Source organism: Chaetodon trifascialis, chromosome 19 (genome assembly GCF_039877785.1).
Source record: "Chaetodon trifascialis isolate fChaTrf1 chromosome 19, fChaTrf1.hap1, whole genome shotgun sequence".
NCBI lineage: Eukaryota > Metazoa > Chordata > Actinopteri > Chaetodontiformes > Chaetodontidae > Chaetodon > Chaetodon trifascialis.
The window spans coordinates 12,598,892-12,665,522 of record NC_092074.1 but is presented as its reverse complement, the minus strand read 5'-3'; the positions used below and the strand labels follow the sequence as shown (position 1 = coordinate 12,665,522).

At 41.7% G+C, this 66,631-nt stretch overlaps 3 protein-coding genes across 3 annotated transcripts; 2 read left to right on the top strand and 1 right to left on the bottom strand.

The window, feature by feature from the left end:
• The first annotated feature begins 19,669 nt into the window (after window positions 1-19,669).
• tmem63a (transmembrane protein 63A) lies at window positions 19,670-28,633 on the top strand. The gene is made up of 22 exons (XM_070987943.1): window positions 19,670-19,862; window positions 20,159-20,238; window positions 20,426-20,504; window positions 20,870-20,907; window positions 21,047-21,189; window positions 21,471-21,513; window positions 21,624-21,732; window positions 21,948-22,018; window positions 22,159-22,239; window positions 22,698-22,815; window positions 22,983-23,116; window positions 23,372-23,515; window positions 24,065-24,218; window positions 24,307-24,413; window positions 24,586-24,672; window positions 24,964-25,029; window positions 25,223-25,385; window positions 25,773-25,878; window positions 26,079-26,246; window positions 26,451-26,566; window positions 26,655-26,705; window positions 27,244-28,633. The coding sequence occupies exons 1-22, from the start codon at window positions 19,692-19,694 to the stop codon at window positions 27,376-27,378; spliced, it is 2,364 nt and encodes a 787-aa protein (XP_070844044.1). The 5' UTR covers window positions 19,670-19,691; the 3' UTR covers window positions 27,379-28,633.
• Window positions 28,634-35,515: 6,882 nt separating this feature from the next.
• On the top strand, window positions 35,516-39,872 carry rsph9 (radial spoke head component 9). Its single transcript, XM_070987967.1, has 5 exons — window positions 35,516-35,849; window positions 35,949-36,108; window positions 36,598-36,727; window positions 37,363-37,509; window positions 39,561-39,872. Exons 1-5 carry the CDS (start codon window positions 35,623-35,625, stop codon window positions 39,719-39,721), a joined length of 825 nt encoding a protein of 274 aa, XP_070844068.1. The 5' UTR covers window positions 35,516-35,622; the 3' UTR covers window positions 39,722-39,872.
• A 45-nt stretch (window positions 39,873-39,917) lies between these two features.
• mrps18a (mitochondrial ribosomal protein S18A) lies at window positions 39,918-42,585 on the bottom strand. The gene is made up of 6 exons (XM_070987966.1): window positions 42,403-42,585; window positions 42,049-42,080; window positions 41,172-41,276; window positions 40,941-41,064; window positions 40,574-40,646; window positions 39,918-40,441 (listed from the first exon to the last, which is right to left on the bottom strand). The coding sequence occupies exons 1-6, from the start codon at window positions 42,548-42,550 to the stop codon at window positions 40,297-40,299; spliced, it is 627 nt and encodes a 208-aa protein (XP_070844067.1). The 5' UTR covers window positions 42,551-42,585; the 3' UTR covers window positions 39,918-40,296.
• Window positions 42,586-66,631: the final 24,046 nt, after the last annotated feature.

The window sequence follows — 66,631 nt, the reverse complement described above, 5'->3', positions numbered from 1 at the left end:
TCTCTTTGAAGGGCTATATTTCATCTGCAATGTATTTTGTATGTGGATATATAGCCCATGAGAGTTGTTCCACACATCCCAAAACGTATAAGAATGCACAGTGGATGCTTTTGTGTGTGTATGCATGAAGGAGCCCAGGGGACAATTAAAACAATCCTGCCAATCCTTCAACCTGTGGGATTTTGCATTTAATTAAAAGGTGCAGGAGAGAGAACAGAGAACGTTCACCTGGCTTTCACAGCGAACATTCAAGTATTACACTGACAGGCTAAGATGAGTATTACTGAGGCTTTTTTTTGTTGTTGCTGTTGTTGAAAAGTTTTTCCTTACTTGAATTGTGGGGCCAAAGGATGGGGAGGTTGTCATATGTTGCATATACTATGAAGACCTTTGTGGCAAATTCTGATTTGAGCTCAGGTGTTCTTGGTCACTCATGTGATCTCCATTACTGTATGTGGTCTCAATTTGGTAACTTTATAAAATTAAACTATGGAAAATCAAGATTTTATTTGAACCAGTAAAATGAAAAGAGTCCAGTTGCATTATAAAATTATAATGAAGTTAACAAAGTTGTGGCCATACCTGTCCTCAAATGTAGTCAGCCAAGAGCAACAACGCCCAAAGAGATCATGGTGATGTCGGAGCGAAGGACGTCACTGTCAGTCATCTTTTGTGCAGCCTACCTGAAATGGCATCGGTCCTATAGGCAAATAAGCAAACATGTTTGTCAAAAACACAACTTTGGACTGCTGCCTTGTGAAATAAATGCATTGGAACTCTGACAGCGCTCTGCAACAGTAAAAAGAAGCTTTAAGTTATAATATATCTCTCTGAGGAATGTTAAAATATGGCCTTTTTACAGAGGATGACAATGTAATGCATTTGAAAAAAACAGGAGGAATTCTGACTAACGTGACTCTGAGTGTGTGTGTGTGTGTGTGTGTGTGTGTGTGTGTGTGTGTGTCTGCTTTAACCCCTGTCTGTGCAGCTCTACCTCAGGAGGAAATTGAATTGGAGAGTTGACCCTCCCTGACACCAGGCAAGCACCATTGATTTTTATTGAAACATGAGCCATCGATACTGAAATTGCTTTTGAGTTATATGCGTCTGTGTGTTTGTTTCCCCAGTGAACGGTACGATCTGGACTTTTCAGATCATCTTCTTCTCATAGTTTGAATTGCGGCATCCTTATTTGCAAATATCTCATACCTCATAAATCACTGGAGAAACCATTTCAGTTCTGAAAAAATATCAGATATTGAGAAAATAAAAGAAAAAACAAGTGAAATTTGACTTTAATCGGACACTTTGAGTGCGATAATATTGTTTGAAAGGTTCAGTCATTCATATTAAATGCTACAATGAAATTTAAGAAACTGACCCAGCTGACCCAACAATTTCACCTCAAGGTCCATCTAATAGCTATTTTGGAGCTTTCAATCACATGATCTTTGTCACCAGATGGGATTTGTCTCTGAAAATTGTAGATGTGCAAATCTGTATTTATTCTGAGCACTAACTTATCTTAAAGTGCTCGGGAAAAATAAAAATTTGAATGAAGGTAAAATTCCATCACACTGAGCAAATTTCATCCACTGATGAAAAACGTGATACAATCGAATGCTTGAGAACGGCAACTAAATGGACCGCGGGGTGAGACCATTATGTCATCAAATCCAAGCAAATGTTCTTACACTGTGTGGATTAGGGTCTAAAATGAGGCTTTTTGCGAATGTGCTTCTAATTATCTTGCTGCTACGAAGTCAACAGCCAACCCAAAGATTTATTTTGTGATTTATTTTATTCAGTTATTCAGTGTGGCTTTCCTTTTAAATCTTCTCACACTGTTTAATTGCAATAATTAGATTAATAGGAGAGAAGAGATTAAACTATCCAACATTTCACAAAAGGTCCCCAAAGAAATATAAATTTATGTATCCAAACTTTGTTTTCTTCTTCTTTGCTGTCCCATTCATCATTCTGTGGCCCCTCAGGTTTATCTTGTGACTCCTTGCAAGGGTCCTGACCCACAGATTGGGAACCACTGACCTAATACTAGTATGGCTCTTGAGAAAGAACCTCATTCCACTCGTGGAGAGTGGAGAGCTGGTGAACTCCATGCAAACACACATGCATCAGCACAAAGACACAAAAACACACACCAATATTTTACATAAAATAATTACAGACACACAGCTCAGGTACTTACCATCTCTCTCTCTCTCTCTCTCTCTCTCGCACATACACTCACACACACACACACACACACACACACACACTTGACTGATGAAATCCAGTGCAGAGAAGCTGTGGCGGTGCATATTGATGCCGAGCCAAGAGCTCCCTGCTGGGCTTAGCTTGATCCTGATGCTCCCCTGGATGGCTTTGCAACTCTGGAGACCATCTCTGTGGTTAACGTGCACTGTACAGTATATCCACACACACACACACACACACACACACACACACACACACACACACACACACACACACACACACACACACACACACACACACACACACACACACACACACACACACACACTTCCCACAGAGCCCTGCAAAGCTTCAGCTCTGATATGTTTTATGAGTCTGAATTTGGCTTTCTGCACACAACCACAATTCACTGTCACTAGAGAACAAAGCACAGTGACCTGTGTGAGTGTGTGTGTGTGTGTGTGGGTGGGGGGTGGGGGGGTGTCCTCACACATACTGTAAATGAGCAGAGCGTGTGTGCATGTGTGTGAAGCTGTCAGTACTGCTCGTAGCTGGGACTCTCTCCCTCTCTAACACATGCTGATAGACACTCATATTTCCTCTGGTAACAAGCGTGAAAATGGCCTCATAAATCCAAAGTGGTTTTACAGAGACCACATCAGCGGCCTAAAGAAGATGTATTATGTAAATAAAACAACACGCCATCAGTAATGCTGGCTTGTTGCCGCCACCAGATCATAATGACTCAGTGGGAGACTTTTAGCGGAATACGGCAACAGTTCGATTAGGTGTGTTTGTCGTACATATGTGTGTGTGTGTGTGTGTGTGCGCACAAGCCCCCACGCAGACACACTGCTACATAATTTGGTATTTCATCATAAGACTCGATCCCAGCATGGTGTGGCTCTTTGCAGCCTGCCATGGTCCAACGATCTGTCAGCAGAGCACAGGGAAGGCAGGGCCAATCCACTTCCTTGGTGCTGTGCATACACACACACACACTGGTCACACTGTTTTTTATAGGTGAGGGGTTGAGGAAAGGTGTGTGTGTGTGTGTGTGTGTGTGTGTGTGTGTGTGTGTGTGTGTGTGTGTGTGTGTGTGTGTGTGTGTGTGTGTGTGTGTGTGAAAGCTTGCATACAAATATAAAATGGACTCGCGCACAGCCGGGTGTTCAATGTGCGCTACAGTGGTACTTTGATGCACAAACACAACTGAGACTCACATATTCAGTCAGTCAGTCACACAGTCTCACACACACACACACACACACACACACACACACACACACACACACACACCCTAACGGTTCGCCTAGCTCCGACCCTTGATGGATTGGCTGCACTCCTGCCGTGACAGACGAGCGATGGATGGAGAGCTGAGAAGATGAAGGGAAGAAAGGGACGGAGGAGGGAGGGAGTGTGTGTGTGTGTGTGTGTGTGAGAGAGAGAGAGAGAGAGAGAGAGAGAGAGAGAGAGAGAGAGAGAGGGCGTGTTGGAGGAGAGAAAAGAGCTGAGTGCAGTGGTCTTGGTGCCAGGGAGGATCTTACATGGGGCCAAGCAGATCATTTCCTCCTCGGCAGCACGTGTCATTTCCTCTAAACAAACAGCCCTTCTGTGGACAGGAGAGAGGCTGGAGGCCTGCCCTGTCAATCTCTCCCTCTCCTCGCCTCCCTCTGTCCTCCTCCATCTCCTCTATGTGTGTGTGGGAGGAGGTGTGTGCATGTTTTGTGCCTGTGAGTACCATAGATGAAAGAGGAAGTACAGCATCAGCACTGTCATGTCAATCATGTATGGACTCCTGGGCCCACAACCATTGTTTATTTGTGGTAAAATTACTGCTAAAAGTCAATAATTTGATTGGTTAATGGACAGAAACAACTCAACAACAGCTGTAAAATTACACTGATAACATTAGCAGGGTGGTTTTCTTTTAGACAAAAAAAAAAAAGAGTTAAAACTGGCTCAAGTTTTGCAGTAACACACTGCAGTATCACCCTGAAACAAGCAAGCGACAAACAAGTTAGCAAACTGCATACATGCAAGTGCACATTCAACACATGAGGAATAACTGTTGGCTTGCGATCGTCACGGACGGACAGACGATAAAATAATTGCTACCAGCATAACCTTCCAGAGCTGTAAAGTTGTTGTGCATAGTGTAACAAAGTGCTGTGCAGAGATTGTAACACTGTTGTTGTCACCCAGGAAGTCATTTATCGAGCATAGATACCAAACTTTCACTTATTCCGGCTTCTCAGTGTGAGGATTTGCTGCTTTCCCTCTGTTATATCATTATAAAAGCTATTTGAAGATGTCACCTTGGGCTCTTGGAAAACGTGATGTGGATTTATCATTATGTTCTGACATTTACAAAAAAAACTCATCAGTTAACTGAAAAAAATAATTGAAAGTTGGGATGTCCTGGTGGCGTGGTGGCTAATATCAGATAACCCACTGGGGCATCTCATAAACCTCTTTTTCCCCATGTTTCCTGCCTGTTTCTACATCATCAGTTATCATATATACTCAATAACATCACCCAAAAAATCTGACCTCTTTTTAATTTGTCATTGCTGCAGTAAATAGCCATGTTACGCATTGTGTCAGACACGATTTGTGTTTTCCAACCAGGAGTGTGTTGTGTGTGCAAACCACCAATTACATTTGCTCCTAATTACACACTTAAAGATGTAATTAGGCCTGCCTGTTCCATTGCTACACAAAGAGATATCGCACAGTACACCGAGGCACTCTGTGGAGGGAGAGGGTTCACACACAGGCAAGCAAACACGCACGCACACGTGTTTTAATTAACATGTTAATCATGCACACTCAACATATGTGGAAACCAACAGATATAGTGACATGTTGGTAATTTTATATGCTATGAGCTGAGTTTTCACAATGACCGAGAGAGCTCAGTTGACTGCAACGTACGAAAATGCCAGCAAATCAATAGCAGTAGAAACACACCACTGACATATTATCACCTTATTAATTTCTATAGCAAACAGTTGCCTATTTGCACCTCCAGCAGACACATTAGTGTTCACATGGAGTCATGTTTCTGTTCACCTGATGAACGCAATTCCAAGATTAACTCTCCTTTTAGCTCTGTTTTGGTCTCCTCCAGCTTCCACCAACTCCCGAGGAAAACACCCTGCTCTTTAACTGCTAAATATTCCACTATGTTCACCAGCCAGCGGCTAACTTTGCCTGTCTGCTGACTCTAATGAGACTGTGACAGTGAATCAAACGGTCAACGGACAACAACGAGCTGAAAGGTGTTGAAAAGCTGCTTGGAGCTGAGGGGAGCGGCAGAGTCGGGTGATAATTCTCTGTGGGCTACGAGCGACACCTTTCACATATGCAGTAATTTCATCCATTTTGCATAAAACAACACTGATTGAAGCAGCTTTGAAGTATAGTGCTTTTAGCTTTCTCTTTCTAACAAATTGCATCAGTCAGGATGCCCTTGCATGTGTTGAGCTAAAGGTGCACACTTTACGCTTAATGTCCCCTTCTTCACCCTCTCTTGCCTCTGTCTAAACTGCATTATCTAATAAAAATGTCAACTTCTTAAAAAAAATAACCTAAAAAGTCAATAAATGTGATTAAAATAAAGATATGACACCCTGGGAAATCACAGACATAAGCAAGCAAACACACCTAATCGTTACCTCAACAAGCATGCTGGGCCATCCGAGGCACTGAGCTACAAGAGGAATGAGGCACGAGCGTTCCTCTGAACCTTGAGATATGAGCGGGGTGTGTGTGTGTGTGAGTGTGTGTGTGTGTGTGTATTTAGCAGCCCTCACTCTCTAGCTGGCTGCTTAAGAATCCAGTCACATCTCTTGCTAGCAGGCAGGCAGTAAGGCGCTTTCACGCTCACAGGTTTGCTTTGGTTGGGTCTAATACCCCTTTCTCCTTCTGTATGTGTATGTATATGTGTGTGGGTGTGTGTGCGTACACATGAGCATATGCCTAAATCTCACTGTATGTGTGTCTTACTCCCCACTTCTTTGTTTCTTTACTTTCTGTGCATCTGCGACAGTTGTGTTCATGTTTATACCATGTGAGTGTGTGCATGTGTGTGTTGGCTCTCAGCAGCACTGATAAACCCACTTAGACTCTCCCCTGATCTGTTCGCTCTGGGCTGGCAGCCCCCTGCCTTGGCTGACACACACACACACACACACACACACACACACACACACACACACACACACACACACACACACACACACACACACACACACACACACGCACACACACACACACACACACACACAGAGCCCTCTGCTTTAGCTGCTAGCTGATCTGTGACGGCCTGCCACTCAAACACAGCTCCGTTGAGACACTGCACAAAGGAGGAGAGGAGGCTGGGAGTGGAGGGAGGAAGGGATGAGGTGGTGGTGGGGTGGAGAGAGAGAGAGAGAGAGAGAGAGAGAGAGAGAGAGAGAGAGAGAGAGAGAGAGAGAGAGGGTATCAGTGTCTTTCTTTTGGGTGCCTGCTAGCTCCCACTCTCTGGCTGTCTCCTTATCTCCCTACTCCTCACTCTCCTCCACCTGACTGGCTTTGGCAGCTGCTCTTCACTCCCTAACTCCCCTCCCCTTTTCTCTCCCCCATTCCCCTCTCTCTCTCTCTCTCTCTCTCTCTCTCTCTCTCTCTCTCTCTCTCCATCTCTATTTCCTCCTCTCTTTATTTTCCTACCTGAGCGAATACCAGTTCACCTCGCCCTCATTTACTTCTCAAGATGTGAGGACTTAGGAAAAGATGAAAGCGAAAAAGGGAAGAGAAAGAAAAAGAGGCAGAGCACGTCGTGGAGACAGTGTGCAAAGGCAAAAAAATGCACTGTATGGAAGAGAGAAAGTATGGTTTGTAAAGGACATACATACATTGAGAGAAACAGAGGGAAGGGGGGCAGGTTCTTCTGTATCTAGGCTGTATCACTGGAATGCAGCTAACATACAGTAAACAATCGGCAGCAGCGCGAGACGGGTGGTGCTGTGCTGCTCTCAGTGTTTCATTTTCTGCAGCAACCCCATACAGCTACTTCTTTAATATGATCAAAATACACAAATAATTAAAGGATCGGTGCACACAAAGTACAAAGATTAATCTCGTGTGGTACCCGGCCGTACAGATGGTTTTAGTGCTATTTGTAATGTGTAATATGTCCAGGCCCTCTAGATCTGCACATAGAAGCATTTTCTGATATGATTTACTTTGAAACATTGTGGTTTGGGATAAAATAACTGCTTTGCTAAGGTTAAGAGAGCTTTTTTTTGTTATGGTTACAGTAATAAACATATGGTTAAGATTATGGAACGATCGTAATCATGCTTACTATGGCCGCCAGAGGGCTTTGTCACGTGAACGTTAAAATAGGTTGTTTTTGGGCTCATATGACTGATTTGTTTTAGGATATCCTCCGTGCTTCATCCTGAATTTATGGTGCTACAAAACCTCAACAACAACCCCTTCTTGAAACAATGTGTCACCGGTACTCCGGACAGTCTGCAGGAAACAGTTTTCATGGGGACTTTTTTATTCGTTAGGAAGTTCTAATGACAACTAAGATCTCTGATTTAGCACCACAAATGAAATCCCATTTGTATTGGGGTGGTGGCAGGATATATTTCAGCGAGATATCACGCAACAGCCATTTTTGTCTTTTCAGTGAACTGATGCTTTAAAATCTATGTTTATTTCTCCTCATTAAAGCTGCATTAGTCAAGATTTCAAATTAACCATGATCAAATGACGTGAAAGGAGTAGATCATAATGATAAATCCATAGCAAATTATCACGCAAACCTCAAGTTCCCTTTAGTTTTAGAGAGCATTTTAGTGTCTTTCAGCTCATTGTTTTGGTTTTTACGGCCTCTAACTTCACTGTTTTGGTTCACTCACTGCTCTCATAGCAGCTGTTGTGGTAGGTGGAGACCAAAACGGAGCTAAAAGCAGAGTTATATTGGACTTCACATACGTCAGGTGCACAGACGCATAACTCTGTGAAAATGCCAGTGCTGCTTCATGCTGGATGTGGAAATGTGTTTGCTAACATGTCTGCTCCAAAACTTAATAAGGTGATAGTTGGGAGTTAGTTAGTTAGTCAGAGTTGGGATTTTCCTTCTCAGCATGTGGCTGGAAAATCAATGGCAGCTTGGGCCTCTGTGTTTCATTAAGGTGAAGATCGTGTAGAAGTGAGAAAACAGTGCGTGACATAACAATCCTGATAGTGGAAGTTTCTACGTGCCAGAGGGAGAAAGATAAAGACACAGCGGGTCAGAGAGGGAAAGCAACGGACAAATGGAAACAGAGAAACAGAAAAACAGGACCGCGTTCCCAAACAAGACGAGACGAATGGCAGCAACCAAAGTTGGCGATAAGATTGAGGTGGAGTGAAGAGACCAAGGAAGGAGTTTGTAGTGGAAAAGAAAGAGCATGCTCAGCAATATGGATCCATAGCCCTGGGTTAGTGAAGACACAGAGAACTCTTCATCAGCATCTCGACTGCTGCCGATATCGCTGAATCATCATCACCCTGATACACAGCTGCAGGATAAAAAAAGGCCTCTCACATCATCACCTTCATTCTCACTCATCAGTCTAGACATTCTCAAAACGCAAGTTAAAAGCCGTCACGTGCATCATTCAATGTCAGACAAAGACAAAATATTCACTTTGAATTCACTTTTTCTAAATGAATCAAACTGTTGGTGGAGTTCATCCCTCTAACTATTCTTCCCAAAGCCTAGTGCAAGACGCCAGGAGCTATTGGGCACGTTTCCCGGTGCCAGCCTCGCACCTGCCCCTGGCAAAAACACAAAATAACTATGCAAAACTCTCTTTAGCTCTTGCAGGCTCCCCTCTCCTTCCTAGTTGCCTCTTTTCCTCTTTCAGTTTTTAATTAAACTGAAGCAGAGGGCTGCGAAAACCTGCTACTAATTACACAGCCGCTGCCTCTCTCTCTCCCTCTCTTTCTCTTCTGTTTGCTTGTTTCTCCTCATCCTTCTCTTCGCCCTCTCTCTTCCCTCCTCTCCGAGCTGGGCTGGAGCTCGGCCAACAGCCTGTGGAATAACTTACCAGCTACCACGACGGGGGAGAGAACGTACACGTGTCGGCGTGTACACACAAACACACACGCATTGGCACGAAGGCATGCGCGCACGGATGCAGACGAACCAGTTCGCAAGTCGATGTGCGACTGTGATATGTGAATATGCAGACTTGCCAACACACACACACACACGCAGTTCACACTCAAGGCACCTCGACACACCACGAGTGTACCTATTTCGCAGCTTTGCTTTGCCACTGTAACTGTGAGTGTGTGTCGCAGGCACGAGGGTGATCAGCTCCCTAATGAGAGAGAACACTAATCATATTTCACACTTACACAATCACAACATCTGTATCAGCTGTGGCCCGCATTCTCACTCCTCTCCCCCCTTGCCTCTGATGCATGGCGGCTTCCCTCCCCTCTCCTCCCCCCTTGCATCTTTCACCTCAATCCCCTGCTCCCCCTTCCATCTTTTCATCAGTCTCCAGCTCTCTATCACTTCCTTCTCTCCATTCTCACCCGACTCTCCTTTGCTTCATCCCTTCCCCTGCCTGCCTTCATCAAACTATGCATCTCCTTCTCTTTTTCTCTCTCTCATTTCCATCTTCATACAGCTCGCTCTTATTTAAGCTTTTGCTTTTTGGGTGGGGGGATGGCGGCAGCGACAATCCATCAATATACAGACACCATGCGCCATGCATCACCTGCAGGCGGGTGTGTGCGTCTGTGGCCGTGGTGCGTTTGAGTGAGAGAGAGCAAAAGAGTGCAGTGAGAAGCAAATGGGGCAAAGGAGGGAAGCAGAGGGGGGACGGAGAGAATAAAGAGGAGGAAACAACGGCAGAGATAACACAGTGTAATAGAAAGGCAAGTCAAGAGTCACATCCACAGAGGAAACACACAATAATGGCTCTGAGCAGTGTTGGACAGAGGAGGGAGTGATAAAACAGGAGTGGTAGCTTGATGATAGGAGGTAGAGGGAGCAGATAGAGAGATGCAGCTTTAGCTAAAGTAGCTGGACAGCAGGAGTGGGCGGGACACAGAAGCCCCCTCTGCCGCAATCAAGCCTCTGTCACCATCTGGACGCCATTTTAAAACCATCAGCTCTGGCTCCCCATGTAAACAAGGGCACGACCCCAAACATGCTCCCCTCACTAAATGGGCTCTTTCTGGCAGCTGCAGACCCCAAAATGGCTGACTTTGTGGGGTGAGATTTGGAGCCAGAATGGCTGGCTGACTGTATTACAGGGGAGGGCGTTCTGTTCTTCATTACTGCAGCATCTCTGACTGTGTACAAAAGATGTTAGGTTGTCATTCATCCAAAATGTGTTAGCAGCAGTGAGTTCAGCGCTCCAACACCGCCCTGAACGGATGACTGTGAGGAAACGGGGACGCACGGTGTCTGGTTCGATTGAATTTTTCTCCAATCTGCTAATGCGATAGATAATCAGGACAACTCACTAAATCACAGATTTCTAAATGCAGAACCAAGTAGCTATTTATTTGTATGGAGCTAATAATCATGAAAAATGAGCTTGATTTATATGGAACATTTCTGCATTAAAATGTCTAAAAGCAACCAGACCTCTGCTATATATTTTGCTGAGTTGTGTGCGTACATTACTACAAATGTTTCAAACAATATTCTGAGAAATTTGCAACTTTATTCAAGGGAGCAGTGCGTTTCACTTAGTTGACTCGGGAAACGTCAAATGACACATCACAGAGTGAGGAAGGAAGTCAGCCAACATGACTAAACGTAATATGAATTCAACTTTAATTCATTTCTCCATCTGTGAGCAATTCTGCCTCAGTCACGTCACCTCATCTGCAATGGTGGCTGTTTAACAATGAAGACAACAACTCCCAGGATCCCACGCCGCTTCACGATGTCACCAAACTATGTCTTACGTAGGCTACTGTGCGTTTAAGTGGAATCTAATTTCTTGTGTTATCAATTAATCTGGCAATGATTTCTGTTGATTAGTCAAAAATCATCGTGTCTATAAAGTGCCAAAGCATAGTGAAAAATGTCCATCACGGTCAGAGTTTCAGTCCACAGCAACAAATCTTCAGTTTGTCTGTTTTGTCCAAACAACAGTTCAAATTCCAGAGATGTTTAATTTACAATCATAGAGAACCAGGAAAGCCAGCAAATATTCATATTTGAGAAGTCAGTAACATTTTTTGTTGCTGCACTTCTACTTAAAAATGACTTAAACTATTAATTGATTACTAAAATAGCTGTTGATTAATCTTTTGTCAATTAACTTGTCAGTTATTTTTCTAATAGTTTCAAGATCCAGTAACATCTAAATAGGAAGTCAGTTCACTGATCCACAGTTACATCACAAAGCCAGAGTAGAAATTCTTGCTATTACAGGTCAACAAAACAGGTCCGCCTCTTTCTCTACAGTAAACGTTAGCTACTGTTGCCAGTCCACTAACAGGTTAACTTTAATTGGCATTTAGATTAACACAAACAAATACTCAAACAAGAATCATGAATGGCAGATTATTGAGAATTATGATGTACTTACATGGGTGCAGGACAGAGATAGAGAGATAGAGTCTATGACAGTGAAAAACAGAGGGAGCATGTCAGGGGGATGTGTGTATTCCTGTGGGGGATTGTGTGTGTGTGTGTGTGTGTGTGTGTGTGTGTGTGTGTGTGTGTGTGTGTGTGTGTGTGTGTGTGTATGTGTGTACGTGTGTATGTGTGTGTGTGCGCACATGTGTGTTTGTGAGAAACACAAAGAGAAACAGTTGAAGATCTGATGCAAAGTTCAGACACACGCACCCGTGCGTGCACGCACGCACACACACATATCTCAGGCAGAAGTATGATAATGACATGGAAATGATATGGTAATGATATGGTAATCTGGCAACATTATTCTGCCCACCAGAGAGGAGGGAGACGAACCTGCCACAAACTGCACACACACACACACTTGCGCGCGCGAGTGCACACACACTTGCTCGCGCACACACGCACAGGGATAAGGTGAAATCTTTGGACTGACATGGCTATGGAGAGTTGGACCAGTGCGGGGAAAGGGGGCATTGTTTTAAAAATCTTGATGAGAGGAAGTATCTTTGGCTGATCTCACACACACACACACACACACACACACACACACACACACACACACACACACACACACACACACACACACACACACACACACACACACACACACATTAAAAAAAAAAAAACTTATCTCAAGGTCCACTTACTGGCTTTCTTTGAGCTTTTTCAGCTTAATCATTGCTGATGACAACCAAGCAGAAACTCCATCTGCTGATGAAGATGATCTCCAGAAGTAGACTACTGGATAGTACACACACACACACACACACACACATATATATACCTAAAACAGCTTCAAAATAGAGAAGCTGACCATTAAGCAGTGGACTATTAATAGACCTTTTATTACAGAGGCTGCAACTCTTTACATTGAATACAACACTGCCACCCTCTGGACAAACCTCCACACTGCATTAGTACACACACAACACTGACGGTACCAAAAAATTAGGAATAATTGTAACTTGGATGGTAGTGAAATGAAAGTTACTCGTGACTTCAGATCCTGTGAGTTTATCCATATACATTTCTTGAAGTTGTCTATTAAAATTAGATTACAATAGTTTAACGTAACCATTTCTAAGTATCTAAAAAAAAAGGTTTGTATGAGGGGAAAAAATACAAAAGAAATCAACGAATTAAAAACAAAAACAAACCTTAGCATGAAAATTCAGCTCATAAAACCGAGCCTTCAGGCACATCCTGTGGTCTTCCTCAATAAATGATGTTTGCTCAGTTGTTGTGTACTCCTGCAATGCATTACAGTATTTCCTGTTTACTGTGCCAACTCCATTTGCTGAGGAAGACCACAAGATGTTCTGGGAAATGCTAGTAAGTGGACCCTGAGCGTGGACTTTTTTCAATGTGAAAAAAATAAAGCTGCTTCCAAAGATAAATTCCTGCTAAAAGGTTGTTACACCAACATCACCATTCCTTATTTCCTTCCCTTCCTACCTTTCCCTCTCTGTCTCTCTTCTTCCCTGGTTGTCAGTGTTTCCCTCGCTGCTCCCCTTTAAGTGGCTGTGATTGACAGGTTGGCTATATCCATGCAATATCACCCAGCGCACGTTCCTATTCCCTCCTGGAGCCTTCATCCACCGGTCAAATTAACCTTCCGTGCCAACGGGAGGAGGCCCTGCGTGGGCCAATCAGCAGGTGATTAGGCCGGGGGTGGGAGGGGTGAGGGGGTCACCGCGATGGGGCCATCGCAAGCCTGATTGGTTTCAATCAGCAGCCGGCCGCAAGGACAGCTGGGAACTGAGCTGCAGTGAGCGCTAATCAACGAGTCCCACAGTGAGGCATGAACAGTCACCACACACACACACACACACACACACACACACACACACACACACACACACACACACTGTCACACATACACACAGGTAGATTGATGTTCGTGTACACACACTGACAACGCGGACATCACTGTGTGTACACATTCACACAGGGACAAGAAACACACACAAATACACACAGCAAGACACGGGAAGCAGAAATGAACAGTCAAGACCACAACAGATAAACAGAAAATCCCATAATGGAAAACCAGAGAAAAAACAGAGCGAGAGAGAAGGAGGGAGAGACACATACTCAGAGCAACCACCGGATCTCACAGTAAATTGAATGACTAATTGCATTGGATTCGTTAATTTGACCACTGGCACATCTGATAGGGGCCCGTGACATTGGTTCGCAATGCTCTGTCCTGTCCTACAAACCACAACAACACCTCTTCTGTGATGTCTCAAATGTGGAACAATTCATATTCTCTCCGCTATGTCTGATGTTATGCTAATTCTTGTTCAAATCTCGGTAAAGCACAACATTGACCAATCACTGATTAGATGAGATGGGAGAAGTCACAAGTAGTGTATTATAGCTCCTCTTCAGTGGGCTGAGAGTGGAGCAGACACGCTGATCTGCTCTGGTTTCTACAGTGTTACTGATCAGTGAGAGGAATGTCTGCAGTGCTGGAAGAGGAGGACTGTGGTGTGTTTACACATGTTGAGATAAAAGTGAGGAATTTCAGGATTGCAAAACAAGGAAGAGAAGCCTTACTCTTTTTTATGTGGTTGTTCAGCACCATGAGTCATCATCCGTTTAATTGTCACAGACTGAAAAGACACCAAACAAGAATCACTTCTTCTTGATCACAAGGTAACAAATAACCAGACAGAGTTTTCCAGTCACCTTTTTCCACCTCCATGAGGTAAGCACAGAGCAAGACTGCAATGTCTCAATCACTTTCAATTCAATTCAATTCAATTCAGTTCAATCAATTACACGACTGGTGAGATTTCTTTGATTTTTGAATGATGTGGCAGCTGTGTAGGTTTATTCTCAGGTTCCAGTAGAGCCCACTACATCAGCTATAGCTCCAGCAGTAGGACCGTGAATCTCTGTTTAACATTTTATGGTGATACATTCAATTACTGTTAACATATGTTAGTCTGGACCATGCTGCTAGTGCAAAATGCCAAATGTTCTCCAGTTCCAGGTCCTAAAATCTGAGGATTTGGTGCTTTTCTAAAAATATTATTGTAAAGTGGAAATCCTTGGCTTTTAGACTCTTGCTCAGATAATCAATTTTTATAAGTTGCATTAGGCTTTGGGAAATTAATTTTTAGCATTTCCCAACATTTTATAGACAAAACAATTAACTAGAAAAATCATATGCCCCTTAATCAATAATGAAAATGCTAGTGGCTGCCCTAATAATTGAACCATTACATTTTGTGCTGCAGTTCTAAACATTTTAATGTATTTTTTAATTATTGTGAATCACTTTGGTAGTGAGTCTGTGAAATTAAAATATCTCTTTGACTGTCTCTTATTGAAATTGTGGTCAGTCTGCACCCTGGTGAGCTGTGGGCTGGAGAAAGAGATCATGATGACAGACCAGAGCTCATGGATGGGCTTTGATCAGTCGGTGAATCTAATGACACTGAATTTGACATTGGTGACTCCACACCTAAAACAGGGTTTTGGATCCCTTCAGAAGTCAATGAAGATGAGTCCCACTTGGCACTTTCCACATCTGAGACACTACTTAAGGAATAATTTTAACATCCTGCTGGAGCCTGCTGTCTGTGTTTGCTTCCTTCTTGAAGAGAATATTATAACACTTCATTAAGAACTGACAAAACAGGATGCCGTGGGCCGATTCAAGGATGACGACCATCCCCACTGCTGGATGGTACAAGCCTGTGACGCTGACTAAATTGGGCTAAAGATGATTTAGCAGGTGAAGTAAATCAGCAAAACCACAGGTGATTAACTTTGCATCATTGTAACTCTGAGGCACTCCCCTGCCCTTACAAGCAACACCGAATCAGAAGAGCACTAAAATGCAAATTCATCTTAACATGGTTCCAAAAGCAGGAAATGACATCTCATGGCAAATGAGCAGACTCTCTCAATGCTGGGGTCAAACTCAAAGGCCAAGATTATCTGAAAGGTCGACCATGATGCAGGAGACACACAGCATGAAGCTTAAGCTGAACAGTACTTACCGTGCTTGGCACTGCCAGTGGTTGGGACCGCCACCAAATAATATCACACTTACAAATGTGCTCGAGAGAGAGAGAGAGAGAAGAGGAGGAGGAGGAGGAGGAGGATGCAGATGGGGCCCACAGATGCATGTGGAACAGGGGTATTCCAGCGTGCAAGGAGGATGATCCCAACAACAAGGGTAAGCAGTGCTCCGAGAGCAGTAAATGCTAGCAGTATGCCACGATACTTATCGTTCCATTTCAGGTTGACAGGTTTCTTGAGGAGAAACATGTCACTTCCCATTAAGGAGTGATCGGTGGTAGTATTACACTGATGACACTCTGTGAAATGTGTAAGCAGAGGACAAATGCTTGTTATAATCTTCAAGTTGGGTATACAAGTATATGAGTTCTCGCTGTTTTGTTTTGTGTTGTCATCAGTGTTATTGGTGCTTCCTTCAGTGTGGTACACAGTGCCGTGTTGGAGAAGTGGTCCACATAGGACAGAGGTGGCATTCAAAGCAGCAAACAGGCTGGCCATGAGGTGACTGCTTCCTGAAGCCTGGAGCACAGCACCTGGAAATCACATCTCCCTGAGGAGGGCATGAATGTCTGTCCCGAAATTCATGGCAATCAACGCAAAGGTTGAAAGAGAGACTAAAAACCTAACATGTCAACCTTATGGTGGTGTTAGAGTAAAAGTCAGGGGAATCACCAAAGTACATAAGGCAACTCCTTTGGCAGCTATTAATTTGTGATTCTCCTTTCATTTTCACTTTCTGTTTTCTTGGCCAGGGCCTGAAGACCGTGCTATGAGAGCAAATGGCCAGGAAAAGGCACTTCCTGGAACTTCTAAGTGCTTCCAAAGGCAACTGGACTTAACTGGGAATTGGACCAGTTGACCTGGATGAATGAGAATCTTCACAGATGCACTTCCTGGAGTTACTGCTGACTGCCAGGCTACCACATGATGATGACAAGGAAGACAATGCTTCTGGTCAAGAAATAGTTACAAGTAAGTCTCCCATAATGTCATGTTATACTTAAATTTAATCATGATCATGATTTGACACATTGATTTTTAGACAGGTTTTTGTTTCCCTCAGTTCCCATTCCTATTAGATTTTTCTACTAAGCTAAACTAACTAGCTGCTAGTAGAAGTAAATTATATGTATCATGATTTCTACAATTCTTTTGAGTTTCAAAATTTACCCAAATCATTGTTCCATTGCTGATCATTTCAGCACTTCCATTACTGTGCATTATAATGTTTAAATAGACTTCAAACACAGTTTCATTGATTTTGATTTTCATATGTAAGCCATACTATCTTCACCATGCCTGCATTTTACATTGCATTACTGGTGCAAGTGCTGTCCACTGTCTTTCTGGAAAGAGAATATTTTTAACAAGTAAGTGGAAACTTGTTGGATGGCAGCAGTATTAAATAATACCAGTATCTCATCCAACACAAAATAGAAGAACTAAGAAGAAGAAAAAGCAAGGTATCATTCTTCATGTTTCTCCATGTGAAGAAGCCTATTTAAACATGTTTTTAATTCTGGTAGGCCATTACTACTGCACTTAGGGTAAGTAATGGACACTTCTATTGCTCCTGCCACTTCTTTGTCTGTGCTGTAGACATTTTTCATTGTTTAATCCCTCATTCTATTCCCATCAAGGCGAACTCTTTAAATTAGGCTTAACTGGCACAAGGCTTCCTGGACAAACAGGAGGAGGTTCCTGCTCTCTGCAGAGGCTCGCGGACCTAGAATCCCTGAGCACGAGACGGATGTCTATGTGCCACAGCATCTGCGCATGTGCAGAACAAAAAGAGGAAGAGAGTTGTGCTGGAGTTAGTCATATTTCCAGTATTTACAGTGGAAAGAAGATTCCCGGGTAAAGTATAAAATACAGGTAGGACAGCACACATTCACATACCTCCTCGGAAACGCGATTTGTGCTCTTTTTCCAGATAAGTAAATAGGTCGACATAGCCCGTTGGCAAACTGTCTGCTTAACTACCTGTTTAGCATTAGCAAACTTTTCATGTAACTTGCGTTTCACGGTGGTTCTCACGTAACTGTTTAATTAGCTTGTTTAACACAACACACTACGCTTTTGTTCGGCTTTAAGCTCGGTGGGTCTTTTAAGTATCATAACACCAGCCGCTTGTTACAGAACAGAGTGGGTCCTGTCCAACAGTCAAAATGGTAAGCAGCTGACAGGACAACAGGCTTCGCTTTGTACTTAGGAGAGAAATACCAGGAGAAATAACTAAGAGCAGAAAGCTTACGAAAATTGTCCGCTAAATTGCCATTGTGTTACTTATCAATGTTAATGTCAGAGTTAACAGACCGTCAACGGTCAAATTATGACTATACGTTACAATACGTAACTGCATTCGCGTGACTCAGCTCGATAAGAGACGGTGGGGCGCGAGGGCTCTGTTAATGACTTGTGACGGCTGGGATTTGACATGGACTACACAACTGAAACCACACAGTCGCTGGCAGCTGTTTTATCTTTGTCCATGCCTCAGCATGACCAAAATCCCCTAATTCTTTAATCGTAGAAAAACGTATAACTAAAGGCGTAATTATGTTGCCACACACGTTTTTCGAAATATACCCAAATGAAGCAAGCAGTGGTGTAATGTAACTAAGTACATTAACTCAAATACTATACTTAAGTATAATTATGACACTTGAGTGTTTCCATTGTATGCTACTTCTACTCCACTACAATCCAGATGTCAACAGTGTACTTTTTACTCCTTTACATTAATAATTAATGTTTAGATTCAGATTGTACATGCAAAACAGGAGAGTAGTTCATAAACGCATTGTTGCAGAATAAATTGCCCAACAATACAAGTCGTTAATACAAGCTTAAATTATAGCAATTACAGAAAGCTTCTTGCACAATAATGCATTGTTAAAAAGAATCCGAGGATATGATTTATGACAAAATCACCAGAGAGGTGGCGTTTGCTGCAAAATGGAAAATCTGAAATCTGGAAACTTCTCCCACTACTGGAACCAAGAATATGTAGGCTTTCACTGGAGCCAAGGAGAACACCAGTTGATTTTCATAGTTCCTCCTTGATGGTTTGACAAATACTAATCACATCCTGTGTCAGCTTCTCAAATATGAGAATTTGGTGCTTTCCTTTGTTTTATATAATTGTAAAGTCAGTATTTCTGTCAGTTGAGGACATCAATCTGGTCTCTAGGAAACTGTAATGGGTATTTTATTTTACAGACCTAATTGATTAATGAATAATAAATAATTGATATATTAATTGATAATGACAGTAAATGGTAGTTGTAGTCCTACTGTGCTGTTATATTCTAATGTGTTGCAAGTTGTAATGCCAACAAAATTTTCAGTGAAATCACAGATCAGTAATCTGCATATATGCTGCACATGGTTTGAGAGGCCCCTGATGTAGGAATTGCCTTATATTGCCTTATTTATTAATGCATCACCTACAGCTTTGGTTCCAGCTTCTTACATTTTATCGTTTATCATTTTAAATGCAGTGTTTTGAGGTTTTGTACAGTTGTTTGGATAAAACAAGCAATTTAAAGAATAACCTTGGGCTGTGGGAAAATGTGAATTAAATTTTCAATATTTTCAGACTCTTTGTCAGCTAAACAATTAATCGACAGATGAATTGATAATGAAAATAATTGCTACTTGGATGCTTGGAGCCCTACTGTTTTTCTCATCGCCGTGGGAGCAGCTTTAGGAGGACATTTCTCATTATTGCCCTATGATCAATCTCTGCAGACAAACTGCTGGTTCCACTCCAGCGATGTCTTCCGTGTTGTGGGAGCAGTGGCCCCTGCTGGTCAGAAATGGTACCTCTTCCCCCACCTTCGCGGACAACAGTAGCTGTTTCAGCTCCACAGAGAGCACTGTACTCAAGGGAATCCAATTTGGAGGAGTGCCAGTTGTGCTCCTACTTGATTTCTCTGTCTTTCTGGTACGTGTCTGTCTGTCTGCCTGTGATGAATATTGGAAATCTTGTGACCTCAGTTATCTGTGCCTCTTTCTGTATTGTCCTTATAGGCAAGAGACAGTCCCAGCCAAAATGCTTTGTGTTTTGTTTGTGTCACTTCAGAGATTGCACAAGAATGTTTTTGCCATGATGCAATATGACGTTAACTAATAAACTGCATCGTGGTTTTTACCAGCCATTGCTTTATTCACGTCACAGCATCAATACCTGATGTCACGATGTTAAAGTTATGTTGGTTCTATTTCTCCTGCCACCTACAGGTGTTGCTGATCCTCTTCTCTATTATCAGGAGGAAGTTCTGGGACTATGGGCGTTTGGCATTAGTTGCAGACAAAGAAGGGTCAGTTCAAGATCTCACACACTTCAGAGTTCAGCAACTAATGCCACCTACAGTACCACTACCTATTTCAGATGTGAAATATTCACCAAAATAGTCTTATGAAACTTAATTTTTAAATTCTTTGTATTTATTTTTTTATTTTTTGGGCAGTCAGATTTAGTCCTTGACACTGAACTTTGTGTGTTAGGTTCACTGAGTCAACACACCGTCGTTATGGACGAATGTCATCTATTATGTCCAGCACGGATGACCCTGAGTATGAACTGGTATGTAAAAGAAAATCTTTGTCATCAATTCCAGCACCAAAATCAGTATTCATAAAGCGTAAAAGAATAGTTTTACTAACTGAGATGAGTAATCAGTTTATATGTATCACATCGTGACAAACTGGCTTTATCAACATGCTGTTTTAAGATATCGGTTGAATGCATTTTAGTAATCACCTTAAACCACATTTATTTTGGCTTTAAGATCATTCTTGTTTAACTGACTCAGTGTGCTAAAGCAATAATATGGTTTTAGTCTAATGATATTTTTGGCGGTGCAGACTTGAACCATAAAGAACTCACCAAATACTCCTTGTTATTTCATTGTATGGTAGTATTAACAAAATATTTCTCTTTATGTTTAGGGATGCTGTTCTTGGTTGCCTTACATCATCAGAATGGAGTGAGTGACACTGTAGTTTGTTGTCTGTTTTGCTGGTCATTGTTTCTGAACTCATGGCTCAACCCAAGCTATTTCATCATGCTGTGTAGACAAGCCATGTTGGTTCCATCTAATCAGTGTGTATGTGTGTCTGTCTCAGTGAGGAAAAAATAAAAGCCAGATGTGGCATGGATGCTGTTCACTACCTGTCCTTCCAGCGTCATCTGATCATCCTGCTTGTCATCATAACTGTCACATCCCTCGCAATCATACTGCCTGTCAACCTGACCGGAGATCTGCTGGGTGTGTGTTGCAGTATTCTTTGTATTTTAAGCAAAAAAAAACTACAAGAGACTGCGCTTTGCAGTGATTACAGTCCAGCATTACAAAATTCTACAATGGTGATGACAACCAGTATCCTGCTAAAATGACAGTTAGCTCACATATTTTAATTCTACTTTATATACAGATTAAGGGTGAGGTATCATTAGTGTGTGTATTTCATAGCTGATTTTGACCACTTTTCTTTTCATCTTCTTATTTCTTCTTACAGTTCATATTTTAATGCTGTTTATTTCTTTCAGACAATGAATTTGGAAGGACGACTGTAGGGAATCTTCAGAAGGGGTAAACCACTATATAAGATATAGAAACAAAAGTTTGCCATTCAAAACAGTTTTGTGTGTTTTGGTCTTGACAAAATGCTTCTTGGTGTCTTTCATTCATTTTGCTTCTAGAAACGACCTGTTATGGCTACACACAGTGTTTGCAGTTCTGTACCTGATACTGACAGTTGCTCTGCTGCGACGCCACACTTCTCAAATCAAAGACATGGGCAGAGAGACAGTGAGTCTCTGACTACTACGAGATTTGATGTCATTGAAGTCATGAGCATCCACAATTGCTCTGAATGTCTCCGTCCAATGTATATATTTGAACTATGTCCACACATCTCTGTTTAGTTTACATCAGATTGCGCCCGTCTATGAGGAGCTAAGAACAACTTCATGCTCACTTGTGCTAGTACCTGACTGATCTATGATCTGTCTTTCTGTTTGTAGAGCAGAAACACTTTGTTTGTGTCTTCAGTTCCTAAAACAGCCACAGAGGAAGCCATAAAGACTCATTTCACGTGAGTAGACTGCATTATAAAAATTAACTATTTCCATATTTTCTAAAGTCGAACTTTGGTCTTAATGTAGTGCACTTGCATGTTACCATAAGTGGTGGCCACCTGCTCCATTCCTCAATGTCAGAGCTATTTTTATATAGAGAGGCGTACCCGTCCTGTCAAGTGTGTGCTGTGACCCTGGGCTATGACGTGTCCAAGCTCATGTACCTTGATAAGGAAAGGTAAGAAGTCAGAAGTAACTGTACATAAAAAGTCATGTGATTATTGCCCTCTGTGCCTTTGAATAAATGCCAGCATGTGCAAGTCAGCATGGCCACGAAGTCATGGCCTGTAGATACATTAGATCTATTTTCACGATGGCACTAACTTCTATGTGCACAGAGATAATTATCACCTAAATCGGCAGCTTTTAGTCTCTTATGGCTTATTATTTCAGTTTCGTAGCCCCCAAATTTACTGTATGAGTCTGTCTCACTCTAACTCTTCAATATTAAATGTTTTCAGATGTTGTATACATATATGCAGAGGAAATGGTTGCAAGTGTCGACACGTGAAGCATGTTCCAGGCTTAGAAATGCAGTTTGTGTTTGAAATGTTTAGAGATATTTAGCTTTATTTTTACTAAGGTAACCCGACTTGTATGTGTTGTTTTGTTTGTTAATTTTTGTTGTCACGCCAGGCTGCGAGCTGGAAAAAACCTGCGCTACTATGAGCGTATCCTAGACAGCACAGGGAACCGTGAGCTGATTAATCCCCGTTTGTGTAGTCTTTTCTGTTGCTGCACCAACCTCGAGAAGGTGAGATGGACCAGATGATAAGTGCAGCTTGTGCGTTATAATCTTTTATGTCACAATTTAGGTTAAGAAATGTAAAAGCAAATATACAATCTTGTGACAAAATGAAAGTGGTTATTTCAGTTTTATTAAAGCATTCAACCTGTGTGTGTGTGTGTGTGTGTGTTCAGGTTGATGCCATAGAGTACTACAGTACAAAAGAAAAAGACCTGCTGGAAGAGGTGAGGACGCAAGTAGAACTGGTGCCACAGCGCCCCCTGGGGATTGCCTTTGTCACCTTGCAGACCGAAGCTATGGCCAAGTAGTGAGTACCAATATAAAGGTGTCATACAGCATAAAGTATGTGCTAATGTTTTCTGCCGGGAGCAGCATAGAAGCAGCAGTATCATGCCAGCTGACCTCCTCAGTTAGTTTTTTAAGCTCTAGCCTGATCAGAGCAGTGATGTCTGGATTTTATTGTCACCACATGACTTCTCACTGGAAGCAGGCCTTTGGGCAGCCATTATTGTTGAAAGCTGGTTAATGTGTATCCCTAACAGCCGTCATTTACTTGCTTCAGCATTCTGAAAGACTTCAATGCACTCGACTGTGGTGACACAAACTGCTGTTGTGGAAGGGTGCCCCAGCCTTCATCCAACAGTGAGACTCTGAAAGTGAACAAGTGGAGAGTCAGCTTTGCGCCCCATCCCAAAAATGTGTATTGGTAAGGTCTGAAACACCAACCCTTCACACTGTATGTGCTCCATGCTGATCATATGAGTTGGTATTCACAATACTGGTGCCAATATGTCTGGGCAAGAATTCAATATAATCATTAACTGACTTTTAGTGGAATCATGTGGCAATTGACAATTGACAAAATTGTGATGGTCAAATGAAGGATGAAGGATGAAGGATGAAGGATTCTGGTTATGTTGCAATTAATCAAAATTAGTTTTAGAGGCTTTAGGCTTTTTGTCTGTCTGCATAACAGTGGAACATATTCCATTGCATTGATCAACAGTTAGATTATTTTATATGTGATATTGCAATATGGTAATATTGCAAACACTGATTTCAGCTATATCATGAATTATGAACCCTGCTTAGTGTCGTTGAGACCTACATATAAAAACATATTGATTCAGTTCTTTGAGGATGTAGAAGAGAAGTCTGTGTGTACCCCACACTGTTTTGCTCTCTCTACTTTGCACTGCCTTTTTGTGTAACTGGCCTGTTGCTTCTGTTTTTCCTATTTTCCCCTATCCCGCAGGGACAATCTCTCAGTGCGGGGTTTTCGCTGGTTCATGCGCTACGTGTTGCTCAACTTCTTCCTTTTCTTCTTGCTCACCTTCCTCACGACTCCCACCATCGTGATCAACACCATAGACAAGTTCAACGTGACTAAGCCCATCTACTATCTCAATGTGAGACTTACTCACGCAGACACTCATGCTTGTCACAATTTGTCTTTCAAAGTTTGGAATCTACTGTTTGCTTTGTTTTCCACTCTAGAGCCCTATCATCAGTCAGTTCTTCCCCACTCTCCTGCTGTGGACCTTCTCTGCACTACTGCCCACCATTGTCTACTATTCTACACTAGGAGAAGCACACTGGACCAGGTATTACATACACACACACACACACACACACACACACACACACACACACACACACACACACACACACACACACACACACACACACACACGCACACACGCACACTGGCAGTGGAGTGATTGGTTTCTGTTAGCAGAGGAAAATGTTTTTGATCCACTGCCATCTGTGTCTCAGGTCCAGTGAGCAGCTGAGCATGATGCGTAAGCTTTACTTCTTCCTGCTCTTCATGGTGCTTATCCTCCCCTCACTAGGACTCACCAGGTAATTTGAAATGTCACCAGGTTGAATGAGCAACAGTTTGTCCAACATCAAGTATAACTTTTTATTTAAAGTAGTAATTGTATGTAAGTCATTGTATGTCAGATACAGTAATAAATGGGGACCACGTGTGTTGTGACTTGCAGTTGGCACGTTAGTATGTTGAAATACCACGTAAAGAAGTGAATGTCAGTTGGCTGAACGGGGTTCCTCTGAGGCTAATAGATGCATTTTATGATTCAGGGAGAACCTTGCCTAACTGTGAGCACTCTTTTCTTTGTTTTTCTCCATTAGTCTTGCAGTGTTTTTCCGCTGGCTGTTCGATAAAGAGTTTCTCTCTGATGGGAAACTGAGGTTTGAGTAAGTGTTCCCTCTTTTTTGTTTAGACTGACAGAAAAATGTGTGATAGACACAAAATAAGAAAATGCTCTCGCATGTCACCAGGTGTTTTTACAACAGTGGACAGGATTCATAAAATTTCATCTTTTCATAAACCTCACGTTTACACTCCTTTTCTTTTATCTGTTTGTTTTCCTTTCCTTTCCTGCATCAGGTGTGTGTTCTTACCTGACCAGGGAGCGTTTTTTGTCAACTATGTGATCGCAGCGGCCCTGGTGGGCTCTGGGATGGAGTTGCTGCGGTTGCCGGGGTTGCTGCTTTACACCATTCGTATGGTGCTCGCTCGCTCTGCTGCTGAAAGAAAATATGTCAAACAGGTTTGTAATGGCCCTCTCTATTAAAGGAATGCTACAACTGAAAGTCATTACTACTTTGAACAGAGCACCAAGATGTGTTTCAAGTCATTCCTTTCAATGGTAAGAGCTTTAGTGATTTTTTTAGAAATGTTGTGTTACTGTTCTACTGTGTCAACCTTAATGTTTGTAAATGGCGACGACTTTCATATTGTGCTTCCATCTTGAAAGCATGCAGGGAAATCTTAATGTAAACAACTGTTAATAAGCGTGTGGACAGATGAAAAGTACACCATGCTGTCTTTTCATGTCAACTAAAGTCATTGCAAAGTTAAAGAGCACAGAGCATTTTCAATGTAGTTTTGCTTTATTCTCAACCTCACCTAAACAAGTTTTAACTTCCATTTACAGAACCAGGCCTATGAGTTTGAGTATGGAGCCATGTATGGCTGGACCCTGTGTGTGTTCACTGTCATTATGGCTTACAGCATCATATGTCCTATTATTGTGCCTTTTGGTGAGTAGTTAGGAGGGCCGTACACATGCATGCACAAACACACACACTCAACACATTCATCATATCAATATATCTGTTTCTTCTAATCACTTCACTCTGTCAGCCTTTCCTGGAGACCTCAGTCTCCTGTACACACTTCTATACATACAACATATTTCCAGTCACTTCCATGGTGGGGTTTTTAATGCCTGTGTCTACAGGTCTCCTATACATGATGCTGAAGCAACTGGTGGACAAACACAACCTGTACTTTGCCTACCTGCCTGCTCGCATAGAACGCCAGGTCCACCTGGGAGCTGTCACTCAAGCTCTGGCTGCGCCCATCATCTGTCTCATATGGCTGTACTTCTTTTCTGTCCTCAGAACAGGTAAGAAACAAGCTGGAAATGAAAGTTAATGTCAGAGAAATGACCTGAGATTCACTAACAACAACATCAACTTCACACTGTATGCATACATTTAAGATGTATAAACATCTGTGAACCTTTCCACACTTACAATATAATCACATATTATACATAATGAGTAAAACCTCTGTACCAGCATTTAAACGATACTGTCTGGTGTTTCAGGCTTCTTGACTTCCACGTCTTTATTCACACTGGTGGTGCTGTGTGCCACTGTCTTGATCTGCGTCAGCTACACCTGCTTTGGCCATTTCAAGTACCTCAGTCCACACAACTATGAGGTGAGCATTGTGTGCTCGTGTGTGCGTTATGCTGTATTCTTTGTCACCCTTCACACTGAGCCCTCATGTTATTTGTGCTCTTTTGCAGGTGAAAGAGGAGGACGAGGATGCGGCAAAGGGAGTTGAAGAAAACAGCACGGTACTGTATTTGTTCCATAACAAATTCCACATCAGGAATAAAGGTCAGATGTGTTTAGGACAGGCTGATCCAAAGTTAACTTACTAGATGAAGAACTTTGCTGTAAATTCTTTCACCCCATTTGTCTTGCTGGTTTGTTATTCATTAGCAATGTAAAATACCATAGCTTTTAAAGAGAATCATGGGCCTCTGTCAGCACGACAGATGAAGTGATTTGCAAAATGAAAGAACGAAAAGTGAAGAATACCAGGTCAGTGTTTTCTGAACAATATGCTACCGAGCTGAGTGTTCAGGATGAGCTGTTCTTGTAGTGAACTCTGGTTACCAGTCACCCAAGCCAAGTTAAATTTTGAAGTGTCCTAGTTTGCCTCATAAATTTCCATGATCTTCCCCTAATGTTCAGCATTCTTTGGACATTACATGCAGCATTGCATCACACAAATCAGGGAGGATAAAGGAATACACAAAAATGAATACTAAGGAACACTTGAGCGCTTTTCTTTGTTTTCAGTATCTGTTTTGTGTTGTACAATTACAGGTCTATCTTCCCAGAGTGCTTAATCCCAAATCACCTGCCAGTGCCACACAGGGGTCTAAACCTCAGCAGTCTTACGGCTCTACAGAGGGGAGCCCGGTCTGTAGCCCAGTGGAGGAGAGCATGTCGGATGACTGAATGTATTTCACCACCGAGTCAGAGCTTTGGAGACAGGATCCCCATGACTCTGAATCGTAAATCTGCTTCCTTGAAAATGATTTCAGCGTTGTAGTCTGAGCTTCAATTCACTTTCATCCTACTGCTCAATCAGACAGTCTGTCCAAAAGAGAAAATTTCCAGAAGGTACAGGAGAAAAAAGTGCAATAGATTCCAAAGACCAGCACTGGTCCAACTTCTGTACCTTCTGCTTTTGGAATTGTTTAAGTACCAGTGAGGACAGTGTTGAATTTGATATTTGGATCATTATTTGCACTTGATTAGCATAGCACACACACATCCGTCATAACCCTGTTCAGTCCTCTGTTTCATTCTTATCTGTCATAAAGCACATTTACTTGTTGTATTTTTCTGTAACGAGGCCTCTTTGGTAAGGACCAATTCACCGTGGAATGTTTAGCCAAAACCTGCCATTTCAAACAAGCCATAATAGTTATGAACAAATACAAGGATTTGTTTCTAGCGCATGCCAAAGCTAATTTTGAAAGTATTACCAGAACAGCATTATCTGATATCCCTGTGCTGGTGTCGCTCCTGCAGCATCCACCATGACCTGCTCCTGACGTGGACTTTGTCGCTTTTTCCTCAGTTGCATAATGATGAACATTATGAATTCGGAACAACATCAACGTGGTGATATCAGATGAATCTACCAGAACAAGACAATCACCGCCAAAGAGACGGACAAGCAAAGCTCGCTGCTTTTGTCCAGTTTAGATTTCTTCATAGTGCCGTTTTTGATGCCAGAGGACAAAACGTGCCAAGGGAATAACTTATTGCCTAATGTTAACTAATGTAGTTTTTGCACCAAGAGAGGCTTGTCTTGTGTTTACTAATGAGTTTAATCTTTCTACTTTTGTAACAAGAGAAGAAGAAACTGAGAAGACAACAATCTTTTATATCAATTTTGCAAGGGTTTTGCTACCAGAATTTTATTTTTATTTTAATTTCAGGTCAAGGTTTATTTGTATTTAATGTACTTTAATACTTAAACATGCTTTTTTTAATGTGTGTTTTAACAAGGAGCTAAAGGCAGCCTTGCATCTGCTCACTGGTTGGTAAGCAGAGTGTTGAAGTAAAACATGAAATGTCTGCAGATTGCACATGTTCTGAATGTCCTTTGTATGTAGCTTTGTATTTGGTGACATGAATTTAAATATTAAACAATCTTATTTGCGGTTCAAAATAAAAAAACAACAGCAACAACTTGCCAGTTAAGAGCGTGTGTCGTCATTGGGGGGCACTGTTGAGCTGCAGTGGGGCCGTTTTACCTCTTAAATATTCATACAGCAGTGACAAAGGACAAATGCATAGTGTTGCATTGAGGATTTCTAACATACCAACTATGGCATGAGCCACTTTATTGAGCGACAGTCCCAGTAGCTCCACCTCCTCACCTGATCTTACACTATTGTCTCCCTCTCTGTTCCCTTTCCTTTTGCTTTCTCTCTTTCCTGCCCTTTTGCCCTTTCTCACCACGGTACCTGCTTCAGCTGAGAAAGGCCTCTGTTGTCATGTGAAGGCTTTTAGTGCACTGTTATGATAAGCACAGTTGTTAAATATGGCTAATGAAGTGCTAAGCCAGCAACATATGTAGGTTATTAGCTACTAGCTAGCTAGCTATTAGTAAAAAGGGGGGGGGGTTGGACTACTGGACAAGGACCAGTGTGCCTTATTGCGATTGCTGTTGAAGTCAACAACAAAAACCAGGAACAGTAGCTACCGAAGAGGCTCTTGATAGCTTAACTACAAATGAATATCCTATCTGACACACCTTTCTCTTCAAAGTTTCATTATTTGCTGTATAGATTTGCATATTTACACTTACAGACCTGACACACTGACTACATCAATCATCATACTTTCGCTGCTAATAATAACTGCATATTTTACTCAGTGGTTGTGCTCACATTTTAATTATTATTTGCAAAGAAACTCTGAAAACTTTTCACTTTTTTCACAGCGATACAAATTTTGTAAGATCTGAGTGCACAAAGGTTATTGACTGAGCTTTACCCCCGATGTCGGACAAAGATTGAGCATTACAACATAATCTCCCACTTGTTTACTGTTTCTCAAGTATTATTTCATTGTGTGTCCGTATGTGTGTGTGTGCGAGAGAGAGATTAAGCAATAAAGACAGTGTTCTCAGCGCTGAATGATCTCCAGTATGCTGAAAGTGATAATGAATCCCACAATGCGGCCTGGTTTTTAATGAAAAGCTAATAATCACACAGACGTACGCTGCATGACTCGCATGCAAAGAGACTTGGAGACAGATTTGAACAGACATACCTCAACAAAGTCACATGAGAAAGCTGTGCAGGGTCAGGATGCGGGGGCACTAATAACTTGCAGATATTCTCATGTGGCGCCGAGGATGAGCTGGGAAAGAGATGAGTCTTTGATATTAGACACCTGATATACTGTCTGTGGGGTGTGTGTCTGCAATGTGTGTTTAATGCACTTGCTGGAGAGGACTGTATGCTGCGAGCTCGGTGGAGCAGGAGGAGTATGGACGTTAAGGCTGCAGGAGCCTGGGAAGCAGCTCTGTCCAGCAGCAGCAGGCTGGACTACAGCATACAGCTTTCCACAACCACACACCAAACTTTGACCCGATGTTAAACACACCACAAACTCACTGGCTCAGTTTCGGCCCACGTGGTTCTGGGCTTCTGGTAATGGGTGTGTGAAAGTCTGATCTGAAGTTTGATCCAATAGCATGCAAACTGGGAGCGGTTTGTGGCATCTCATGTCTGAACAGCTCACTCAGATTTTCACACAGATATCTGTTTTTGTTGTGAACAACTTATCAAATTCCTCCAACTCAGACAATTACAGGATTACCCCAATTAAAAAGACATCAAATAAAAATTAAAAAAAAAAGAAGCTGAGTTATTCCTCACATGGGACAACCGAGAACTGATGCTGACACTGATACTGATATTTGAATTTAGAAAAATCAGATAATGATAAATTCTTTTTTTTTTTTACATAAGTACATAACATAAAAACAGTTATATGAGTATCCCTTAAATATGTGCGGTAACTCAGTAGTTTTCCTGCAATTTGCTAATAATTTTCAAGATGTTTCCTGGAAAATAAGGATGCCATTTGGTTCAAATTATTGGGAAAATATGAATGTCCTTGCAAGCGACGCTCCATTTAAACTTAAATAGATTATAATTCAGTCCTCATTTATTACTGGAAAATAAGTTGAATTGTATGCTGTACACAGATTTCACATTTCTGCATGTTCAGTTGGTCTGCTGTGCACCAAAAGCGACTCTCAAGGTTACGCTTTGAATTAATTATCTGGAAACAACTGAACAACTGTCTCTGGTTTGCCTATAATTAGAAGCAAATTACATAGTTCCTGTGAGGAAATGTCTTTGAATTTATGAGAAAATTTACAGACCAGAATACTGTGAAATTACAGACCTGCAAAATAAGTATGTCTAAACTGGATTATTACATGTTTTTCCGCTTAGGATTGGTTTAGCTTAGCTTAGTCTATTGTAACCCACCATAAAACCACACATGTCATTGTTACTCATTGATTTTTGCGCAGATTAAACAAACATGATGTTAAATAGTGAGCTTCAGAGGTGCTGGTCAGATGGATTTTGTTACCTCCAGACAATGCCAGACTATGTTTCCCCCGATGTCTTTACAAAGCTGTAACCAAGCTATGTAAACTGGAAAGATTACATTTGAAAACTTGTCAGTGCTCTCTGGTTTAGATTAATGAGACACTGTCTAAATTCTCAAACAACAATCTCAAACATATCTTTCACACTTCTGTGGTGGAGTTACTTAGTGGCTGACAGGTGCATTAACGCAGATATATCTGCAACAAGCTAATAGTTACATATTTTTCGAATTCTAAGCTGGAAAAAAACTCAAAGGGAGAAAATGTGGACACTAAATAGACCCTGAAAATACAGAGAAATAAAATGGGAAAGCATTATGGGAAGAAAAACAAGCTTTTAAACTTAAGGGGAAAGGATAAGACTTATTGATGACAGAAGTTATTGGTTTCAGCAGTTTGTTGGCACCTCAGGTCAAGTGAAACAGCGGTGATTCAGTCTGTAAGGTATTACTAGTTTACACAACACGCCCTTCTCCGGATCAAAATATTTATCCAGTGTTAATCTCGAACCTCTGAGACTGTGTTTAGGTGTGCAACCCACTGAACTTGGTGCCCTTGGTGCATTCTTGGTATTGTTGTCGTCTGTGCTTTTGTATACCACAGACGCTATTATTTAGTCACTTCACTCCCTCTCTCTCAGGATTCACTTAATGCTGCACTCCCAGGCAAGTGAACTTAAGAAAGAGCCAGTGTGTTTGTGTTTGTGTGTGTGTGCGTGTATGTGTGTGTATCAAACAGGAATTAAAGCCATTTAGGGCTCCGAGGCTTTGGGGTCAGGTTTCCTTCATGTCACCACCAAGATCGATGGATGTGACCTCTGACTGCTCCAATTTGTATATAAACATGGCACTGGCCAATCACAGCATCGCGTGGGATGCTGCCAACCAATGAGAGTGTCTGGCAGCATCGTGCTCTGTGGCACTCCCATCTTTTGTCCGTCAGGATTAGTGCCGTGGCAACGCTGGTCGCCTGGGAGGTGAGTTTCCCAGAGCAGCGGGACCAGGGCAGAAACAGACCGCTTCATTCGAAGTATTACTTCCTTCCCGGCCAATTGGGAAACAGAAGTGGAGTGGTGTGTATGTGTGTGTCACTCTATGGCTCCAAAACTTCCACTTGGACTGCCAACTCTAATGAGGTGCCATCCTGAGCCACAAGCTCAAAGTGTGTTTGTCTGTGTGAGTGAGTGGGTTGGTGAGGGGCTGTCCTTATGTGCTCTCTGCTGTGTGGGGTACTCTGTAGAAAAGTCACCCCACTCTCCCTCCTTTTTCTGTTGGTGGACTACATTAGCCAGAAGGGCAGAGGGCCAGACAGCTGAAATCACTGCTGCTGATGAAGCATGTGACTCCAGACCGAGGCCCTTTTGTTTGGACAATTACAGCCAACACACAGAGGCCTGGAAATGCAGTCTGTCATGGGAATAGGCGAGCATGGGAATGAATGGACATTAGGAATTATTAGAACCTGCTTGTGTTCAGATCGCTGCTCTAGAGAGAAACCGCCTCCAATGTGTTCTTAAAGTTACATCCCTTCAGATTTTCAGATTTTCATACGCTATTTATAGGATTTCTCTGCAACAGGTAATGTATTTACATTCTTTAGTTAAATCCTCAGACTGTAGTTTTCATTGTTTAGTGGCGGAGTCCGCCAATCCCATGCTGGTGTTCAATTTGCCTTCACACACTCAAGGGATTCACGAGAAACAACAAGTTAACCACATTTTCTGCTTGCTGCTTCACATTGAAGTGGCTGGTTGAATGCTGCAACAGTGGGAAATGTTGCATTTGCCTTCAGCTGTAACTTTATACCTCTCTGACATGACATCGAGAGAGCAGCACGCAGTCAGGCTAATGTCAGTGAGATACAATTTCAAGGGATAACCCTGGATTACATTCACACCTCATTATTTATCTTGGATCAGATTGGTTTTTTAATCTTAATTCTATTAGTATCAAGTGGGTTTTATTCGCTCTCTCTCTCTTTTTTTTTCAATTATGGCATTTGATTTTTATTATTATTTATTATTTTCATTACTTCCTGTGAATCACCTGTGCAAGTGAAGGCAATTTGAATTTTGGATCCCGCAAGCAATGAAAACTACTTTAGAAAGAGATTATTACAAATACAATTGCAGAAAGAAATGGCTACCATAAATAGTATCAGAAGCAAGGTTTGATTTCATGAAAGTTAAATGGGATTTAACTTGGAGTGGGCGTGAGGTTAAGAATAAGACAACCGTCCGGCGTGATTTGCAGGGGCATTTACAGTACAGCACAAACAGAGGAAGCCCAGACTTCCAATCAAGGTGAACAAAAATAGGATCACCAAGCCAAAGAATAGCCCAACACCGGCAGACTGTCGAAAATCATTTGTTTGACAGTATCCAATCATGTTTTTCTAAGTGTAACTAAAGCTAAGACTGCTGGATCTGAGCCAGGATAAACCAAACAACCGACGCCCGTTTAGTGTCTTTTAAACAGGATTTTCTCCAGACGCTGGCCAGAAGAACCAGTGACTTCAGCGTGACTCAGTGCCTGTGTGTTCGGGATAGACCAATTCATGTACTGAGCTCAGGAAGTTACATCACCACTATGAGCAACAGCTAATGCATAACAATGTTTATAACTAAAAGGATGAGTGAAAGTTTGGCATTTTGAGTTCATTAAAGCGTCCCCATTAAATGCAGGTTCTTGGAGGTAGGACAGAGGATTCACCTGTCAAGTTGTTGGAGCAGGTGGAAGATGAAAACTCTTTGTTTGGATCAGATATTAATAAAGTCTGTGTATGAAAGGAGCTTTTGACACAGTGGGAAAGAGAATATGAATGAAATACTGGGAGTTTATCAGTGAAGAGTGATATTAAGGCTTACAATCCTGAACTTTACCACAGGGATTCAACCAAGTCACAACACAAGCAGTTCAGATATGCCTTTCACTATCAAAGTAAAGTCTCTCTGCTACGTCGCTCCTTAAAAGCAAACAGAATTGGCTGTGAAATACAGATAAAAGAGCCAATAGCAAATATTCAACACAATGACAAAGTCACACCGCACACACTGAAACATATCCGTCTTTCCTCCTCTCCCATGCTTGCTCATGTTTCAGCTATTTCAAATGCAGCCAAATCACATCTATAGCCTCGGACCTAAAACACACTGTGCCGGTTCTCCCTCATTTTCCGGCTCTAAATCCTATTCGTGACATTGCAGTAAGCCCAGAGGAAGACAGCCTGCTGAATGCTGTGAGTTCATGTCACGAGCCAGTGAGTTACCTTGAATTATGGCCTTGGGAGGACTTAATGAACTTACCTCTATGATTGCTACCTACTCAGCTGAACGCCAACACTCTCTTGTGTTATTTCTCTTGTCTCATATGCAGAGAAACACACAACATGATTGTGTGTACACAGAAAACGCATCCTGAGATGATATCCTAGCACTACCCCTGTTCCCATGTGCCATGCAGTCCTGTTGGAGGGATCTAAGCATGCATCCTGCCAGCTGTGCAAAGGGCTTAACCGATCCTGTCTCCCAGACACTTTGGTTGAAACTGCCAGACAAAAAACTGCCAGAGTTTCTGGCTGTAAGACAGAGAAAAGCCACAAGATTATTCCACAAACGACATCAAATACTCTAATAACCATGTACTGTATGTATAATCACAGCTTCAGAAAATATATATATGCCTGACTCTGTATGACGAGTACATGTGAATCTCATTTAGTGGGCTTTATATGATACAGTACTCAACATTGCTGGACACGATGTCTGGGAGAGCAAACTATAAATGAATCAATGTCGTAACTGACAAGCTTTGCCAGTATATTGTACCAGAGTTAATAATACAATACAATCCAACAACAAGGCAAAAAATTCTACATAGGTTGTCTTTCAATTTTAAGAGTGAGGCAATACACTGCTCTGTATTATATAATGAATGTTTTATATTTTTTAATAGACATTTTTCAAAGCAGACGTTTGTATTCAGTTGAGGTGCATTTACGTTTTATACATTACTGATGTATATCCTCCTTGCTTACTACCTAGTTTACTGACGGTTCGACCTATGAATCACGTGTGTTTAGAGTTAAACACCAGTAGTCTGAGGGACGACATGGAAAGCTGTGATTACTTCCTCTCCTAGCGACAAGCTAAACTAAAGACAGCCATGTATAATATTTACGTACTCTGTCTGCTTCTTCTTGCACGCGCACACTTGAAAAGCTGGGGCATTACGTCAGGGCAGACTCGCGTGCGCTGGTTTCCATAAACACCACGAGCAAACGCACCCGAAAAGAGACGTTAATAATTTTTGTTTTCTCTCTGTTTTGACAATGATATTTAGTTCAGGCACGAAACACTTAAAAAAGAAAGAAAAGTTATTTACAACAGAAAAAAGAAAGGGGGGAGAGGGGGCTGGGGCGTTGCTATGACAACCTGCAACACGATTTGTTGTCATTAGCGTTCGGCTTTGGTTAGCTGTTGTGTTATCTAGCAAATGGTTTCAAACAGCGGGTATTGTTTAAGTAACTAATATCTACTTGAAAGTACATAAACAATGGACTCAAATTCCTTATACTATTCTTTGGAACTCGTTGCCGGTAACGGACACACTTTAAGCGTTGAGCAAAGGACCGCCCTGCAGACTTCCTTGGTGATCTTGAAGAAAAACTACAAGTTCCATCGAGTCTTGTTTTGGGGCAAAATACTGGGATTGAAGCAGGATTATTTCATCGCTCAGGGGAGAGGAGAAGATGAGATGCAGGATAGAAAGAACCTCTATAGGTAAGGTAGCCTCAGCTGTAATTTCATGCAGCAGCTTTCTGTGTCCCCTCACAGTGTGAAGTAAAGTTACCTGAGTGCGTGTTGCTCTGTGGCCTCCAGCTCCAACTGCATGGACTGGTTCCTGCTCCCCCCTGCCACAGACTCTATGATCGAGGAAGTGTCCGCGGCTGCAAAGGGTCGCTTCATAGGAGACCCCTCATTTATGTATGAGCATGTTGAGATCCGCCGGCAAGGGGAGAAGGATGAGGAGAGGGTGGTGGTGAGTACGGTCACATCAGCATGGTTGGAAAACGAGCACAGTGAAAATGTTGAGCTGCCAGGTGAACCTCAAGACAGAGTCACGTGGACTGAAGTGTGAAGTTGTTCTAGTGTTCAGTACTACTGCCCCAGAGCAAGAGAAGGTGTTAAATTACCCTGCAGGTAGTTTATAAACACATCCCTGTACTTTTAGCCAAAGAAAAATATTTTAGCATAGCATCATCTAGTTGAACTGTAACTAGAGCCAAAATAAGGATGGATGTGGGACCAAAATTAAACATATAGTTAAAACAAACAAACAATAAAAGCTTAGGAGAGACAATGAGCTACTTACCTATAGCCCGCACTATCTCAGGTCAGCTATCTCTGCAACAAACAACTGTTTTTATCCATAAGTGCGAAGGAGAATTGAATCTAAATGTCAGCGCTGAGATTTGTTTTCATGACTGTCATGAAATTCAAGCTCATGATGGACTGTTCTTGTTTTCAGACCAAAGTCAAAGAGGAGAGCAGGCTGGCAGTGGCGGTTCATCAGATCGATGAGGAAGTGTCTGTGGTACCACGTGGGGCGTTCGTGAAGAGTCCACACGGCCTTGTCAAGATCAACCGCAGCTTTGGTGGTAAGTGTCTGTCACACCGCCACACCCTATGTTTCACTGTGGACTGTGAATACTCACTGCTGTACGTGAATGACCCAGAGGTGTTTCATAAAGCACGGTTAACATGTGGGTAACACTTTACATTTAGGCACACATATTCACCATTAACTAGTTGTGTATTAGCATGCATATTAGTAGCATGCGGCCTCTTTATTGGTCATTAAAAAACACTTATTATTAAACTTATTCCACATGAACATATTCTACAATTATTAGGCCCTAAACCAAAAGTTTTACCCCATTAACCTCCTAATTACTGATTATTGATAGTAAGGAAGTTGTACTTCAATTACAATTTTAATGACATAACCCTAACCCTGAGAATAAGGCATTATTAAGTCCTTTATAATGATTAATAAAGAAACACTATGCTACTAGTATGCATGCCGATAAGCAACTAATTAACAGTGAATTTGTGTACCTTGATATAAAGTGTGACTAAAATGGAGTATTTATTTTAACTGGATAGATATCATGAAATATTTCACAAATTATTTGGTTGATTTGCTAGTCCTGCTTTGTGAAACATAATGCATGCATGTGTCTATTTTGGCATGATTTCACTGCATATTTTAATTATGTGCAAATCTGCTCAGGTCTGTCTTTCTCAGAAGCAGGGAAGCTTGACAACTTCCTTCATTTCAGCAGACCAAAGAATCTGAAGAAGAAATCCATCCTGGAAATGGGTGATTTGAACCCAGCTATTGACTTCCTGGATGTACTGAGTGATGACATTCCTAAAGGTGAAACCAGAGAGTTCAGTCTACCCCACTCTATAACATGTCACCAGTTGTTTTGTATACAAATATCATACCTTAGAGCATTTGATGGAAGTACTGAAGTACATGAACACATCTTCAGCTTTTTTTTTATCTCCTGCTCACTGAGCTCTAAGAGGTTTTGCAATGAAAACTTCAGTAAATCAAACCAGAGCCGAAAAGTGTCATTCTATGATGTGGTGCCATTAACACACAGCTACTTTGAGTACGTGCAAGGGTTTTTCTCAGTTAGTGTTCCAACCGCCGTGCTACATTACAGCTTGATGGGGTGTGAATTCAGCACAAATCATGGTGATTCAGCTGACTGAAAGTCAAAAGGTGTTTCTTCCAAACTGAATCATTTTGACAGTAAAATGATTCAATTAGTTCCTAAAACTCCTGATGTCAGCCTACATGTCAGATGGAATGGGTTTTCTGGGAATATGTTGAAAGGATTTCCCGTTAAATTTACCCATCGCTGAGTGTTTGCATACAACAGTTTCTGTTGGATTAGAATTATCTGGGGATTCACGGCCCACCTACTGTGAGTCAGGCCTCAGGTTCTTCATAGGAAAATTACAAATCATTCTGTGATCATCATTCCTGCCTAAAAGTGAGTAAGATGAAATCAGGACAGAAACCTACAGCACATGGGAAGAACCCAACCAGAAACCAAACTGGTGTTAAAGGATTAACAGGATTACTCACATCTGTAGAAACTCCAACTAAAACAATTCAAGTAATGGTTTAGAAATAAGTGGTTTAGCCAGATTTTGCTCATTTATGGAAAATTACTACTGCATATTCTCCAGAGCACACACGTGTTGTAGATAGACATTCAAAATGTTATTGCTTTATGACAAAACTTGCAGTGACTTGCTGCCTTGGATTGGGTTCATCAAATATATTGTATAATGGTGTGGTAATAGTCTTTCAGGTTTGTGTGCTTGAATTCTGGTGGGAAACACACATTTGAGCTACTGAACAGTATTACGTGTTGGAAAATTCAAACCTAGGAAGCAAACAGTAAGCCAACGTAAATGCTCCGAAAGGAGTCTGTGAATTTAGTCACGTCTGTCAAGGTTTGAGGTTGGTTGCTTAGCTGGATGTGCTGCTGGCTATAGTCAATGTAGATGATGTGAGGCTCTGGACGCAATTGTGTATGTGTGTGTGAGAAAGAAGGAGAAAATATTTAGCGGCCATAGCCAAACACGCAGCAGATGTCTGATTTAAGAGGGCTTCCACATGTGTATATGTTTGTGTGTTCTTTGAGTTGATACGGATGTCAGCGGTGTCATCACTGCAGCGGACATCATGCAGCTGTCTCAATGCCACACTCACTGCGGCCGTCTTAACAGCAGTTTGCATGTGTTCGCTGAAAAGGAGAAAGAATTAGCTTTTGGGGCTTTTTTAAACGGTCTCTGGGGAGAACGTGATACGTGATTGGTGCAGATTAAAAGACAGGTGCTTTCCTCTGAGGACCTAAGTTGGGCTCCCCTTCTTTTCAACAACAGTCCTGCAAGCTGTTTCCACCTCCTGATTTATGGCTTTGGTTTCTTCTCCTTCAGCAGTAGTTACAACCTGGACACCATATGTTGTATATCACATGCCAAACCTCTCACTTTTTAGTTGAATCATACATTGCCAGATAAGTTCAAAGACAAGAAAAGTAATGCAATACATGTCCAATTTACCAAAATCCTCTCCCTTGTGTGTTAAAGAAGGGCTTTTATGTTTACATAGTAGCAGATCCAGTTCTTGTTCTCAATTCCCTGGGTCTTGGGTTCATGGTCACACCCAAACATATTGAGAAACAGGTTAGACTGTAGATATCAAAAGCACAAAGGCTTGATTTATTGGAGTATCCCTTGGCTGCCTTGAGCATGTGAATAGTCTAATGTTCCTGGACTGAAAAGAAAGATAATGGCGGCCTCTGCTTAAATTCAGCTCAATGGCGCAGTCAGAGAACATGACGTGACAGACTCCTGCATTTAACATCATTTGTTTACAAAAAAATATTGTATGTTTGTGCACAGGATCATGGAGTCTTCAGTTGGAATGTGCTGGCAAAGTGTGTGTGCTTCGCAGCCTGCTGTGGCTCGGCCTGACCTTCTACCATGTGCCAATGACGCCACAGCATGGATACATCTATTTTGGTAACGGGACCAAGAATTTGGATCTTCCTTTCATGCTATAAAAAGAGACATCTTACACCTATTTCAAGCTATGATTTCCTCGTGTTTCTCTGTTAACCAATTCAACCTTTAAATTGTATTAAATGCAACATACTGCAGAACCTTTTGTTTGTCTTATCTTAAAACAAATAAACTAAAAGGAGGTACAGTCATGCTGTTTTTGTTCCATTTAGTTCTCATGCACAAAAGCTGTTCCTATACAGTAAACACATGCTGAGAGCATTTTATTTGCACATCTGTGTTGCCTTGAGTATACACAGTCAACATACCACCTACTTTGAAACTCTAGCATTGACCCAGCTGATGATCACATTAACTTGTCAGAGAGGTAACTTCAAGGGCTTTTTGAAAACCCACAGAGTCAGAATGGATGGTTCTGGTTGGGGCTGAGGGTGATTCATTAAAAGCGTGACACGGCTTAATAAACAAAAGGTAGTATAAATACAGATGGATGAAGCTTTTAGGCCCTTTCCCAAGGGCAATGTGACAAAAGTCCATTTGAAAATGCACCCCTTGCGTGAAAGGGCCCACCCCCTCTGGTCTTGTTGGCGCACCGATTCGTCAGGCTTTCTGTCCTTCAGTGTTTTATGTAAAGGGGCTTGACGCCATAACGTATGTTGTTCTTGAGTGCTGGGTGGCCAACAGCCATGCGCCTCTTACACCACTTAAGTCCAGTTTTATAGATGGGTTTCACAGAGTCAATGGACCAGCGGGTCAGGTATCTGTACAAGACACAGCACATGTGGGCCATGAAATTATCGCTTGCTTCAGCTGCACTGGGACTGGTGCTGATTACTGAGAGATAATGGTGAGAAACACACATATGAATAGACATATGTTCATGCATACATTACCTGTTAAGCTGGGGCTTGGGCTTCTTTGGGACATGGCCCTCTGGAAGTTTGGGTTTGTGGTCAGGCAGCAGACCTTTCACACAGAAACAAACAAAAGTCTTAACAGCCGAGTAAAGAAGCTTCAAAAAGGCACAACAGGAAAAAAATTCTGGATTCTCACACCATTCAACCAGCTGCTCAAACTTCGCACCAGCTTGACAGGGTCAGATTCAGAGTGGTTTATACCTTTACATGCTTATCTACACCCCCCAACTGTATTTTAAAGATGTGGAAATTATTTTCAATTTGTTAGTTATGGTACCCAGTGTCATACAGATAATCAAGGCAGAAGTAATTACACAAACGAGGGGCAGGCAGCAGCACTGACCTGCTCTGTGGGCCATCTGCACACAGGCAGCAATCTTGCGATGTTCCTCTCGACAGAGACCAGTGATACTCCTGGGCAACAGCCCTCCATCAGACCTGATGAACTGACTGAGCAATAAGACATCCTGGAGAGGGTTAAAGAGGGGAAAAAAAAGAGAAAACCAGGCACTTTAAAAGAGCTGATACACTTTCCTTAATGTCTCAGATGCTTTGGTCATGTGAGCACATTTACCGTGTAGCTGTATTTGTTCTGCAGGTTCCATCTGTAGATAGGACACTTGGCTGCGGGGTTTGGAGGCTGTGGTGCTGCTGGACTGTCCAGTATTTTACCCTCAATCTGGCAAACGATTCATATGATTATTGTCAGTATAATCAGAAACTATGGAAGCTTCCTTGCCAGGGTGCACTGCATATTTACATATGCAGCAGGAAAAAAAAAAAACTCACAAGTTCATCTCTCCCACTGTCTTACTGTTGGTTATTGGTTGAAGAGGTGTTCCTCACATCTGATCTAATGTGAAACTTGTACTTCAAGGCTCTAATGAAATCTAAACCCTACAATGACACCTTTAAAATGTGTAAAATGAAAAAACACTTTGATATAAAATCACCATGAGAACGTGTCTCTGACCTGAAAGGCCCTGCTAAATAGATAAAAATGTATAATTAAGATACACTCAGCAGACAAAAACACGTTGTATTATATAATGTGTGGAGTTTATACCTGCTACTCCTATCCTTTACAATGGAACAGTCATTTGTCTATTTGTTACATACTGTCATCATCTATCCCAAAACCAACAGTGTGCATATACACATTTTTAATGTAATGATGGATGATGGACCACTGTTGATTTTACCTATTACAGTGTTGTTTTCCATTAAAACATCCACACTCAAGAATAACTTAATGCAGCTTTTACATAAAGATGGTTTTGGATTTGTTTCTTTAGAAAGTAACCTGATGTAACACATGACAATTCAGGCATTGGGAATGAATGTGTATTGCAAATAAAAATAATCATACTACAAACGTACAGCCAAAACACTACAAAAGACAGGACACATGCAGATCATTTTGTTCCCCATCATATCCTGACTGTACTTACCGTTGTTGTTTTACCCTCTTGGTTCTCCACCACTGTAAAAACAGACATTACATGATGTAAGACATTAAAACAAACTCACATTCTGCACAACAGTGTATAAATACTTGGATGGATAACCATCAACTTTCAGGACATGTAATAATCAGAGGAGGAGGAATGAAACAAAACATGATTATAATGTTTAGAATTTTTGTGCTCACAGCACACTAAATGAAAAGATGTGTAGAAGAGGCTGTCTCTTTTGCAAACAGCTAATGAGTAACTGTGAGGTGCCTGTAACTGTCAGCGTCTTTGTGCTAACATGCTAGCTAACATGTAGCAGGGCGCTTCTACGTTGCTGGGCTAAAATCTCACCTTGGCGGATCCCTCGGCACTGAGTGATTAAAGGCGGTAGCTGAGGAACAGTTATCCTCTGTTGAACCTTCACGATGGTATTTGCGGCACCTAATTTTAAGCCCGAAAATGAGGTCCATACTGTCCTGAGTACACCGCGGGCTGCCATGTTTAATTCTTGACCTTCGCTTTCGTCTCTTCCTGTCTGCTAATCTCGCGAGAAAGAAAACAGCGCCAACCTCGGTGAAGACCTCTTATTACATCGATGGTGGTAAGGACAAAAAGAAGAAAACAATTACAATAGAAAGTAGGTTATACAAGTAAATAAATCAGCTTCAATAGCCCCCACGTCTGTCTTTGACATTTCTCTTTGTTTAATGAACTGGCTTGACAAATGGCCATGTCCAAGAGGAAATTCCTTTTCAAATCCAGATAAATATAATTACAGCTTGCTTTTATGATCCTTTATCAAAAGCTTTGCCTCACAGGACAAACACATTATGAGCCAAGATCAGAATCTAATTCATTAAAATTAATCCTAAAACAAATTGCAGCACAGTATCAAATGAAATTAAACACAAGGGGGGAAAACATTGAAGACACTGCATGTTGAAAAGTATTTAAGACTAGAGGAATGCCCAGAAAAAGGTGACAATGACATTCATAACACAGAGCTAGAGAAATGTAAAGCCTCAATCAACATGAAACTACAATGTATTTGTCTGCAAGGAGGATTTAAACCTAATTTGCGGGGGAAAATATCTTCAGATCCTACAGTGGACAAAGTACACAAGCCCATTACTGACTCAAAGCATAGATACTCCTAGCCAAATATTATTCCAATACAAGTGAAAGTTAAAGTACTGGAGCACTTCAGTAAATGTACTTTGTGTCCACCCCTGCCTTCATATGCTTAAATTATTGTGTTGCTTTTGTATAGATGCTCAGGGTTCATAACAAAGGGTCGCTGTTCATACCTCTACTCATACCATGCTCATCAGATGAAAGTATGAGAGGTACCTACAGGAGCAGGGTGGGAACACGCCAACCTTTTGTTGCAGAAACTAGAAGATACAGATAGATCCTTCATGCCCAGATAAAAAGACTCGGAGAGGATAAAGAGTTTGATGCTCGATAGTGTTATCATGAGAACACTATGCCATTGTGCAGTTGTCATGTTTTTGTTTGCTTCTTGCAGAATTTATCTCATGACTTCATCTGTTTGCAAAAAGAAAGCATCAAGAAAGCCAAGGCAGGCGGCACAATAGAGCACAATAGAAAAGTTTTTCCTTAGAAACAGTCAAATATATTTACGGAACTTGTTCTTGAACAAATTCTCACTGTATGATACACTGAAGCAGGATCTCTTACAAATGCTCAAATTATGGCAAAGATCATTATATTTTGTCCTCAGGTTAGACCTCAATATTCAAACAAAATTGTAGATAATAAGAAACGTTCAGTTCACCATGAGCTTCAAGGTGTATGCAGCACTGTCTCTGTTTGGAACTAAAGGTGCCCTGTGGAGCTTCTGACCACTTGTAGCGCTGTGGAGCCATGTTTTTATAAGTGGGCCCCTGTTTGGTTCATATCTTGCACACGCGTGAGGATGCACGTGAATGAGCTCAAGTACAGGGTACAAGATACACATTTCTACCAATGTTTTTACATTATTCCATTGATTGACGGGTGATGAACTGCAGCATTGCACCAACAATGAAGAGTGAGATTTCAAGATAGATAAAGATAATAGATGTAAAATATGCACCATTTGAAGTATTCAGAAAATCTGTTTTGCAAATGTTTTATAATGTAAACAGTTTGTTTGTTTACAGAAAAAAAACCTGAGGGCACCTTTCAGTTTTTGTTTGGATCTTGATGGTTATTTTTAGATATTAGCCAAAAAATTTTGATAATTATGATATCTCAAATCCATGTCATTGAAGTCCAGATAAACTTGAATGTGAGACATAGTTGCTGAACCTATTGACTCCTGCGTGTCTCTTCAACAACTGGTTCAGCATAGTTAATGAATGCAGCTCAGTAAATACGAGTCGGGAGCATGTTCGCCATCATGGTTGTTTAGTTTCATGGCCAAAAAATGTGAACAATTTCTCGAATGCCATCTCAACAGTGGAGCCTAGAAGAGCTGCACACTGAGATGCAAATGGCCTTCTGTGTTCATCACGTCTACAGAGCAGAGAGTAGATAGACAGAGATTACCGTCACCCTGCCGCCACAAAGGAAGCATTGTCTCAGTGATCAGGTCCCTTCGTCAAGGACACTTTAGTAGTCACATTCCTTGAGAGAAGTCCAAAAAATGGCATTTAAAGTGTCTGGCCACCTCCTCACAGGCTTTGATATTCAAATGAAACATGGCCCTGTACAAACAGGCGCCTCAGCTGAGGAAGAAGGAGGGGAGTAAATCAGATAGGATTTCCCTCAGATGAAAAGAGCTCGTCTGACATTTTCACAGCGAGCGCTGAGGGACACTGAAGCAATGTTGGTTCGATGTCATGGTGGGAAGTTATTGCTGTGTGGAAAAGGTTAGCGTTTTCACCCCTGCTTCCCTGCATAAACTGCTTAAACGCAGCATGGAACGAGCAGAAGAGCTGAGACTGGAGCGAAGATGAGCGGGCACGGTCACATCGCACAAAAACAAATCCAACCCACCCCGCCGCTTTCCCCTTTTATTGTCACACACCGTCAGTTTGTTTTGCCTTTAATGTTTTGGTGAAGACTGAAGGGCCCCTGGCGATAGCTTCTGCTGAAGAGTCTAAACACAAGAAAAACCCTCCGAGAGGGTCATAACAGCAACACCGTGGGATCTTAGAAGCTGAATTTTAGTTGAACCTTTAATCAAAATCACTGAATTACACAATCTGACTGTTGAAGATTTCTCCCAGTGAGAACCAAGAGTTTTTCGACAGAACGTCTTATTCCCATGCAGATGGAATGTGTGGATTTGCTGCCATCCAAATTGATGGGCACAGTCTGGTATGCAATTAAGGCATAGCTGTCACTAAGAGGCTTTCCTGGGTGATTAACTTGTAAGGGCTGTTGCATCCAAGGAAGTCAACTGAACACAATTAGCCTATTTCAAGGGGAAGAGTTTGGTTAAAGCCCCCCACTGCTTGTAAAATGAGGTGAGAAGGAAGAAGCTTTCCAAAGCAGACAAGTGGAGAGACAGACGCTGGTTTATTGACCGGGGAGTGGAGCTCAAGGTTAGAAGTGACATCCAGTGCACGTGTGTAGCTTTGATGTTGGGTTAAACTATCTTGCAAGTGACATGAATCTCCATCCATTCAAGTATCAGCGATAGCCCCCCTTCCCTTCTTTTTCTCAGCCCTCTCACTCATTACCCTTCCCGCACTCATTTGGGTGTACGTGCTAAACGGCACTGGCTTCTTCAGCATATTCACCGCCCTTTGAAGAGGCTCTTATCCCCGTTTCTCCTCCGCTTGGCCCTCTGACAGTGCCAGCTTCTATCCCTCTCTCTCACACACATACACACACATACTCCATCATGCCTGTAAATACACGTCCACGCACAAACACACGCTCCCCTGTGTCCTTCGTTCTCATATGCACACCGACGAGCAGCTCAGAGAGTCAGTGCAGTTTTCTTACTGGCTGCATTGCCTGTGATACAATAGCTCATTGGCTCCTGAGCGGACTTCTTCAAATGTTAGAAAACATTTTGTACCGCCTTTCTTCTCGCTGGGGTGTAGTTTTGTTTTAGTTTGGAACTGGTGCTGCACCTCCTGAGGTCCTGTCTCCTTCGCTTGAGTTGTGTTTGTCTGACCTTTTAAAGGGTCACCCCCAGTGGCTAGGAACAAGGAAGTCAATTAAAGATGAGGGGTCGGGGGGGGTTGAGGGTCGAGGAGATTGAGGAAAAGACAAGTAAGAACTAAAACTCCCACCATCTGTTTTAGATGAAAACATCATGTAAAAATGTCACAAAAATGTACCCGATGATTCATTTGGGCACTGAAGGATGTTTTCATGTGATACATGGCTATCTCATGCTGGGCTGATTTGTGCAGCAGTGCCCAGATCAGTTTCCCACCATGGCTGCCTCTGCTCTTAACTTCCTCCTTGTGTATGTTACCATGACGCCTGCGGCGGCATTTTCACATAGACCAGATGGTTTCCAGTCAACTAACGCTATGGGATGTCTACAGGTGGTCATGTGACTTATGAGGTGACCATTTATATCAAAGGAGCTCTTTCTTCATTTGCTGGAATTGCTAGCTTTTTATTGTGCTTCATTGCTTTTTATAGTGTAATATTTTGCTATAAACACATGCAAGAACATGCAGTCCCGTGGACTCTTCATAAACTCTTCAGGTCGTTCTGTTAAATTCAGACCTGCGTTCATTGCTTTTTCTGACACTTGGAGCAGCGCAACAAGCTGTAAACAATACACTGATATTAGATCATCTCCATCCATCCATCCATTTTCTATACTGCGTATCCCTTTCGGGGTTGCGGGGGGTGCTGGAGCCTATCCCAGCTGTCAACGGGCGAGAGGCGGGGTACACCCGCCAGTCGATCGCAGGGCACAAACACACAACCATTCACACTCACACTCACACTCACACTCACACTCACACCTAGGGGCAATTTTACAGTCACCAATTAACCTAATGAGCATGTTTTTGGTCTGTGGGAGGAAGCCGGAGCACCCAGAGAGAACCCACGCACGCACGGGAAGAACATGCAAACTTCACACAGAAAGGCCCGACCCGGGAATCGAACCGGCATAAGATCATCTCATGAACTTCTAAAGTTGCTCGCAAATGAAGCAGAGCAACATTTGGTGTCATGTTTTTCTCCAACGGATGAATGTATTTGTTCTCCTTTTAGCTCTGTTTTGGGCTCCACCAGCTCCTGTAGGAAATGTCTGGTTCTTTTGCTGTGAAATGCTCCACTATGTTCAGCAGCTACATGCTGAGAGCTGAGCGGAACTGCAGAATTGGGTCATAATTATCTGTGTGTTCATCACTATAACATTTCTATGATAAAACTACCAATTAGAGCAGCTTTGAGACAGTTATATTTCATCTTTTCTGTGGGAAAGGCCTGCTCTGACATGACAGTTTGACCCAAACCAATGATAGTTTTGGCTCTACAGCTTTTTCTGCCCTCAAACATGTTTTATTTGTGAGACGTGTGTTGCTATGGTGCCTTTGAGTAAAGTGTTTGTAGATAAACAAACCCAGGATTCTTGGCTGACGTTGACCGTACTTCTAACCAGGCGTCACTTCATACTGGGATTATTTTTGTCTATTGATCTCCACACAGAAGTTTTGTTGACATTTCCATCTCAAAGTCTCATGCTTATTTCACCACTGCACATTTCATCAGCGTCATGCTTATCGCAGCATGGCCTCAATGTGTGCCATTCTTTCCCTCTTTGTATGGGTGAGAAATTCACGTCAGACTCCATTGTGAAATCTGTCAGTTTACTTTAATGTTGCCCTGCTTGTCTGCATCACAGAACGTAACATACTTGTTCAGCAAAATGTGAACTGGTAAAACCTGCACTGCTTAGAATCCTTACAACTTGCAACACACAAAGGGATGAATAGCATACTTATATTTTACTTAACAGCATTTCCAGGACAGTTTTATGCTGAATTCACCGGTGGATAGTAACACTTGGGTTGTCAAAAGGTCACAAGTTGTGCGAGGCAACCATCAACTTCCATTTTCTCTCACAGAAGGGAGAATGTGAGAGCAGCAGATATCTGGCTGCTCTGCACCACTCCTTTATGTGAACCACACCTGGCTTGTAAAGAAACCTGGTGTTACACGAAGTCCCTTAAGCATTTCCTTCACCCTCATTAGTCTGCCTCCTTTGCTCTGTCTCCTTCAGTAACTGAAAGTGGGTGAATTGCAGAGAGGTGGGGCCCAGCAGGGGGCAGTGGTGATTGTCAGGTGCAGCTTCGCTCAGTGACACTGTTTGACTCCCTCCTACCTTCTGTAAACAGCTCCCCTGCAGCAGCAGCAGCAGCAGCAGCAGCCAGTCAGTCAGTGAGACCTTGAGGATTAAATAATAAAAGAAATCCAACTGGATGTTATCAAGGACACGAGACACAGTTTTCACAGCTTAAAGGCCAAGTAGGCTCTGTTTTTAGATCTAAAAGGGCAGATGAGATACAAGCATAAAAAAACGGATCCTGTTGCACAAATATAAAAGGAACATTATTAATGAAGGAATTAAATGTCTCCAGTCTACAACTGCAATAAAAACTGAGACACTTAATGACTTTTCCTCCAGAGCAATGCGCTCTCAGACCTTAGAAACCCACTCTTACACCATCGAGACATGTTATGTGGGCTCCCCAATGGAGTACATGATCTTTGTCTCTTGTTCTCTTCCTTTCCCAGCTGGGGGTCTTTCATGGAAACAACTTGAGAACGTCTTTTTTTTTTTTCTTCTTATTTTTACTACCTTCTTTTTTGTTGTTTTTTTAACACCATGTCCAATACATCTTATCCCATGAATGTGAATGTAAAAACCTCACTTTGTGTGTATCTGTGTGTGTGTGTGTGTCCGGTCTACCATGCTACGGTGAGAGGGAGTAGTACAGTGAACAGCAATCAGTCAAGAGTTTCTCCAGCCTTTATGCATCAGGCTTAATTAGGAGACATTTTCTCAACACAAAGAGACATGATGCAACAAAAGAGTGGACGCTGAAAAGAGGCAAACCTGAAGTCCTTCCATCTTCCATTCACTCGTATGTATAAGGACTGGGCAGTCAAACACAAGGCAAACTCTCCAGTAAAATTCCATCGCTGGCAAACACAGGACTGAACAGTCATGAAAGAAGAGCTGCTTTTTCCAAAGAAATGCTTTGTCATTGAGTGGAAACACACTCACATGTTTAATTCTTTCCATTCACATGAAATAAGAACATTTAAAGGAGAACTAGATGTTTCCCATTTTTTTTACCTAGAGGTATTAATGGGTGACATATTTCAGTCTTCCGGAAACTTGCCACTATAAAACAGATTAACTGCATTCACTGACGGACTCGACATTTACAAGATGACTGCGCATTGAATCTCTGTGAATTTCCCAAAAGTTTCTCGAGTTTGTTGCCGTTAAGACATGATCATCAAGACCTGACTGAGAACAAGAGGAACGGTGAGGCCCTTGACGGACTGCTACTACATGCAAGGCAGGGGTCAAGTGATGGGGTTTCCTAGCTAGCATTATCACTAGCGAGCTAATCTGCTGCCAAGTTTGCTGCCAGTTGATAAGGCAAGCAATTATAACAAAGCTATCATAAAGACCAGCCAGCTGAGGGTTTGATGATGTTGTTCGATGAGTTTTTATTTTAAAAGTGTTAGAATAATACATTTCTGTTGCAATAAATTATTGGCTGTTACTCAAATACAACGATGCTAAGCTGTGTCCTCTTAATTAGGCCTTTCTGATATTTCTCATAATGGCATATGACGTTCATAATGAATATACAGTAGGCCTAATGTCATATTTAGGCCTTAGTCTTTAGCTTGGTTCTGTCAAAATCTTCATTTCCAGGGTCTGAATCACAATTTGTCAAAACTAAATACAAGGTAAAGAATAAACTTTACAGTGTTTACTTTACAAGTAAACAAGCCAGTAAGGCTGTCAAAAATTGGCCTGCTGGCAACCTGCAACAACATCGGTCACATGAACTTTGCCTTCCAGATCATATCAGTTTGTATACAAGACCACTTGGACAGGTACAGTGTGTTCCACGTCTTGTTTTAATTTACTGATAAAAAACATTAAAACATGTGTCTGTGACTTGTTAAAACATAGTCAGAAGAAGAAGAAGGACAGTCAGAAAGTCAGTGAACTGCGTAGCAGTAAAACCCCTGAGTGTGCTGAATTGTGCAAGTGTGTGTTTTATTACTTTCGAATTCAACTTTTCTTTTGTAAGAGGAAGATTGCATTATTTCTTTGTTCAATAGTTCATAATCTTGCTTTAATGGCTGAAAAGTTGCATGCTTTGATGAAACACAACTACACTCAGATGAAGCCATTTGCAGTGTGTCTAAACGAGGCATTCATCTGTGTCACCATGCTGTTATCTGCACTGCAGAAAGCAGCTTTGCACAATATTCAGCTCTAAATTTGAGGCAAAGCTCGTATGTCTTGAATGTCTTAAAGTGGTGGTCATTAGGGGATTATTCTCTACTGTCGATCACTCATTTTTTACTTTTAGCCATAACGCCCACATCTTTGTAGGCTTTGTAGATGAGCTTTGGATTGAGAAACTTGGATCATAAGTTTCCATACTGCCATCCAGATGTTTTACATTTCTGAAATAAATCTGACTATTTCACCAAATGCTGTATATTTGCTATTACTGCTGGATTAACCTGTGGGTTTTTCTGCTAGCACTGGTTCTGCAGACCAAATCGTCCCTGAAACCTGGGCGTGCTGCCACTTTGGTTCTTCTGTTGCTGACTTAACTTAATGCTAATCCATTTGAGAAACAGCTAAGGTGTCAAAGATGGTTCTGCTCCAGAGTTGAGTACATTTATTCTACTATCTATAAACTTTCTTCCACCTTTTTTTTCTTCACGGTCATTGTTTTTATTTGGTCTTAGAACCTCAAGTGTTAAACATCTGGTTGACTTAGAAATGACACATTCATTCCCATTAAGGAGAAGCAAGCAAGAAATACTGTCCAAGCTGAAAACCTGGAAAAGAAACAAGTCAGTGTTATGATTAATAAATCCCCTATAGCTCACAGGAATTGCGTTGATGATAAAAGAAATCTTCATCTCACTCAGCACTCAAGATCTGTAAATAGACACAGAGGAGTTGCATCAGAGAGCTGAGGAAAGTGTCAACTGTGTAAAATATTGTGAAAATCTAATTAGATCTGATTGGATAACTTACTTCATCCTCAGCCCTCACTGTTGGCTGCTGAGATTCAGGGGAGCGGATTTCCATTCCCCTGCTGAAATGCTTGTTTAAAAAACCTGTCCAACTGGCAAGAGCCCATTTACAAATGTGGGATGTTTTCTCTTTGTTGTAGAAAGCACAATGATCCCAAGCACCGGGAGCTCACAAGGGACCTTCATGGGCTGTGATGACGGAGAGAAAGAAAAGGATTAAAGAGGAGAGTGAAAAGCGAGGAAACACAGAAACACAGTGAAGAACAAACACAAAGTCCTCTCAGCTGATTTAAGTCTCTTTATGTCTGATAAACACCCTGTTGTGAGAGTCTCCCCTTATGCTTGTACAGGGAAAAAATAACCACAAAAGCATCAAAGACTCTGGTCCCTCATGTCCCGTATATTTGATCAGTGTCTCATGTGCTCTTTCATGTTTTTGACCCCACAGCTGTTTGAGAGATGGGAGATTTCAACCTGGGTTCCTAACAGGGGCAGTCAGGGTAATCTTTTCATTATAAGTAATTCATATGAATATGAATGAAGAGTTCCTGGTAGAGTGAGTGTCTTATCAAAATTTGAGCGTTAGCACTTCTGGAAAACCTGGACTGAATCGCATAAACTAGTCTTCAGCCATGACAGCGGCTCTGTGAGGCTATACTAAGGCACCGAAGTGCTTTAAACTGTATGCTAACATCAGTCTGCTAACATGCTAATAGCAGTTATGTTTACTGTTTTAGTTTAGCATGTTAGCATGCCAACATTTGGTACACAGAACTAACTGCAAAGTACAGCTCAGGTTGATAAGATTGTTTTGGACAGAAAACGTGGAGAGAGGGGCTGTGACATGTAAAAACGGTCTCCAGCTGGAACTGAACAAGTGACATGGTGGTTATGTTGCATGTGTAGTAACCATTCAGCTATGAAGGTGCTCTGAAATGCCGCTTAGTTTTGAAGAAAATCTCTTTTGCCCTGACAGAAGGAAGGATGTGTCTTTTCAGTGTTGACACGTGGCCAGGGTCAGAGCAAGACAATAACGTAGCACGTTTTTGTCATAAGCAAATGTATGAGGCAAATGGAAATTTTAGCTGATGGTGGCAGTAGATGAAAAGTCAAGGCATCACCAAAATCGCTTCACACTTCATCCTGAGGGCGACATGAATGTGTGTACTAAATTTCATGGCAATCCATTCAATAGCTGTTAAGACATTAACTCAAAACCACAAATTTAAACCCTTTTGACCCAACATCAGTAGGATTCATCATCTGGGAACTGAATAAATGAACATTTCTGACCTAATGATGGCACCACAGGTGACATCAGGAGATGACCAAAGTCAGTAGGATTCATCCTCTGGGGACCATTGTCTGTAGAAACTTACATACAAATCCACCCTGTAGTTATTTCAGTCTGAACCAAACTGGTGGAAATAGGGCAAAAATATGAATATAGATTTTGCACTGAGTCACTGTTTTGAGGTTTGAACAATAGCCTGCAGGCAGAATCTAATCTCAGGTTTACTTCATGTTCTGTGCTCAGGATGGCTTTTCCTAAAAATGACTCCGTGCTGCATCTGGATCATGTCAAGGCTTCACTCCCTTCATAAAAATGGTTTTCTATATTTAAATAGAATCCTCACCTCCTGAGAGAATTCTAAATCTCAACCAAACGCTCATATTATGGAAAAATGTTTTATCATAGATACTTTTCAGCTGTAAATAAGAATTTTCCATTGCTGTACAACTTGTTTTCATGTTCCAAGAGCACATGCCATTGGTTTATCTGACTTACAAGGCAGTGTACATACATGTACAGGACATTTTCCATGGAAACTGATTGAGGAACTCTTTTTTTTTTTTTTTTTTACATTGACCACTCCACCTGTTTGAAGTTAAGGAGATCTATCTGTTGTTTTTGTAAGTGTTCTGCATGATTCAATCACTACTGGAGCTCATCTACTACTGATCCCCAGGAAATCTGCAGATATTTGATCTGAGGAAGATCTCTTTGAAAGTTCAAAAAGAACTTGTCTCTCTGCTCCATGCAGAACCAAAAATTACATGAAAGCTGGACAAAAGCCATGCCACTAACAGCTATTAGAGACAGTAACTAGACACTTTTGTATATACATAAAAGCACTGATTTCTTAAGTTTATATCCCTGTAGTCTCAATAATTGGTGTATTTTCTGTAGGTTCCTTGCCAAAAATATCAAAATAACACAGCAAACATGTGTGATTTACCTAATGTAATGTTTGAAATGACAAAAAGAAGATGTAAAACATAGCTGAAGTTGTAGTTGGTCATTTTGAGAAATACAGACTGGAATATTGGTACTACTCTTGTGTCTGTATGGTAAACTGCAGCCAGCAGCCCGCTAGCTTAGTTAAGCACAAAGACCAAAAGTGGGAAAACTAGCCTGGCTCCTTCCAAAGGTAAAAAAATATCCACTTACCAGCACCTCCAAAGGTCACTAATTAACACATTATATCAACTCCAACAAGTCCCTTATGTCAGCCAAGAAGCGCAGCATAACCAAAATTGGTTTCACACTTTGCTTTTATGGATTAAATACACAACATGTTAATTAGTGAGCTGTGGAGCTGCTGGTACAGTTTAGTTACTGTTTGACACAGCTGTTACCTAATGCTAAGCTAAGCTAACTGGCTGCTCGCTCCGGCTACATATTTACTGCGCAAACAGGAGAGTGGTATCAATCTTCTCATCTCTCTGCAACACAGCCGTTAAGCATGATTTCCCAAACTGTCCAGCAAGTCCTTTGAAGACTGACAGCTGAAGAGCATTTATGATTGACCCAGCTTTGCACGTATTGCTTGACGCAGGAGACTTTTTAACCAGCACAGAATAATCATTCACTGCAATTTAACAGTATGATCACTACCTGGACCTCATATATCCCAGTCCAAAAAGCTCCCTCCCTACAGCAGAAATGTGGCTCTGATTATTGGGGCTGTATGTTGAATGAGTTGCAGGGTAAACCTAGGGAGGCACAGTAATGTGAAACAGATATACTATATCTTTAACACAATAGGCCACACTTACAAGGAGGACATACCTTTGTCATCATCCAGAAAATCATGTTACTCTCTTGCGCTCTGGGCTGTGAACACCGTTGGTCAAATCCAGATAGCAGACAACCGTCTCTGAGGACACAGACAGTATTACCTGCATACTGAATGAGATTCCTTTCCCTGAAGTAATATCTGCTCAGCCCGAGGCAACAGAGCATTCACTGACAGGAGGTATAGAGTTTGCATGCCACTAGTAATCAGATAGTCCAACATCCTTAAACTCCTGTACTGTCAAAATATTTGCAACTCTATTCCATGTAAGTGAAGGCTCTACAGTGCCTCTGGTGGGATTTATTGTTTTTAACAATATCAGGGCAGATTCATTTCCCAACTGCACCAGATCCTGTATGAAAAGTTGTTTTACTATTCCAGCGGGGCTCTTGTGGAATGGAAAAGCAGCTTAACTATAGCATATCTGTTTCCTCATTTTGCATACCAATAATTGCATCATTTATAACCGGAAAACTGTATTTCATATTTTAATTTGGAAGTCAATATATAACGTTTATATAGATGAAGCTGATTGTAGTTTTGTTGCTTTTTGTTTGGGCTCACTGACAAACATACCACACTGTTATCTTTTTATTTCATAAAGCCCATTGAGACACGCATTGTCACATTGGTCTCCTTTATCCGACCTTACTTCACCAGTGATTTGTCCTCTCTGTGTTAATGAATATGAGCCCAGATGTAAAACATCTGCCTGTGTTCCTATGTTAGTGGTCACGTTCAGTCCCACTACAATATCTGACCAGCTGCATTTGATGTCTTAAAGGGCCATTCCAGTTTCTTTCAGCCTGGCCTCTTTCCCATAAAAATGGCTTTTGTGGCTTGTGCTAACTTTCCCCTTGCCGCCTCCACTGTAGAGATTCATTGAAATGAGGTTTTTGGTTTTTACATGAATATTTTCAGACACTTTTCTCTGAGTCTGACGGAAAGTAAACACAGCAAGAACTTGTTTACATGTGTGAGGCTGACAATAGCTTTCCATTTAGCGTGTGTTCGTGTCAGGCAAGTAATAGCAAATGACTGCCTGCAAGTTTCCGAATGGCAAGAATAGAATGAGAGAACACACCATGCAGCCTTCATTGACAAATCCTGCGGCATGATAGTGACTCCAGTTGTGGCTACTTTTCCATTAAGCTAATCCAAATACCATTCAGAGACATCACATTCTTTTTATTTTGCTTTTGGATCAGTGTGGTCCTAGATAAGAGCGTTTACTGCTGGTGAGTCACACTTACTGTAATCTCTCACATTGCCTTTTACATGTCGTAAAGCCTTTTTGTTTACCGTATTTAGCACTGACTGTTTTTGTCCAGCCTCTGTCTTTCCTTTCAGTTGATTTTAGGAAGATGAAGCATAGTGTGCAGGATGAAAATGTTGATAAGCACTGACAATTTATGTTTTGTACTTACACAGCTGGGATCGCTCCCATCCGTGGACGCATCTATTTTCCAAGTCTGGCATCAACAGGTCCAACTGTTTTCAGCAGAGGTTTTTCTTCTGTTGCCTTCTCACCCTCTACCTAAATTCTTTGTGTCTCTGTTCAAAAAACACAAAGTTAAAGGACTCACAGTTGACCTGCCATTGCATTGCATTGCAGTGAAAGTCGGCCTCACACATATAAATGAATGTGCAGAATATACAGGGTCTAACAGCAAGTTGCCCCTGTTGTAGACCCCTATACATTAAGCCATAATGGCTGTTCCAGGCAGCTAGTTTCAATGAAAAGACCAATGTAAAAACATGTTTATTTGGAAAGCTGTCAGAGACTTGTGCAGCTTGCCCCATATGCATTTTTTTTGCGCTGATCATCATTACCCTGAAAATCTACAACAGAGGCAGCAAGTGCAAAGTTAACACAAATCATAGAGGCACAATAGCCACAGTTATGGGAAATACATACATCAAATTGACATAAACCAGAATTTTTCTTTAATATGTATGTGTCTACAGTGATCTGCAGAGAATTCAACAGAAATCTGTCTGTCCACCCGATAATTCTGTTGAACAAGACACAGACAACCTCTAACCTGACCATATACAGTATATGAAACCGGTCTCTGAACGTTTCTCCGGGACTTCTGCCAGATTGCAATCACACTGACTGCCAATCACACCAAAGACCCCTGGGGTCTGCCCTTTCAAAGGAGTGTTTGTTAGCGATGTTTGTGTTATCTTCAAATACATTTTCTTCCGACACACTGACACAGAACAGCTTACTTTATCAGTTTGAAGTTTTACAATAGCCAAAATCCTTGTGATATGTTTATGTAGCTCATACAACGGCCTATTGGAAGCACTGCAGCCACAGTTATCTTTTGTCCCACACAGGGGTATAATTTTCTTACCTCATTCTGCTGAATCCCAGCAGTGAACTGAAGGATAATGAAAATCACAATAGCCTACATCCCCATTGGCTTATTAAGACATGCACGCAGGAATGTTTATGTTGTAGCCACATTAAATAGGTTTGGGGTGTTGTAAAAGTTTAGAGGGACCTAAGGGCCCATGTCTAGGGGCTCAGCCTTCACAAGCAGCCAGTAAGGATAGAAATAAAATTATCTTTGTCATCCTCTACAGGTACAATAAAGACATTAATGGTATTGTTAAAGACATGTACTGAGAGTGAGAGCTGTGTGGAGTTCCTCACAGAGGGCCTGTGTTGGTGTGTGATCTTGACAACCTAGCAGGGGATCCTGGTGGATCTGCTGCAAGCAGTGTACGCCTCTGTGGACATGGGGCCCTCCTGGAAATTAAATTACCTCTTTTTCATAGGAGCATGGTGGTCACATTTGGAAAAAAACGCACAGAATAATATTACTTTTTAGATTGCTAAAGATAATGTTGATGAATAGAGACATGCTCCCCTTGGCTGTGGCAAACACTAGTTGCATTACATGCTCACTTAAACAAAGTGAAGGGATATTTTGTCTGTTATGATATGGAACAGAAAACATGTTTTTCACAGATGTTAGTCTAACTTCATGCCTATTGCACAGCTGCGACTGCGTGACCCCATAAATTGAAGAACTCCGCTCTTATAATATAGTATAATAGACATGCAGTCATGCGTCAAGTTTGTATTCTGGAGCTTAATTTGCATTGTCAAAACAGATTTGAGATTTTTTTTTTTTTTTTTTAAATCTTAAATTGGTGGTCTGTTGTGATGGAAAATCTTGAGTGTCAGCTTTCATATTTTTAGCCACATGAGCAGCGTGGCTCCAGGGATGGAAATGTCGGTCAGTCTGTTGGTACACCACTTTGGTCCAGACTAAAATGCCTCAACAACTATCAGATAGCTTTTCATGACATTTCATACAGACATTTATGGTCCCCAGACAGTGAATTCTACTGACTTTAGTGATCTTTTCTCCTAGTTGGTCCAGAGTGCAACATCTCAGTAACTAATGGACTGATTAACGGGAAATTTGCTTAAGACACGACAGGATGAATCCTCATGACTTCCATGATCCCCTGTCTTTTCCCTTTTCACCAGTGTTTTGTTTCATGTGTGATAATATTGACAACTGTTAACTACCAAAGAGCCTACAGAGATGGTGAATCTGTTAAATATTTACCTGCTAAACATCAGCATGTTAGCAGTATCACAGTGAGCATGTTAGCATGCCAATGTTAGCATTTAGCTCAAAGCAATGCTGTGCTTAAGTACAGCCTCATAGGGCTGCTAGCATCGCTGGGGAATCTTAGTCTTATCTCCAAGCAGTTGGCACTTTAAATCAAGCTTTTCATTTGAGGAATCCTATTCAGTACCAATGTGCCATTTTGTTCCACGTTTTTTAGTCTGACATTTTATCATATTCACAATCATATTCATGTTTTTTTCCTTTTTGTGTCAGTTTTCTGTAACTGTATTACTGAAAGATGATGCTCTCCCCTCTCTTTATCTTGCTAACAAAGCTAGAAACAAAACTAATTGGCGGTTGGTCCAAGCAGAGAAACAGCAGCCCATAAGCACCACAACTGACCTATTTGAATCACTGAAGAAATTGGAGCTCTGAGCAAGCAATTTAGAGGTCTGGAAGCAGGCTAGCCTTAGGATAAACACTGTAAAATCTTCAATCAAAACAACAGTGCAGTCCCTTTCTTTAGAAATCCAACCACCTCCTAGAAAATTGCTCTGTAAAACAAACATTGGAGGCAGAAGATTCTAGTTCAATATATATTTGATCCAACACAACTAAGTTGCATTTGTCTTAAACTGACTCATACCTTGTCTTAACTTAAAAGCATTTTCTCTGAAATCCATTTATTTGATTTACTCTTCACACACAGCTCTTGGAAGGCCTCTGCTGTCTGTGCTTTCAGTAGTCAGGAAGTATTACAAATGGAATGAGCGATATCCTGATCTCCTGGCCAGGAAGCATTAGTACAGTCATTTGCTTTCATTATTGCAGAGTCATTCGGGGATGTCGAAACCACATCAAGGCAGCTCATGTAGTTACCCTGAAGCTACAAGGAGATTTCAATTTTTATGTCCAGACATTCAAGCCAGTTAAATTGTGAACACAACCGGATAATGTTTGACTTGCCCTGTTTGGAGCTAATTTACCATTTTTCTGTGATTGTTGGTAAGTTTTCCTGCCTCTCCATTAACCTTACTAATTGTTCCGCTGGGAAGTGCTGGAAAGCAAGCCAACGCTGTGTGTGAAGAAGAAGCCGCAAACTGAACAGGATGCCACATAAGTCACGTCTTGAGCAGAATGAGAAAAATGTCCTTTCATGTTGCTCCTTGACTGTGTCAGAAGCACTGCTGTGGAGTTTTTCATCTGTTTGTTTGTGTGCGCTTAGGGGTCCCGAGTCCACTTTGGCTGAAAACTTTTGACAATGACATATATGAAGAGGATTCTTCAAAGTCGCCCCTCTGTTCTGACTTTGCGCTCTCCATGCCTTTCATTCTTTTCCTCTCAAATATCCTTGTACAAATGACAGAGAGGATGGATGACCCTTAACCAGTGGAGCTACTGAGGTGTCCAGTTGTTCTCCTGCTCCGCCTGTTAATCAACACATCACAACAAATCCAGACACAACATGATGAAATATAATCCACATCCCAACTTTTTCTTTTTTTTTTTTTTGCTAAAATAATGAATAAAATAAAGAAACCTAAGGGAACATCTCAAATGACAGTATTTGTATGAACAAGAAATAAATGATTTACCTTCAGTCTGAGCTGCAGAGGTCATGAATTCTCTGGCGCAGTACACTATGAAAAGTTTTCTTAACCCATATACTACACAGCATATTGTAGTTTTCAACAATGTCTGGCTGGCTGCCTCTCGGCAATTCTGCCCACGCTGTATTTATTTCCTGTCAGATGCTCGTCCTAATAATTCTGTCATTCCCTGTGGTCCCACCACCCAGACAGCAGAGACCCCCATCTCTCTTACCTCTGGCCCCCTGCCTCACCCCTGAAGGCAGTGACAGCCTCTTTCCCCTCCTTACTCACCTCACTATACTCTCCTTCCCCCACTGCTTTACTCTTTCTTTATTTTCAAGACTATTTTTCCCAGCTCGTTGCTGCACCTTCTTCATCCACACCCTCTTCTCTCTGCTGATTCGTACATCTGGGAAAGGTTAAGAGTGTACAGATGCTGGTTTTGTGGTCGTTTAGGCTGAGATGCTGAGTGACTTCAAGAACTCTATTTTCATCCCTGCTCATAAGATGCAGGAAGATGCGTTAACCTGGAAAATATTACCTCTCGGAAAATGTCTCTTCAAGCTCAAGCGTAGCCACAACTTCACTGTTGATCATAATTCAGGAATTTTTCACTGGAGTCTGGTCAATTTGTCAAATATTCCCCACCATTGAACCTCTTATATAAATAACTGTATTTGTCAGTTTTTCTATGCTCTATGACGTGTGACCACCAGGTTACACTGTAAAACGTCATAGAGGAATTTAGTGTACTCACTGAATCATTTCTCATTAGCTTACACACAACTTTTCCACCCCCCTACTGTTTCCAGGTAGTAGTACTGTTGGAGCTGCTGTTGCAAAGCTGCTGTTCCTCAGAGCCTAACTACCATTTTTTTTATTATTTCTTTTAAATAGCCATGAAAAAATGATCAGCATCACTTTGAAAATCGAAGAAAAGAAAGAAGTGTGTTTGCTGAAGAGATAGAAGTAGCATTGTCATAATTTCTACCAATCTAAACACCAGTGGTGTCATTATTTGAGAGCCATTTTATTCTTCAATCAACATTTACTTCATAATGATACGTTAAAGCAAAATGCTTGCCTATTGCTCGTTTCACATAAATATAGAAATTCATTCATCCATTGTCTATACTCGACTATCCCTTTCGGGGTTGCAGGGGGGGCTGGAGCCTATCGAAGCTGTCAACAGGTGAGAGGCGGGGTACACCCTGGACCGGTCGCCAGTTGATCGCAAGGCAACATATATAGACATACAAACATTCATGCTCACACTTATACGTAAGGGCAATCTTAGATGAGCATAACCCTAACCCTGAGCACGCGCACTGCCTGCTGTGCCACCGTGCCGCCCAATATAGAAATTGTGTTTATATATTAGTATTTTCATGTATAATGACGAGTTGAATTGATGAGAGTTCACTCAAATCATTAAGTTTCTAAAGAAACTTGATGAGCTTATTAGACTTCCCAGCATGCTTTGTAAGATAAAATTCTTCAGAGACCCATCTTTTTTTGTAGTCTGGAGACAATGTATTTGCCAGAAACCTGCTGTATGACTTGAACAAATGTTGAATATAAGTTAAGATCATTTCTTTTGATAAGGTGGAGTAAAGGTGGGGTAAAACCCATCACCCCACCTGCTTTACGCTGCCTCCTCCATCTCTTCTCCAAGATTTCTGCGTCCTCTGTGTGTCTTTTAATTAATCGTACAAAAGAGGACAAAGGCACACACTTTGGGACTGTCTCTCCTCAAAGGTGTTGACTAGTTGAGTGAATAACAAAAAAAAGCTTAATAAAGAAATGAAAAGCTTGCACACTTTGTCACTTGTGCACATCTGGCCAATTGTTGCGTGGAGTGGGCTACAGATATTGTTGTTCTTGAACTGGAAAGATGCTGTTCAATGATCCAACAACCTTCAGTAGTCATTTTTGGGTAATTTGCTAATTTGCTTTCTTGCCAAGAGTTTGACATCAGTTTTACAGCTGTGGAAGCCAGGAAGTCACTGCGCTCAGCCAAGAATTAATACAGCGTATAATCCCTTGTAAAAACCAAACCTGATTTCTTTCACACCTTGTTTACTTTACAGATTAATCAAATGAGGAATAAATACTAATTAGTGGGCATTAGAGGTGATGGTATGCAGATTATGTTATGTTTGCGCAGAGCCAGTCCAGCTCTGCTTTACCCTGTTTCAAGTCTTCATGCTAAGATAACCTGTCTGTCTCCCAGATGCATATTTAACAACAACTATGAGTGCTAACAAACATAGTTCCCAAAGTGCTGAAATGTTCCTATAACACAAGTTACTTCAGGTGGAATAGAAATACTAGGTTGCTGCGATCATTTAACTGCAATACTGATAGTGTAAGCTGGGGGCTTGAAGCAGTTGTTTTAAGTTATAAAGAAGGCTTTAAGGTGTTTGGATTGGAGGATTAACAGCACATCGTGAGCTGTTGAGTTGAGTTTTCAGGTTTGAGTTTTCAGGGTGGATGAGCTGTGGAGATAAGAGCTTGTAGAGGATCAGATGGAGCGTGAAGCTATGCTACCATAAGTAAATGAAAGTGGGAAAAAAAATGGAAATGGAAAGTCATGGTTAATAAAGAGGCGTGGCGAGGACCTCCAGGTGAGCCTTACCTGGTCGAAAAAGGAGGACCACCTTAGACGAAATGAAGACAAAGTGTTACTTAGCAGTCTGTCCCGAGGCTGCTGAGCACATCTGGTCAGAAGAACCTGTTAAATCCATTATCATCGCAGAGTAGCTTAAATTACAGCCAGAGAACAAGAAAAAGCAGCTGTGAGAGTGATAACCTGTGAGAAAACTCCCACTAACACACACCGACACAGACCGGCAGGTTTACAGGGTGAGAGATTGACTACCAGTTGTAAAATAAAATCAGGGAGAGTGTGTTGTGATGTCGGTCAGAGTGTAACGCAATCCTAATGTCACAAGACAGGAGGGGGGAAGAGGGCGTTGTCCTTCTGCAGGCACCTTTCGATGGAGAAGAACTTTGTGCTAATGAAGGCAAAATCAGCAGAGTGTGTTTGGGTTTACTTCTGGATGTAAGGCTGCTTACAGAAAACGTGGAGAGAAGAAAATCTCTGAGCTTGCAGTGAGTAAAGTTTCCCTCCTTGGGGACGTGCTTTCCAGTTGGCCTCATGACTGGAGGCCAGCGCTGAGACTGTGCTCTTAAGGGGGCCCTTTGGTATTTGAAGGATGGAGTGATGACAGTAGGACGTTGTTTGTGTATAAAAAGGAAACAAAGTGAAACAGCTCTGAACATGTCAGTCCCTCCGCTTGTCACTTTAGAAAGAAATGTGTGTTGACCCGGCACGGCTACAAGCCTGGTAACCCCCAAACAACACTGCTGTAGTGTGCTGAGGTTTGTGTGTGCACGCACAGCTAATTAGTTGCCTTCAGTCTGGGTTTTTCTTGCTTGGGTTTGTTTATTTTCATTTTGCATTGTTAGATTCAACATAGACAGGATTTAAATTACAATTATATGCCTATATGAGCTTTTTGTAAAAAAAGGATCATCTTAATGTGGTTATACTGTACTATTCAAAGTGCCTTATTTTATTACCACCTTGATACAAGTTGGGACTTTGCATAAAACATGAATAAAAACAGAATACAATCATTTGCAAATGAACTCTTTTTACCATAAACGGTTTTACAGAATGTTCCTGAGCCCACGTAATAATAGCCTTTTTTACAGTCATGTGTTCACAAAGTGGTGAATCTCACTCCATCCTCGCTTATGAACGTCTGAGTCTTTTGAGGATGCCCCTTTCACACCCAGTCATGATACTATCACCTGTTACCAATGAACCTGTTACCTGTGGAACGATCCAAACAGGTGTTTTTAGAGCGTTCCACAACTTTCCCAGTCTGTTCTGTATTTGATATACAAATACAGTTTCAGAAGTCAGTGTGCATGCGTCTGTGTATTTAAATGACAATGTGACACATTTAGAGTAACATTGCCATCCATGCTGATAAAATCACATGTCCCTCTGTGGTCATGAAGTATGTTTGCAACATGTCCTGCACTGTGTTATACCACGTACTGTACCAAGCATCCTCTGCCCCAGCACCCTCATGGTGCCAGAAATGCATAAACATTCACCCTGCAGTGTCAGTGCAGTGGTCTCATGGCTCATCTTTTGACCACACATCCACAGTGTTTATTATGATGACCGTGTGACGGCATGCTTGTCATTTGTCTCAGAAGGTTAGGACAGTGTGACCATGCAGGTTTTGGCAGATACACCGTGTCGAGAGGCACGGAAATGTCACAACACTTGAACAGCACTATTAATGAAAACTACTTGTGGCCTCCATCAGCCATTCCTGCCCCTCATGCCTGACGGGTACACACCGTGCACGCACACACACATGCACACACGGAAAGAAATACTGTACAGAAGCCAAACCCAGTTACAGTGTGAGTTCTGGTGTTGATGGCAGTCACCTGTGTGGTGAGGGTGCTGGCCAGGTGGGGCAGACAGCTGCACGACTCTATTTTAGTTTGATATCAAGTAGGATCACCTAATATAGGCAGGAAGGCAAGGTTTGCCACTGCTGCTGAATGTGTTTCTCATATCGAAGTAGTTGCTGATGGTTATTAACCGACTGGAGGTCACAGAACGGTAGATATTTCTCACCATTGTTAGAAAAAAGGAGGTCAAGTGTTGATAAGTTCAACTTCTGACTGAAGCACACATTCAGATCAGACTGCACAAAGACGAAGAAGCACGCACACACACACACACACACACACACACACACACACACACACACACACACACACACACACACACACACACACACGCACACACTACAGAGCGTGGTCACCGTGTACTTGTTCAACTCTCTAGCGTTTCATCTCGTACCTGCTGGCTTATCTGCCTGACAGACTGGAGTTGAGCTTGACTGAGCAAGGGCTTCCCCCAACATACTCACCCACCACAGCATCAAAAAGATGTCTGTGTGTGAGAGGGTATCATGAACTTACATGCAGCGCTTTCCAAAATACTTTACACGCTATTTTTCCAAATGAAGCGTCATTTAATCTCCTTGTGCTTGTAATGTACCCACCTTTGCTGGCATGGGAACACGCCCCTCCCCCTCCCTTCAGAGTTGGAGCTGCATTTGTTTCGTACTAATCCTCCTTACGAGAGGGACGGCTCTTATAGCAGGAGCCAGCTTTGATCCTCAACAGAAGAAGAAAAAACACTTAAGCTACATTGACAGCTCCCTTTTTCTTTCACTTCCTTCTTCGTCTCTTGGCTCATCTCTCGCCTCGCTGCCCCAAAGATGTGTAATGTCAGAGGATGAGGTCAGTGAGGTTGTACACGGCAGCGGGCTGCAGATGAGAAAATCTGATTTAGCACGCTTGTGCTCTAAATTAGGATGCAGCTTTTTTTTTTTTTTTTTAATCTTACTTGTTAATTCACTGTGTGCTAGGATGCACATGAATCTTATGTACAAAACACAGACATACAGAACATGTCAGACGTCTTGCAGTAGTCAGACACTTGATGTGTTTGTGTCTTTCGTGTACCAAATGAAGCTTGAAGCTAAATAAAAAACAGCTGTGTTGAAACTAGTGTCAACACACACATCTGTGTGTCGGGTTCAATGTGTGAGGTCAGGCGACTTGTTTCTTTCAGACCTTGTTTGCTGTTATAAATATCAGAAAACACAGTTTGAATCCAAGTGTGCAATTATTGTGTATTCTTGTATGAATTTGTGTAACCGCACGGGTTAGGCAGACTGTGTAATCCTTTAGGAAGTTTACATGTTCTATGTGTGGCAGCATGCAGTAATGATAATGAACCCAGTCATGTGACCAGCGCCAGAACCTGCTGATGAGAAAATGATCGCGTGTGTGTGTCTGTTGATGTGTTTGTTTTCCAACTGCGATGACATGGAGGACCTTTGCGGCGACCCTTGAACTGAAAAGTATACGGATGCAGACATCCTAAACACTCTGTTCAAGCTCCAGGTGTCCAACATACACACACATACACACACACACACAAAGAGAGACAAATTTTGCAGTCAACCAGGCAATGTACATCCACAAGGTCTGGAAATACTCATGCCCATTCATTTCTTAACCATTTATTACTCACACAACAATTTCTCATTTTTCCTATTTGCAGTCTCACGTTTTCTCACAAACACCAACACACGCACACACACTGTTTGAAGGTTAAGGAGTACAGCTGCCGCCAGACGCCCCTCCTCTGTCACTCTCAGTAATCAATCTGTCAGTATGGTAATTAACCTACAGAGTAAAGTAAGCATAACTACTGAACTGCACTACTCCATCTAACATTCCTCTCCTCCTCCCTCTGTCTCTCGCTCCTACTCCCACTCACTTGGTGGCAAGCGGAGGTCGCTCATTTGCTGATTGGGAGGGTCTGTGATGTCTTCAATGGTAAGTGTAAAATGAGGTCTCTTGTTTAACACAGATACATAGAGCTCTATTGAGTTCTGGTCACCAGTAACTTCCCACCTAGCTTTCTATAGAATGGAGATATAGATATCTAGATTATAATATAGAGTGTAGATTATTTTTGGGACATGGTTCTGCCAAGATACTTCTGCCAAAACAGAGCTAAGAGGAAACATTACATAGTTAATGTTGTTGGTTGCTTATACAGGCATAATTGGCAACTGTTTGCTACCGTGCTCATCATATCAGCTTCATTAGGTGATACTATATACATATACAGCGTCTGAGATGTGACATCAACCAATACTGTGACAGAGAACAGATGGTTTCACTTCTTGACCAGGGAATGAGTTAAAAGACTTTTATTCTGAAAGACAGGTTACGAAAAACGAGGGATCAAAGCTTGAAGGTTGCAGGCTTCTGACAGGATTTATTTCAAATCTCCAGACAAGGTTGGCAGTTCTGGTCAGGGAGCATTTAATAAGAACCACTCTTTCTCAAAAAACGCTGTTGGGTTGTCCTTGAACAAGGAGTTAGATCTAGCACAGCTGTTCTCTCAAAGCTGCTGCCCGCTGAAGATGAGTACCACACACAGAGATTTGTA

Coding starts and splice junctions, on each gene's coding strand:
- tmem63a (XM_070987943.1), top strand. CDS start 19,692: ATGTCTTCCGTGTTGTGGGAGCAGTGGCCCCTGCTGGTCAGAAATGGT. Junction 20,239..20,425: donor TTAGTTGCAGACAAAGAAGG/GTCAGTTCAAGA, acceptor TTTGTGTGTTAG/GTTCACTGAGTCAACACACC. Junction 26,706..27,243: donor GAGTTGAAGAAAACAGCACG/GTACTGTATTTG, acceptor GTACAATTACAG/GTCTATCTTCCCAGAGTGCT.
- rsph9 (XM_070987967.1), top strand. CDS start 35,623: ATGGACTCAAATTCCTTATACTATTCTTTGGAACTCGTTGCCGGTAAC. Junction 36,109..36,597: donor AGGATGAGGAGAGGGTGGTG/GTGAGTACGGTC, acceptor TCTTGTTTTCAG/ACCAAAGTCAAAGAGGAGAG. Junction 36,728..37,362: donor GATCAACCGCAGCTTTGGTG/GTAAGTGTCTGT, acceptor AAATCTGCTCAG/GTCTGTCTTTCTCAGAAGCA.
- mrps18a (XM_070987966.1), bottom strand. CDS start 42,550: ATGGCAGCCCGCGGTGTACTCAGGACAGTATGGACCTCATTTTCGGGC. Junction 41,065..41,171: donor AGAACAAATACAGCTACACG/GTAAATGTGCTC, acceptor AACCCTCTCCAG/GATGTCTTATTGCTCAGTCA. Junction 40,647..40,940: donor GCAGATGGCCCACAGAGCAG/GTCAGTGCTGCT, acceptor TCTGTGTGAAAG/GTCTGCTGCCTGACCACAAA.